The 72,089-nt window shown below is 41.1% G+C and overlaps 1 protein-coding gene across 1 annotated transcript; it reads right to left on the bottom strand.

Moving 5' to 3' along the window:
* Positions 1-19,065: 19,065 nt before the first annotated feature.
* On the bottom strand, positions 19,066-64,578 carry LOC109109635 (carcinoembryonic antigen-related cell adhesion molecule 20-like). Its single transcript, XM_042755554.1, has 8 exons — positions 64,554-64,578; positions 63,875-64,150; positions 63,513-63,767; positions 63,099-63,231; positions 62,722-62,762; positions 62,501-62,523; positions 19,456-19,599; positions 19,066-19,289 (listed from the first exon to the last, which is right to left on the bottom strand). The coding sequence occupies exons 1-8, from the start codon at positions 64,576-64,578 to the stop codon at positions 19,260-19,262; spliced, it is 927 nt and encodes a 308-aa protein (XP_042611488.1). The 3' UTR covers positions 19,066-19,259.
* Positions 64,579-72,089: the final 7,511 nt, after the last annotated feature.

Raw genomic sequence — 72,089 nt, 5'->3', positions numbered from 1 at the left:
AACTTCAAAAACAATAAATCACCGAGGAGTGATGGGTTGACTTCAGAACTATATCAAACTTTTCGTGACCATTTATCTCAATTTTTCCTCGCAGTTTATGAAGAATCATTTGTCAATGTATGCTTTCCACCATCAACGAGAGAGGGTGTTATTACTTTAGTACCAAAATCTCATAAAGATACTCTTTTGATCGATAATTGGCGCCCAATTACATTAATAAATAATGAATATAAAATTTTGGCATTCTACAGTATTTTGGCAAAACGTCTTAAATATGGCCTGGATGACTTAATTGATGAGTGCCAGTCTGGGTTTATAAAGGGCCACCACATATCAAATAATAAAAGGTTAGTTCTTGATTTGATTGATTATCGTGTTTTAGTTTTAGATGCTCTAATTATGTTTTTAGACTTCCAAAAAGCCTTTGATTCTGTTAGCCACAACTTCATTCTTCTTAGTGTATTATATTACTTTGATTTTAATAATTATTTTATCAATGCAGTAAAAACTTTGTATGTAAGAGGAAATAGCTGTGTTAAACTTATATCTGGAACAATGCCTAAATTTTCGATCTACAGAGAAATAAGTCAGGGGTGCCCCGTCTATCCCTTTCTCTTTCTGTTAGTTACTCAAATTTTACATTTAATGGTAAACCAAAACAATGTGTTTAAAGGTATTAGAATCCATGATAAAGAAATAAAAATCTCCCAATACGCAGACGATACCACGCTTTTCTTAAAAGTGTCTGGCCTATCTCTTAATATTTCAAAATGTGAGATATTGTCATTAAAAAATATAGATAAAACAGCAATTTGTGGAATTCAGCTTAAAGACCTAATTAATTATTTGGGTGTAAAAATATCTTTAAATTCAAACATGGTTCTTTCAGAACTTAATCTCAATCCTATTAAAGACATGATTAGAAAGAAGTTTAATTCTTGGCTAGCAAGAGATTTGCCTCTCACTGGCCGAGTCTTATTGTCAAAGGCGGAGGGTCTATCAAGAGTCTCTTATCTCTTCTCTGTAATGGATTATAAAGATACTCTTTTACATATTTAGTAGTAGTTTATCAGTGATGACTGTCAGTTTATGTGCATACGGCAGCCGTGTCAGCAGCGGCAATCCACCTGTCACTCAAGTGGCCATGCCCTTAATTATGCAGAACTTTAAGGCTTAATATAATTTAAACGGATGAGTTATAAAAAAATTAATCCCCCTCACAGTTGTCATGAAGGGCAAAATTAGCTATATAGACCAAAATCATTTTTTGAACCAGGCTGTAAACATATTTTTTCTGCTGTAAAGTTGGGCATTTTAACATGGGGAGTCTATGGGACTGACTCCCTTTTGCAGCCAGCCTCTAGCGGCCAGTCGATGAATTGCAGTTTTAGTCACTTCCGTGTTGGCTTCAGTTCAGTTCGGTTCACAATTTGCAACAAATGATTCATTCACAAATTATAATGATCCGATTGCAAGCTGCTTTCGAGTCGACAACTCAAATTCAAATGAACCGTTTAGTGCGAATCTCCAGTGAACTGAATTCACAAATGGGAGATCTTGTGAGCACGCTCATGACTGCTGCTAAAAGTTGCTAATGTTGAATTTTGTGCTAATGTTGTATGCACGTTCAATTTCCCCGCTGCCGTAATGTTAATATATGTGACGTCTGTTTTTATATTGTTTATCAACAGTATAATTTTTTTATATTGTTTGGATTAACTAGCCAAGTAGATGGATATGAATGTTTCTTCATAACCATACTGAAAATAAGTAAATATTGTTAGCTGATGCTAACTGTCTAGCTAACAAGCTTGCTGGTGCTAAATTGAGGTAATTTTTTGATATAAAGTCCAAATATTTTTATTCAATCAACTAGATAGATTACATCTGAGGGAAAAAGAAAGGATGTGATGTTCAGAACATGGTTAATTATCAAAGTGGGAAGTGATGTCCTCTAGGGGCATTTGGCCAGGGGTGTTTTTACACCACAGACAAGTTTTGAGAAGAAAAAATCATTATGAAAATATAATTAGATTTTCCTTAAAATGTTCTTCCTAACTTCAGGCTTTATTCTCATGTCATATATAACTGTAATCTTCTGCAAAACAACAAACTTTAAAACACTTTTTTTCTTACTGGTGAAGATCAGATGGTCAAATTTGTTTTCTCTCAGGTACATCGCAGTGTAAGCTTCACAGTGAACATTACTACATCACTCTCATCAACGTACTCCATCAACCTATCAACAACACAAATATATCTTGACTCCATATAGTGGTTATTTTGGAAAATCCCAGGTATTTTGAGCAGTAGGATTATAAAAAATATGTGCTAATATAAAATTAAATTAAGTAGCCTATATAAAATTGCAAAATAAATCTATCTATCAGTACTTTTTTACTTAAGTACAAACAAAATCAAGTACTTTTGTACTTTCACTCGAGTAAAATTGAAAAATGAGTAATTTTAATTTTACTGGAGTAATATTTGATTATACGTATCTGTAGGTTTACTCAAGTACTTCGTCCACCCCTGATGCTCACTCATAAACAATGCATCCATAGGGTTGATCACATAAGACCAAAATAAATGTCCTTTAATGTCTGTTTATCAGCACCCCAATCTTGTCCTGCTACTGCTCTCATTAAATTTAAAATTTTTCCACATTTCTTTAATATAAAATCTATATGGCCCTTCCATGATAATTTGTCATCAAACCATAATCCTACTTACATTTTAACACTTTCTCTAAAGAAGACCCATATAATTTATTCTCTTTATAATTTCTTCCTTGTAAATATCTGGTAACATGTTTTAGATATTGAGAATTTAAATCGCCATTCTAACGACCATTTTTCAACTACTTCTATAGGTTATTGAATTTTATTCATATTAAAAGATAAATCCCTATCTCTTTTCCACATTATACCATTGTCTGCATATAATCCAGTGCTGATTCCCGGAGCCACTTTTCCAAATATATCATTAATCATTATATTAAATAATATAGGACTAATCACATTCCCTGAGGCATTCCGTTTTCCACACTTATAGTTTGAGATAATTCGCCACCCACTTTAACTTGAATTGTTCTGTCAAATAAAGGCAAGGCAAGGCATGGCAAGTTTATTTATATACTGTAGCACATTTCATACACAATGGTAATTCAAAGTGCTTTACATAAAGAAAGTAAAATAATCAAGAAGAAAAATAATTAAAAAACAAAAAAACTATTTTAAAACTTTGAAAATTATTTAACAATTGACATTTATAAAATAAAAATGCACTTAATTTTGATTTTATTAAATGTTATATTATTATTCTTGGTACAAATAATCTTAGAATCCTTACATGAAAAGAGAGAGAGAGATCATTTAACCATTATCATTTAATATTTATTTTGTTTACCATGGGGCACATCATTTTTATTAGTATGCTGTCATGCACAAGCATTAAATAAAATGATCATGAAAGTATTTTATTTTTATTTAAATCCTCTGTATCCTTGTGATGCTTGGTGTGAGGAACAGATCCAAATTCAAACCATTCATCGGTGATATGTATCTCCTTCTTCTGTAGCTATAGTAACAATTTAAAATGTAGTTGTTAAGAAGTTTTACAAGTTTTACGGCAGCGACATGAAATGCTCATTGTCTCTCGCCATTTTCATCATAGATTGCGACATGCCGTGTTTCCGATGATGCGTGTTTTGAATAAGAAACGTGCGCTTTGACGGAGTGGATCAGCATAGTATTTTCAGCGTTTAACAACTTAAATTATGCCCTGCTCCTCACACTACTATTATATTCTGCCAGAGAGGACTGCAACTGCAATGCATCGTCATTTGGATTACTGTGGTACTGCTCTTTGACAAATCTGCAATAAATTATTATGATTAAGTTACATCTGTCTATCTGTTACATTTTTCTTATAGACAGTATACTTTACACACTCACTCTTTATTGGTTGATTTGTTTTTTATATATATTTTTTTTTAAAATCAATGCAATACATTTTTTTATTGCTCAATTCAGTGTCTATTTGTACACATTCAGTGTCTATTTATATTGTCATAGATTGTAATGTGTAATTTACATTTTTAATGGATTGCATATCTGATAGAAGACTGATAATCTGGGTCTGAGACAAGAGTAAACAAAAATCTATTGTCTAAAAGTTATTTCAAAATAAATGATAAAGCTTCAACTTTTTGTAACGACGAGGCTGAGGCAGAATAAGAATCCATTTGCAGGAGTTTATTAAGGGAAGATCTTACAATCAGAGTCGTGAAACCAAGCAAAGTGTCAGTACCGTAATGGCAGTCCGATCTTTCAACATGCACAGGGGTAATCCAATAGGCAGAGACGAGTAGGCAGGCAAACAGGTCAAACACAAACATCAGTCCAATCATGCAGTAAACCCAATGGGGCAATCCAAGAGACGTGAACGAGGAAACGGGCAGAATCGTAAACAAACAGGCAGTCAGAATAATCACAAGGAAAACACTCTGTAAGGCAGGTAAACTGGCAATACTTCGCAGTGAAGTAACATGCTGACTCATGTTAAATAGTCCCAAACAGGAAATGACTGTAGAAGCAGAGGCAGCGGTAAACAGTCAATATTCAGGTGAGAGCTCCCTCTGCTGGCGTGGTGTTACAGAATCCCCCTCCCTATGAGTGCCTCCTGGCACTCGGCGTGGACATCCCCATGGTCATGGCGCTGGTCGATCGGGTCTGGCTCGATGGAAGTCCTCCATGAGAGACGGATCCAGAATGTCGCTGGCGGCTACCCATGACCTCTCCTCAGGTCCATAGCCCTCCCAGTCCACCAAATATTGGAGCTGACCCCCTCTCCTTCTAGAGTCCAGTAAATCCTTGACCTTGTAGGCCGGCGCTCCATCAATGTCCAGTGGCGGTGGTGGCTCTTGAGCCTCATGATTGGGGTCAGCATCCGCGTGGACCGGTTTAAGCAGCGACACATGGAAGGAGGGAGAGATACGGTAGTTAGCAGGAAGCTCTAATTGGTAAGTGAACTCATTTATTCTTCGTAGAATTTTGAATGGACCAACATACCTTGGGCTGAGCTTCCTGCTTGGTAGCCACAACTTGAGGTCCCGTGTAGAGAGCCAGACCCGTTGTCCTGGTTGGTAGGGAGGGTGTGGCTGACGTCGCTTGTTAGCCTGGAGTTCCTGTACTCTTACAGCTTGTTGAAGGCGGACATGAGCACTGTCCCACACCCTTTCACTACAACGAATCCAGTCATCCACAGTGGGGACTGATGATGGTTCGCCAGAACTAGGGAACATAGGGGGTTGGTATCCGAGGACGCACTGGAAAGGGGTCAGACCTGTTGACGAATGAGTCAGTGAGTTCTGTGCATACTCTGCCCATGGGAGGAATTCTGACCATCGATGCTGCTCTCCTGCTGCAATAGGACCGTAAGTATCTGCCTAGTTCCTTATTTAATCTTTCCACCTGACCATTGGCTTGTGGATGATAACCAGAGGTGAGACTGACGTTGATATCCAGCTGTTTGCAGAATGCTCTCCATACTTGGGATGTGAACTGGGAGCCTCTGTCACTGACAATATCCTCCGGGATTCCATAGTTCCTGAACACGTGGTGGAACATAGCCTGTGCAGTCTCCATGGCTGTGGGGAGTCCTTTCAAGGGGACCAACCGGCAGGACTTGGAGAACCGGTCTATGATAACGAGGATTGTCGTGAAACCACGGGACAGCGGTAAGTCAGTAACAAAGTCTATTGAGAGGTGAGACCAGGGATGTTGTGGAATGGGCAAAGGTTACAGGAGTCCGGAGGGTAATTCCTTGGGGGTCTTGGATTGAGCACAAACCTGGCAGGCTTTGACGTAATTAGTGACGTCCTTGGACATTGAAGGCCACCAGAACGAGTTACGTAATAGGTGTAGAGTGCGGGAGATACCTGGGTGGCCAGAGCTGACTGAGGTGTGGACCCACTGAATGACCCTGGGACGCAGACCTTGTGGAACGTAATGGAGGTTGGGGGGGCAGTTGGTAGGAGCTGGTTCTTGGATCTGTTCCCGTTGGATCTCCTCCATGATATCCCAAGTAATTGGGGCAATGATTACAGATGAAGGAAGAATGTATTCTGGGGTATTGTTGTCCATGGGAAGATCATACTGCCTGGACAGAGCATCTGCCTTACTGTTCTTACTTCCTGTGCGATAAGTCACTGTGAATTGGAAGCGTGTGAAGAAGAGGGACCATTGAGCTTGGCGTGGGTTGAGTCGTTTTGCACTTTTAATGTACTCCAGGTTTTTGTGATCGGTAATCACCTGGAACAGGTGGACTGCTCCCTCGAGCCAGTGCCTCCATTGCTCTATTGCAGCTTTCATTGACAGGAGTTCCTTATTCCCCACATCAAAGTTTTGGTCAGCTGCTGTTAACTTCCTGGAAAAGAATGCACAAGGGTACAGTTTACCCGGTTGACCATGGCGCTGGGAGAGCACGGCTCCAATTCCTGAGTCCGAGGCATCTACTTCCACGATTAAGGGTAAGTTGGGGTCAGGGTGCTTGCGGATAGGAGCCGTGGTAAACTTAACCTTTAAGGTGTTGAATGCTTGAGTGGCCTCCTCACTCCACCTGAGTTTGGAAGGTTTTCCCTTGAGGAGTGATGTCAGCGTTGATGCAACCATGCTGTAGTTTCTAATGAACCTTCTGTAAAAGTTAGTAAATCCCAGGAATCTCTGAAGTTCCTTGACGATGGAAGGTTGGGGCCATTCCGTTACTGCCTTGACCTTGGCTTCGTCCATCTTGTCACCCTGATGACTAATGTGATAACCCAGGAACGATGTCTGCTTGACGTGAAATTCACATTTATCTGCCTTGACGTACAGGTGATTCTTCAGGAGCCGAGTGAGTACGGTCTTGACATGGTTTATGTGTTCTGCTTCAGACCTGGAGTAGATGAGAATGTCATCAATGTAGGCAATCACATACTGATTCAGTAAGTCACGGAAGATCTCATTTATGAAGGACTGGAAAACTGCTGGTGCATTGGCAAGTCCATATGGCATGACCTGATACTCGTAGTGCCCCCTAGTGGTGAGGAAGGCAGTCTTCCATTTGTCGCCCTCCTTGATCCGAATCAAATTGTATGCACTTCGTAGATCGAGTTTGGTGTATATCCTTGCTTCACGGAGCTGTTCCAGAGCTGAAGGAACCAATGGCAGGGGGTAGCGGAATTTTACCGTGACATTGTTTAATCCTCTATAATCAATACAGGGCCTGAGTCCTCCGTCCTTTTTCTCCACAAAGAAGAATCCTGCTGCCGCTGGAGAAGTAGAAGGTCGGATGAATCCTGAACTCAGAGCTTCTTCAATGTAATCCTCCGTGGGTTGGGATTCAGTTCGAGACACCGGGTAAACTCGACTCTTGGGTGGCATGGCATTGGGGAGTAAATCAATACTACAGTCCCAGGGATGGTGAGGGGTAGTTGTGTGGCCTTAGGTTAACTAAAGACCTCTGCTAGGTCATCATAACAGGGGGGAATAGTGACAGCCTTGGCACTGATGGGACTTTCCACACTGGTAGTATAGCATGGTTGGGGAACTGATGAGAAACAGTGACTTTTACAAAAGGCAGACCACTTGGTCAACTCACCCTGATGCCAAGATATGACTGGGTCATGAACGGACAGCCATGGAAATCCTAGGATGACTTCATGCTTAGGTGAGTTAACGACAGAGGGATATGGACTCTTGGTGAAATAATCCCACTTGCATTGTAAGTGTCTTGGTTTGATGAGTTATTCCAGTTCCGATTGCAGTGTCATTGATGGCCTTAATAAAAACTTCTTGAATACATCTTCATAAATGTAAGTTGTACTTCCTGATGATATTCCAATGATTGAGATTTAATGCTGCTCCAGAGTCGATCATTGCCGATAACGATATGGACAGTTCTTCAGTTTTCAAGAGGAAGTTTGAACGCTTGATTACTAGGCAATGACAAGTTTTCCATATTTACCATAATGGGATTCTGGGCTTTGTGTGGGCATCTCTGGCAGCGATGGCCTGGTTCACCGCAGTAGAGACAGAGATGGAGTTGGAGTCGCCTTGTTCATTCGATCTCGGAGAGCTTGGTAAGGTTTACTTCCATGGGTTCTCCAAGGAACTTGACGGTATTGGTAGGTATGGCTTGAGTCATCATTGGGGTAACAGGCGGTATCTCACTCACATTCCTTCCTCGAGGAGTTTGTCTCATTAAATTATCCATCTTGATTGCAAGCGTGACAAAGTCGGTAAACGATACATTTTCTCCCTTACAAACCAATTCTGCCTGAAGGTCAGTATTGAGGCTCCTCTGGAACAGAGCTTTCAGAGAAACATCATTCCAACCACTCTGGGCCACGAGGGTGCGAAACAAGATGGCGTACTCTGCAGCTGTTCTATTTCCTTGCGACATTTGCAGAAGTTGAGTTGATATATCCTTGCCCCCTGCGGGATATTCAAACACTTCTTGAAGTTGTTGCAGGAAATAGTCAAAGGATCCTCTGAATCGCATGTCAGTATCCCAAACAGCTGCAGCCCAGTCAATCGCCTTTCCAGACAACAAGGACATCATGACGGCACATTTCTTTTCGTCAGAGTTAAACTTGTCTTCCTGGTTGTCAAAATAAATCTTCACTTGTCGAACAAAGCCCCTACATCGATCAGCAGAACCATCAAATTTATCAGGTAGTGCAAAACTCACCGATCTAGGCATGGTTGATGGAAGTGACTGGATGTAGCTCGTTGACTGCTTGAAGTTTACCCAACTGAACTTGGTACCCCTTTAATACTTCACTTTGATAAGCGAACGCCACTTGTATGTTAGTAACTTCTGCTGGATTCAGTTGTGGCAAAGTATTCTGTAATGACGAGGCTGAGGCAGTATGAGAATCCATTTGCAGGAGTTTATTAAGGGAAGATCTTACAATCAGAGTCGTGAAAACCAGGCAAAGTGTCAGTACCGTAATGGCAGTCCGATCTTTCAACATGCACAGGGGTAATCCAATAGGCAGAGACGAGTAGGCAGGCAAACAGGTCAAACACAAACGTCAGTCCAATCATGCAGTAAATCCAATGGGGCAATCCAAGAGACGTGAATGAGGAAACAGGCAGAATCGTAAACAAACAGGCAGTCAGAATAATCACAAGGAAACCTCTCAGTAAGGCAGGTAAACTGGCAATACTTCGCAGTGAAGTAACATGCTGACTCATGTTAAATAGTCCCAAACAGGAAATGACTGTAGAAGCAGAGGGAGTGGTAAACAGTCAATACTCAGGTGAGAGCTCCCTCTGCTGGCATGGCGTTACACTTTTCAAGACAGTTTCAATGTGATTTCCATGTTATAACATTTTTTAAAATGTTTAAACATGAGAATGCCCTGAGTAACACTCATCTGTGCAAATCTGGTTCAGTAACAGTTAACCACAAAGCTCACTGCAAATAACAGCAGACTTGTGCATATCTAAAATATTATTATTATAATACTCTCATTAGTACTTCTGCTTGTCACATCTGTTTAATTTACAGTATATTAAATTGCTTCATGTGACTTTTCCCCCCTTCCACACATTAAATTCATTTCTTATAATCATATTTTAACCCTATATAGCCGATGCTTTGATATTAAATACTTAAGTTTAAGCAACACACTCACCGAACACTTGTAGTGTAGTTTCTCCTGTAAGTGTCTCTCCAGCACTAGTTACTACAGTTAGTCTGTATGTTCCAGAATCATCCAGTCTCAGGTTCCGGAGCTCCAGAGCGAGAGTGTTTATGTTAAAACTGATTCTGTCTCTGTATGCTAAGATTATTGTAGTTGAATCAGACAGTGCTGTCAATATTAGAGTTGTTCCAAAATGCCAGTGAACTGTATTAATTGATGTGGAGGGCGGGATATCAGGAGCAAACACCACACTTCTTCCTACTGCTCCATTAGCCGGACCAGAAAACTGGTCGTTACGTTTCTCTTATAGCCTGTATACTTTATACACTCACTCTTTACTGGTTGATTTGTTCTTTATGTATATATATATATTTATTTAATTTTTAATCAATGTAATATGTTTTTTTTATCGCACAGTTACATGATTTGTGGGTTTTAAGTCTGATTTTCTATTCAGTTCAATGTAGTTTATTGGCATAGTTTGTGTGTACATTACCAAAGCATGTCACAAAATGAATAATGGCGATTAAAGTAATTGTGGCGGGGTGAAGAAGGACACGACGAGTAGGTACAGGTGAGTTCCCAGAAGGGTGGATTTTATTAATGAATAAGGAGGTAGAAGGCGGTGAGAAGAGGTGGTCCGGTGCGGGGTGCTCAGCTTCCTCTGTGCTCTTGTGTGCTGTGGCAGTGTGGGTCCGTTGTGCTCTCCCGTGTGCGGTGGGGCTGGCGGTCACACACTGCTCTCTGTAAGCAAGACAGACAAGTAGGATTAGCTGGCTCTGCTGGAGACATCGCTCACCTCTGTGTTCGTTTGCTGTGCTTAAGTAGGCAGTTCTTGATGATCCGCAGGTGTGGCCGCTCAGCCCGTGACAAGCAGGAGCAGGTGTGACTGCTCGGTTTCCAGGGCGACGCTGATGAGAGCTCGGGACACGTGTCACATCCCCCCACTAAGCGTCGTCCTAGTCCTGTGGAGAAGCGGGGAGACTGGGGGAGGGCGGGGAGTGGACCCTGACAGACCTGCGAAAGCTGCCCAAACCCGAGAGAGTCCGTCGGCATTGGCGTTGGCCGTCCCCGCTCGATGTTGCACGGTGAAGTTGAAGTCCTGGAGCACCAGGAACCACCGCGTCACTCTCGCGTTCGTCTCTTTGGCTCGGGCCATCCACTGCAAGGGGGCGTGATCTGTAATGAGAGTGAAGGGGCGGCCGAGGAGGTAATACCTGAGCTCCAGGACTGCCCACTTGACGGCCAGCGCCTCCCTCTCCACCATAGCATACCGTCGTTCCGTGGGGGTCAGCTTTCGGCTTATGTAGATCACCGGGTGTTCCTCGCCGTCATGGACCTGGGAGAGGACGGCTCCCAACCCGGTGTCGGATGCGTCTGTCTGCACCAGGAAGGGACAGTTAAAGTCGGGCGCTCGGAGTAGTACCGGCTCCATCGTGAGGGCTGCCTTTATCCGGTTGAACGCCTCCTCCGTCTCGGGAGTCCACTGGACCTTCTCCGGTTGCCCCTTCCTGGTCAGATCTGTCAGGGGAGAGGCTAAGGAGGAGAAGTTAGGGATAAAGCAGCGATAATACCCTGCCAACCCCAGAAAGGCCCGCACCTGCGTCATGGAGGTGGGCCGTGGCGCGGAGAGGATCGCTGCCACCTTCTTCTCCTGCGGTCGGATCAGGCCACGACCCACCTGGTATCCCAGATACTTGGCTTCCGAGAGGGACAGGTGACATTTTCGGGGGTTGGCAGTCAGTCCAGCCCGACGTAGTTCCAATAGCACCCTCCGCAGCCGCTCTAGGTGGTCCTCCCAAGTCTCTGAGTGTATTACCACGTCATCGATGTATGCCGCCGCGTAGGCCTGATGCGGCCGGAGGATGACGTCCATCAGCCTCTGGAAGGTGGCCGGTGCTCCGTGGAGGCCGAAGGGAAGGACCCGGTATTGCCAGTGTCCATTTGGAGTCGAGAAGGCCGTCTTCGGCTTGGCCTGTTCCGAGAGGGGGACTTGCCAGTATCCCTTCGTGAGGTCGAGGGTTGATATAAACCGGGCCCTTCCCAGACGATCCAGCAGCTCATCGACGCGGGGGCATCGGGTAGCAGTCAAACTCGGAGACTTCGTTGAGGCGGCGGAAGTCATTACAGAAGCGGAGGGTGCCGTCGGGCTTAGGAACCATGACGATGGGGCTGGACCATGGGCTGTGAGATGGTTCAATTACCCCTAACCTCAACATCTCCTGTACTTCCTCTTCGGCTTTGGTAGTGGCCTTGCGGAGGGGAATGGCCTCAGGGTAGCGGGTGGCCTAATCCACGATGACCAGGATGTGTTCGTGCCCCCAGGCGGACTTCGGCAGCGGCCCCACTAAGTCCATCCCCGATCCGCTCGAAGGGGCACCTCAATGATGGGCAGCGGTATCAGCGGGCTGGGGGGAGGGGTCCGTGGTGAGGTCCGCTGGCAGGTTGGGCAGGCTTGGCAGAACCGCCGGACTTCGGCCTCCAGTCCCGGCCAGTGGAACCGGTCACGGAGGCGCTGGACGGTGTTCTGTACTCCTAGGTGTCCTGCCATGGGATGTGCGTGGGCTATCTCCATCACCGTTCCAGTCTTGCTGCGCGGGACAACCAGCAGCGTTTTTCCTCCCCCCTCCGCTGTGCGACACAGTACAGCAGGCCATTTTTCACTATAAAGTGAGGGGTGGGGTGAGGTGCCGGTTGGATTTCTTTTCCGTCTATCACCCTCACTTGACCCCAGCAGTGTTTTAACCGGTCGTCCGCGTGCTGCTCTTTGGAGAACCCTCCAGCCCCCGTCACCTGTCGGTACCGGTCATAATAGAGGTTAGTAGTTGGAGGGGGTGACTCACCATCTCTGGGGCTGTCCGAGGCCAGCAGCACAGGACGCCGTCGGTTCCTCTTGCTGGGCTTCCGGGACGGGCGGTTCCCGGCCGGGCCGGCAGGCTGAGTGATGGAGGCGAGCAACTGGTCGAACCCTGGCCAGTCTCGCCCGAGGAGGACCGGTACCGGCAGATCCTTGACCAGTCCGACATCTATGGGCCAGGCGCTGGGTGGCGCAGCGATGGTAACTCGTCGTGCCAGCATCCCGGGTGTCGCCGTGCACACAGGTGATGGAGAGCTTCGTTTTGGCTTCAGGCCGCGGGGGCAACACCGCCGTCTTCACGAGGCTGACCACGCTGCCGGAGTCTAGAAGAGCGAGGAAGGGGCGGCCGTTTAGGTGAACCTCCGCCCGCGGCGCGTTCTCCGTGTGCACGGCGCAGCCTGCCAGCCAAGGTCGTGGCGGTGAACGGGGTGCCTCGGTGGGCATGGGCTCATCTCGAGGGCCGGGAACCGCCGGCCTGCTCACCGGTCGCTGGGTGCCCTCCGGCGTGCGCCGCTCCTGGACCACCCTTCGGGGAAACGGCGGCGCTCTCCCCAACCTCCCGGTGTTAGGTGGCCTCCGCCAGATCAATGGCCCCCACCAGTTCGTCCACATTCGCTGGGTTCCGCATGCCGGCTGCCTGACGTAGCGGGCGAGGAAGGGCCCGCAGGAGACGATCCACGACGACACGCTCCGCTACCTGGTGTGCGTTGCGGAGCCCCGGCCAGTAACCAGTGCTGCGCGAGACGGGAGAGATTGGCCGCCTGAGCTCGGGCCGGCTGTCAGGGGTCGAAAACCCATTCAGTAAAGAGCTGAGCGGCGCTGATCGGTGAGAGTCCCATCCGGCCCAGGATTTCCTTTTTCAACTCCGCGTACGACTCGGTGAGCTCTGGGGGAAGCGTGAAATAAGCCCGCTGGGCTTCTCCCGTAAGCAGCGGGGCGATGATCCGGGCCCACTCCGCCGTGGGCCACGCCTCCCGAGTGGCCACGGTCTCAAACATCTGAAGGTACGTGGTAACGTCATCGTGGGATGTCATCCTCGGCAGCAGCTGGGTGGCCTGGACACGGGGGTCAGGCAGCGGAGTGCGTGCGCCGGCAGCCATGCGGAGCGCGGCGAGCTACCGTTCAGTTTCCCCTTGCCGAGAGGCCATATGCTCCATAATTTGTTGCTGGTGGATGCTCACCTCGGTGAGGTGCTTCAAGAGCTCTTCCATCGCCGGGGGAGGAGCGCCACCTGAGGAAACCAGAGAAGACACGTGAGCCAACAGGGCGTGTGGGGAAGGAAAAACCAAAAAAAAAAAAAAAACAATCAAACCAGTCCGGCTGGGGAAACACCGCGCGGGTAGGGGTCGTCGGTGTCTTCTTCACTGTCCTGCCCACATTCTCCACCAGTGTGGCGGGGTGAAGAAGGACACGACGAGTAGGTACAGGTGAGTTCCCCGAAGGGTGGATTTTATTAATGAATAAGGTGGTAGAAGGCGGTGAGAAGAGGTGGTCCAGTGCGGGGTGCTCAGCTTCCTCTGTGCTCTTGTGAACGGGGTGCCTCGGTGGGCATGGGCTCATCTCGAGGGCCGGGAACTGCCGGCCTGCTCACCGGTCGCTGGGTGCCCTCCGGCTCCCCGCTCTCTCCCCAACCCCCCAGGGGGAAACGGCGGCGCTCTCTCCCCAACCTCCCGGTGTTGGGTGGCCTCCGCCAGCTCGATGGCCTCTACCAGTTCGTCCACGTTCGCTGGGTTCCGCATGCCGGCTGCCTGACGTAGCGGGCGAGGAAGGGCCCGCAGGAGGCGATCCACGACGACACGCTCCGCTACCTGGTGTGCGTTGGGACCCCCGGCCAGTAACCAGTGCTGCGCAAAACGGGAGAGATTGGCCGCCTGAGCTCGGGCCGGCTGTCGTGGGTCGAAAACCCATTCATTAAAGAGCTGAGCGGCGCTGATCGGTGAGAGTCCCATCCTGCCCAGGATTTCCTTTTTCAACTCCGCGTACGACTCGTTGAGCTCTGGGGGAAGCGTGAAATAAGCCCGCTGGGCCTCTCCCGTCAGCAGCGGGGCGATGATCTGGGCCCACTCCGCCATGGGCCAAGCCTCCCGAGTGGCCACGGTCTCAAACATCTGAAGGTACGTGGCAACGTCATCGTGGGATGTCATCCTCGGCAGCAGCTGGGTGGCCTGGACACGGGGGTCAGGCAGCGGAGTGCGTACGCCGGCAGCCATGCGGAGCGCGGCGAGCTCCCGTTCAGTTTCCCCTTGCCGAGAGGCCATATGCTCCATAATTTGTTGCTGGTGGATGCTCACCTCGGTGAGGTGCTTCAAGAGCTCTTCCATCGCCGGGGGAGGAGCGCCACCTGAGGAAACCAGAGAAGACACGTGAGCCAACAGGGCGTGTGGGGAAGAAAAAAACAAAAAAAAAACAATCAAACCAGTCCGGCCGGGGAAACACCGCGTGGGTAGGGGTCGTCGGTGTCTTCTTCACTGTCCTGCCCGCATTCTCCACCAGTGTGGCGGGGTGAAGAAGGACACGACGAGTAGGTACAGGTGAGTTCCCCGAAGGGTGGATTTTATTAATAAATAAGGTGGTAGAAGGCGGTGAGATGAGGCGGTCCGGTGCGGGGTGCTCAACTTCCTCTGTGCTCTTGTGTGCGGTGGCAGTGTGGGTCCGTTGTGCTCTCCCGTGTGCGGTGGGGCTGGCGGTCACACACTGCTCTCTGTAAGCAAGACAGACAAGTAGGATTAGCTGGCTCTGCTGGAGACATCGCTCCCCTCTGTGTTCGTTTGATGTGCTTAAGTATGCAGTTCTTGATAATCCGCAGGTGTGGCTGCTCAGCCCGTGACGAGCAGGAGCAGGTGTGACTGCTCGGTTTCCAGGGCGACGCTGATGAGAGCTCGGGACACGTGTCACATAATACACAATGCAATAATATGAAATATTAAGATTCTGTATTGGGTCTGGCCTACAGTATATAAGGCTCAGGTGTGGCTCAGATTTGGGGATTCTAGTTTACTTAAAGAGCACCTATCATGGAATTTTGAAATTTACCTTTCATGTAGTGTGTAACATAGATCTAAGTGAACAAAAACATCCTGCAAAGTTTGAAATATGACAGTGAACCGTATATAAAGTTATTGTCTTTCAAAAGTAAGAGTCGACTCTGAGTCATTTTTATGAATCGTTAGAAGACCGAAGCTTTTTCTCTGACTAGATGACGTCAACTTGTCAAGTTATTTGAATACGATACGCCCACTTATTGCGCTCCAAGACACCAGTGAAAACTAGAAAAACATCATGGCGACGAGACGCTGTGTTCTGAAGTGCGACTCAAAAGCAAACTTTTTTCATCTGCCCAAGGATGAGCATTTGAAGACTAAGTGGCTACAATTCATATATACAACTGTACCACAAAAGTATAGTCCGAGCCTTGTGCTTTGTTCACGCCATTTTGAAGACGATTGCTTTACCAACTTAAATGCAATCAAACTTGGATTCGCGAGCCGGCTGATATTGAAGGAAGGTTCAGTTCCAAGTGTATTTGCATCAGCTTCCTCCTCCATATCACAACCTGTAAGTGTTATTAATAATTGTTGCTTTTACGTTTTATGTAGCATGCTTAATAATTGTTTGGTTTGTTGTGTAAGCACCGTTTAGCTTCTAGGTCTTCAATGACAATTGTATTGAGATATGTGAATTGTTTGTCGTTGTGTTGTCTGATCAGTATTTTAAAGTTGCAAATTGTTTCTGTGTAGTTGTAGCCCCAGTTAAATAATTATTACTATGTTAATTTTTTATATATGCTTTCTATCTTTTCAAAGTACATATAATGTGTTTCCAGGTAAAGCACAATATTACTGTCTTACTGAAGTAGTTCTAAAAATTCGCAGTGAACCTAAGAATATGTCGATTATTGTAGACTGACGTTGTTCTAATTACTTTGTTTAATAATAAAGAATGTAGTGTAGCACACAGACTTTATAACAATTGTGAAACTGCTGTTTATTGTGCTGCACTGGCAGTTACAGGGTTAATGCGGGAGAGATGAGTGATTTCGGCTGGTGCTCCTGTGATACAACTGTTCTGCGTTCTGATTAAAAGTTAAGACCAAGCGTCTTTTGTCTGTCGTTCTTCAAACATTACAGTAGACATATTTTGGTTTACAAACTGTATTGTTTAATCAGTTAGTCACGTTAGCACTCGGCTAACGTATCCACCTAGTGTTCACAGTTTAGCAGCTAAACTTTAGCTGTGGGCACGATTCGCTTGCATAAGTGTTTTTGTATTTTATGTCATTATAAGAACGGATTGACTATATTATTGTTTTATGTAAAGGTGCTTTGTCAATGGTAGCGCTGCCTAACTGGCTCAAGGAATCATCTCTGTGCCAATCACAACAGGTTTGGCCAGCTGACCAATCAGAGCAGAGTAGGCTTGAGGAAGGGAGGGGCTTGATCCGAACTTGCTTGAAACGAATCATTTCCTAATCTTGGCAAATGACTCTAATATTAAATGTATATTCTGAGAAAATTACAATGTTTTCTGACCTTAGATGCATTTAAACCCGATGTAGGGGACTCCAATACAATATTGGGACACTTTAAAATACCATCTGACCTGCTCTTTAAGGCTGAGAATTGGTACCAATAACAAAACTTGTTTTGGCCCAGTTCAGGGCCAGCTAAGGGTGATTAACTGGCTGAGATTGGGGCCGGTTATGGCCCATGTGTGGCCCTTGTCTTCAAACCAGTTCTGGGCCACTTCAGGGCTGTCATTCTTTGCGGCACTGGGCCGAGGGAAAAGTGATTACGTGGCTCGGATCTGGGCAAGAAAACATTTGCTATGTGCTACATTTGCTATGTATTCATTGCAGTCTTACAACATTCCGTTAATCAGTGAAGCTGTCTGCACTGCACAATCAATCACAATCACTGCATCAATCTCTTATATACATGTTGTTACAATGAGAGGATTCACAAGCTTGTAGAACTCAGCACTTGAAAAAAACTCTGCATTTTGAGTAGTGAGTGAAAATTTGACGCTCTCCAGAACACAAATACACACTGTATCATGGTTCAGCTACTGTGAAGGAGCGAGGATTGAGGGAATTACAACAATAATACTTTAATCCTCCAAATAACTGGGAACACAGAACAGGCAGGAACACACATAGCACATGGGGTAGATATTCAAAAACAGATGCTGTACACAGGGCTTAAGTAACAAGGAACTAATAAGTTGATTAATGAACACAGGAGGAAACTAATTAACCTTAATGGGAACAGGAAAACCAAATATGGGCATAATCAGACATGGGAGAAACTAGGTAATGGGGAGAACATGGGGAGAAAAACAAAAGATACAGGAACACAAGACTGGAGCTGGAGCGTTTGCCAAATATGTTTCTCTCTAACCATTAGGCCACGACTTCCCCCATATGTATCGCCAATATCAGATGGGGCCTCCTGATTCCCCAGGGCCCAAAGCTTACCTCGCTTATTGGTTAAGTCTACCCCTGTATATTATTGCACTGATTTGGCTATTTACTGTGAGCAGAGTGTCAATCAATGCATTGGAGAATACTGCGAAACAAAAATACAAAGAACTTTGCAACTGATTATCATAAAGGACATAATTATTATCTACTGTAATGTAACATTAATAAATTTAGCACACAGATATTCACATGAATTTATAGTTATGGTAGGGAGGGCGCTAGAGCAGACAGCAACACAAAAATATGAATAATAGCCTAATAATTTAATAGTGTCTTCAGTATTAGGATTTTACAATAAAGATATTGCACTAATTTTGACATTTAGGCACTTTAGTGTTTTATTATATTTGTATGAAATATAGGTTTGTTAAATCTTGGGTAATTAAATCATTTTAGATTGTTTTCCAGTCCGACACTGAGGACTAGAATAAAATGTCACTTCCACATGTCTTTTGCCTGAGTGATGATGTGTTCAGGTCTAAAGGTGAATTTAGTCAAGAATGTGGCCTTTGTTTTTCATTATCCATTCATTATCAGTTTTATCTTCTTTTATTGCCCAAGTGCAGGTAAAAAAGAATGAGGATGTGTCTGATGATTTCTGAGAAGTTGTTTCATGCATGTGGTCAATAGTATAACTAAGCCTAAGTAGCTTATGCATTATGAATAAATATAAATATAATTCATATTTAAATTTAAAAACACTTGCCAAAATATTGAATAAATGACAGACAGGATGTCAAATGTCTAGGATTTAAAGAACTGGTGTTCAATCTGCTTTCTATTGAATTCTGTGTGTGCAGATTCCATGTTAGCCTGCAACTGATCATTACAATACCAGATCTGCAGATATGATTCTATGTTATTAGTACTTGTCCTATTTTAGTATTTCATGTTTTCACATCATTAACAGACATTTATCTTTTATAACTCAGTGTATACGGTAATGGCTTTGACCCTAATCTTTTACTGTTACAGAAATATACTTCTGTATTTGTGACTTTGTAAGGAACTATGTAAGGAAAAAATACCTTTGTCCATAGTGAGGAACAAGTTTATAATTAAACCGCATGAGTGGAGCACATAGAACAAACAGTTGTTGCAACAGTTTATAATATTTCAGTAATATGCCATATACATTTTTTATCTTAAAACTGTAAAAAAAAAAAAAACAAATTGATACAGCCTGATAGATCATCTTGCAGTAGATGTGTTTCAGTGTCTTCACTTCCTCACCTGCGCACAGGAGGAGGGTTTGATACCTGAACAGAGATGTGACACAAGCATGTAATAAAATAAACCAATCAAATGACTTTCTTATTGTTTTACTGCAAAGCCACAGAAAGAATATAGAGCACTTATTTTGTGATGCAGCCGAAACACACACATGATGCTTTAGAATGGGATGAACTGGACTGGACTGCTCACCTGAGGAGGAGTAGGAGCCCTTGGCCTTCTTGAATTTTCAGGTTTTACATTTTCATACATATTCTCATGCTCATTTTCATGTTTGTCATTCTCATATATATGTTCACTCATCTTCCCTAGAATCGTTCCATCTCCTCTAGCCTTCTGCAAATCAATAATTTTTTTATAGTTTGTGTCCAACATTTTTTTTCTCTTAAATTATAATCAAAACATCAGACAGAATGATGTTGTCACTTGAGGTTAAATTAAATGTAAAATATGTTGCTGATAAATAAATGAAACAGAAAGCCCACTATAAACAGTGCTAATGTCCATCATGACTGAATATTTGTCAGTATCCATAGTTTAAGTATAGTTTAAGTGTGATCATCAGCATGTCTTTGTGCAGTAACATGTGAAAGATTAAAGTCCATTTGAGCTTACTGTAAAAATAAACTCATCTATCAATAAACTCTTTAATTACAGATAATTAAATTTTTTTTAAAGTTTATTGATGGATGAGTTGTTGTTTTTTTTGTTGTTGTTGTTGTTTTTTTTACTTTCAGAAGAGACTGAAGAGGTTACTCACTGTCTCCTGTCTGCTTTGTGCTGCTGTTTAAGGAAAGAAGACTTGATGAATTTGACACTGAAATAAATATATACTGAATCATCTGTTATCTTTCATCCACTGCACAGAGAGGATGCTGCCAGTTCCCTCAGAGATGATGTTAACAGATGATTCTCCCTCTATTAATGATTCTTCTGGACCAATAAGTCTGACATTAGTTATATTTTCTGTATGAGTGAGAAAGAACAAACAGATATAGATTTAAAATGAGTCTTTCACACAGTTAGTGTGGTCAAGGGTGGTACAGAAGGCCAATCAACAATGAAAGGAATGTTTATGTTCAGTGTCTATTTATATCGTCATAGTTTGTAACGTGTAATTTACATTTTTAATGGATTTCATAGCTGATAGAAGACTGAAAATCTGGGTCTCAGACAAGATTAAAACAATAAAAATCTATTGTCTTAAAGTTATTTTAAAATAAATGATAAAGCTTCAAATTTTCAAGACAGTTTCAACATGATTTCCATTTAATAACATTTTTAAAAGTTTAAACATGAGAGTGCCCTAAGTAACACTCATCTGTGCAAATCTGTTTCAGTAACAATAAACCACAAAGCTCACTGCAAATAACAGCAGACTTGTGCATATCTAAAATATTATTATTATACTCTCATTAGTACTTCTGCTTGTCACATCTGTTTAATTTACAGTATATTAAATTGCTTTATGTCACTTTTCCCCCTTCCACACATTAAATTCATTTCTTATAATCATATTTTAACCCTATATAGCCGATGCTTTGATATTAAATACTTAAGTGTAAGCAACACACTCACCGAACACTTGTAGTGAAACTTCTCCTGTAATTTGGTCTCCAGCACTAGGTGCTACAGTTAGTTTGTATGTTCCAGAATCATCCAGTCTCAGGTTCCGGAGCTCCAGAGCGAGAGTGTTTATGTCAAAACTGACTCTGTCTCTGTATGCTGAGGTTACTGAAGTTGAACCAGACACTGCTGTCAATATAGGAGTTGATCCAAAATGCCACTGAACTGAATCAGTTGATGTGGAGGGTGGGATATCAGGAGCAAACACCACACTTCCTCCTACTGCTCCATTAGCCGGACCAGAAAACTGCAGATCTTCTCCTAAATACTGCAACAACTCAAAGAAAGAAAGAAAGACATTGAGTTATTGACTTATTGCGCTAGACGGCATACTTTTTATCTGCTACAACTACTGTAGATAAATATTTAACGTTAGCTGGATCCACAAGTTCACAACAACAAAAAACAATGATTAACTGCAAAGGCGGACATATATTTTTCTGTAATTACTAATTAAAATAGTTCCAACTACACTGTAAAAAAAAATCTGTGACATTTGCGGTAAAATACCGGCAGCTGTGGTTGCCAGAACTTCACCATTAAAAATATGGTAGCAACATTTTAGGTTTTACAGACTTAACTTAAATTCACAATAAAATACCGTATTTCATTAAATGATCTAATGTTCATAAACCAACATATTAAAGTACTAATATCTGTTTTGAACCATTCTAATGCACTAATAACCACCAAAAACTGGTGGTGATGAGAAAGTAACATGATGAATCAAAGCTCATCACTAACTTCCACAAGCTGAGAACGGATATATATATATAAGGTGCACAGTGTCATTCACACAAACACTAAACACCATCATGGTAACACACATGATACTGAAATAATGCAATAAACATTAATTTAACAACTTTAGATGAAAGATAAAACCCTAATGTACACAACTGATAAGAAAAAAACTAAGAAGAAACAGTTATTTCAATGAAAAAACATAAAATATGAAGTGTCATGCAGGGAATTCTGGGAGTGTCAATTTACAGTTTTCACTGTAAATTCAACAATGACTTTTTTTTAAGATCACAATCATTTTTTACAGTGTAAGTAACTTAGTTATTATACACAGCAATTCAACATATATTTTTGAATTACAAAAAAATCCTCACCAAAAAGCGATAACATCCACAGCGTACAGAACAAACTATCAGAAACCATCATGATCGAGCTCTCAGCTGTCTGGAGCTGCTGCTTAAATCATCTGAACTATTTCCATCAGTTTTCAGTCAATAATAAACAGCAGTTCTAGACAGAAGAGCTCACTGCGCCACCTAGCGCTGGATATTAACACGAGTCTTACCTTTGATCATTCAGGAAAGATGGCAACATATTCAGTTCCCAGTCACGTGACTGGCTCGAAGAGGGCAAAACACCCATAAAACTGCAGCACAAGCCTGTCACTGTTCCTTCTGTTTCAAAGCCACAAAGTTAAATAAAAACAAATATAAGAAAAGGATTTTTATGGATTTCCTTTTGCAGGTAGCCACCGCAATATTTCAATCACTAAAACTGCATGAAATTCTAAAATGTAGGCTACACAAAGTATGCATCATCATAAGGTTTATACTGAATTTGGCCTTTTAACCAAGACCATATAGAGAAATAATTTATTGCTATTTTCTATCTTCTTAGGACACAAATAATACAATCTCATGATTTTTTTTTTTTTTTTGTGTTCCCTGATTGTTTGATAAGAATTGTTTCATTTAATATAATAATTGATACTTTTGACTCATACCTATTCTTAAAAATTGTTTAAATGCTGAAATGTAAAGTTTATCATTTTTTAAACTTTTGTTTTTGTGGAAATCATGGTTTTTAATCATTTTTATATTTAAGGTTTAATATGTTGTGAGTGAGTGAGTGAGTGAGTGAGAAGACTTTATTAATCCCGAAAGGGAAACTGGTTTGCCACCAACTTAAAACATACAGCCAACAAGCACACCACACAGCTAACACACATTAATAAATAATTCAACATTTAAAAACTATGAAAAAACATGATTAAGAGACCAATAAGACATGATTATAACAAGATACAGTTACACAATTCAGAAATGCAAGGCAAAGAACAGACAGTTCAACAGTTTGACAATCAACAGTGTTCATTAAAATATCTAACCGCTGCAGGAACAAAAATCCTTCTCAATCGCTCACTGGAGCACAGAGGCATAATGAAACGCTCGCTGAAAGAGCTTCTGAGTCCATTAAAAACACTGTGTAGTGGATGGCCTTCAAAAAACATAACAGTTTTTAATTTCAACCTCATCCTCTTCTCCACAATGACCTCAAGTGATCCAAAAATAAGACCAATAACTGAACCAGCTCTCTTGATCAGCTTATTTATCCTATTTTTATCATCAACAGATAAGCTGCCCCCCCCACCCAGCAAAGAACAGCATAAAAAAGAACACTAGCCAAGATCCCCTGATAGAAAACATCTAAAAGCTTTGTACTAATGTTAAAACATCTTAGTCTTTTATTAAAACATTAGTGTTCTCTTTCCAATTAAATTTTTCATCCAAATGAACACCTAAAAATTAATATGACTGAACCTTTTCGATCGACTGGCCATTAATTATGACTGGGAGGACCTTCTCTTTTTTCTTTCTAAAATCAATCACAAGTTCTTTAGTCTTCCCTATATTTAGTTTTAGAAAGTTTGACTAACACCAGCTAGAAAAAAACTGAACCTCCCTTCTATAAGCAAGGTCATCACCCTGATTAAGTAGACCTACTAAGGCGGTATCGTCAGAGAATTTTTGTAAAAGACAGGATGACTGACTATGCCTATAGTCAGCAGTGTAAAGTGTAAATAAAAAGGGAGATAGAACTGTGCCCTGAGGTGCTCCAGTATTAGTTAAAATAATTTCAGACTGTTTGTTACCAAACCTTACAAACTGTGGTCGTAATAGCAGATAATCTAAAATCCAGGCAATAGTTGTATGCAGTTTAAAATTAATTAATTTGTTAGCTAAAATATGTGGCTGTATAGTATTACAAAGCACTCGAAAAAATCAAAAAACATGATTCTAACAGAACTAGCAGTAGTTTCGAGATGAATATAAATATTATGTAACATAAATAATAGTGCATCATCTACCCCCACATCCTTCCTATATGCAAATTGCAAGGGATCCTGAAAAACAGACACCTGCCTAGTCAGATGATCAAGTACAGCCCTCTCAAAACATTTCATAATGTGTGATGTCAGAGCTATAGGCCTCAGATTAGCAAGACTATTTGTCACCTTGGCTTTTTTAGGAATAGGAATAACGCAAGATGTTTTCCACATAACCGGTATTTTAGCAGAGGACAGAGACAAAGAAAACAGTGAATGAAGGACAGAGCATAGCTGGTCAGCACACACTTTTAGGGTACGTGGATGTACACCATCAGGGCCTTCTGCCTTATTTGGTTTAATACGCCTTAACTGCTTACGAACCTCTTCAATACTAAGATTAATAGCTGAACTACAGTCCTCAGAACTGCTCTGCCTAAGATTAGAGAGGAGCATTCTCATGTACAGAAGAGAAATCGCATTCATCAAACCTGGCAAAAAAAGTATTGGCATCATTAGCCTGTATACCCAATTTACATAAACTGGGATTACTAGTCCCATATCCAGTAATACATTTCATACCATTCCATAGACCTCGTGTATTGCTAATGGTCATTTTACCTTCAACACTTTCCTTATATTTTTGTTTGCCCTGTCTGATAATGACTTTCAACTCTCTTTGGGCATCTTTAATCCTTTCTTTATCACAACTATAAAAGGCTGCTTTCTTCTTATTATTAGCAGCTTTAACTTCTCTGGTGACCCATGGTTTATTATTGGGAAAGATTTTGATTTGTTTACACGGAATTACAGCCTCGACACAATAATTAATATAACAAGTCACTTTGTCAGAGATACTGTCCAAATCACTGTCTCCATCAAAAAACACAGACCAGTTGGTGCATTCAAAGCACCCCTTTAGTGTTTCACAAGCATCATCTGACCAGACGCACACAGTCTTTAACGTAATCGGCTGTTTACGTATCACCGTTGAATATTTGGAAGTCAAGTTTATCAGGTTATGGTCTGATTTACCCAGCGGAGGAAGCAATTTAGCAACATAGCCTTCCTTAACATTTGTAAAAAACAAGTCAATAACATTGTCGCCCCTCGTAGGACACGTCACCATTTGTTTAAAAGATGGTAAGGTGGTGGAGAGAGTGCAGTGATTAAAGTCCATGTTCAAAATAACCAGCGCATCTGGAGAGGAGCGCTGTAAGTCATGCGTGATTCTCGAAATTGTCTCAATGGCACACTTCCCATTTCCCGATGGTGGGATATACACCACCATGACAATAACATGGGAGAACTCCCTGGGTAGGTAGTAAGGTCTACAACTCACTGCAATGAGCTCGATATTCGGGTCACAAACTCTTTCTTTTACCGTAACATGTTGAGTATGACACCAGCGGTTGTTCACATACAGACAAACACAAAAACCCTATGTTAACATAGACATTGCACTACCCGCTCATACTGTATTAAATTTATTTATGCAGGTCTTAAAAAGGCCTTTAAAAAGTCTTAAAATTTGATCTTAAAAATCCTGCAGATACCCTGATCAATCACCCCGTCTACCCCCTCCGCTCAGATCTCCTGGATTTTGGTACCCAGAATAACACATATACTCCCCCCCCCCCCATAATGGTAAACATACAAGAAAACAAAAACACAATATTATTTATAAAAAAGAGAGAAAAAAAACCCACAACATTTCTAAAACAAAATAAGAGCAGAAGCTACAACAGATGTGTGTAGATTAGAATAGTAGGGAAAAATAAATTAGTAAAATTAGTTTATTGTATATTTTTGAAAATAGAGTCGTAAACATAAGTCAAAGTTTGTTTATCAAAACTTAGCTAATTTCAGGTTAGTTTTAACCACAGTAAGCATGTTTTTGTGAGGTGCTTCTCTTTGTAACATTATTCCAAGCTGTGCAGATGTAATCTCCACTGTGTGAAGTCAGTCTCGTTTATGGTGAATGTGTCTGTGGTCACATTGGTGTCTGTTTCATTAAACTTCCAGCTGAATGAGGCAGCAGGTTCAGAATTTGCAGAACAAGAGAGCAACACACAAACCCCTAAATCCACCTCATCCTGACCCTTAACAGAAACATCTTCTGGTCCATCTAGAACACAAACAAAAGACTCACTGACAAACTGAGCACTGAAAGATGTCTGTATTTCATCAGGTTTAAGCTCAAATCATCTTGATGTTTGAATGTTTAACACTCACAGTTGATGATCAGGTTGAGTTTTGCCGTCTCAGAGCTGACAGGGTTTCTATATGTACATTGATATTCTCCACTGTCTGATCTCTGCACTGGACTGATGGACACTGATCTGTTATCAGATGAGAAGATGATGCTGTTGCTAGGAGACAGAGGACCGTTATCTTTCATCTAGTGCTGGGCGATGTGGGCAAAAAAATTATCACGCTAAAATTTTTCATATCAGTCGATATCGATAATTATCACAATAAATTTCAAATCTTTATTTCTTTCAAATTTAAAGGCATATTTTGCTCCTACTAAAAGTTGTAGAAACCAGACTGTTAATTGTGGTTTTAAACTACTCTTTATTGTCAGAACATGACAGACACTTCACGTTTTTGAATTCTTTACACTTTTACAGTCATTTTCCTTAATAAAATAAATATCTTGATAGAAAAATGTCTTGGTTTCTTGTACTAACGTCTGATATTGCTTCAAATATATTTAACAGGTTTGTGTTGCTTGACTTTGATGGCTCAAATTTTTGGCACAGTTTGAAGTGGAGGCTGCAATATTAATAATATGACAGTTGACAGTAGTAGGCTATAGCTTGAGTAAGAATGCAGATGTAAATTTATGTTAATTAACAAAAATAGTAATGTAAAAATTGTAACAACCTCTTTTCTATGGTAAAATGTAAATATTCTGACCGTTTGAGTTATATTACAATTAACCATTGGTATTTAGTAGCATACATTTAGATCATGATAACCACAGTTAACATTTACTATACATACAGTAGCAGACACACACACAACACTGACTACAACATTTTTGTAGTAAAACCTTGATCTTGTGAAAATCTAACAAGTGACCATCAACATCAAAATTAACAACTTAAAACGTCAAACCAATTGTCGTGGCAATTTTTAAGGTGTGAGATACAATCTTTTGAATATTTATTTTCCTGGAGGAAAAGGTCTACATTCATACAGTCATTCAGGGTTGGGTGTAGATTGTAACAAAGAGGAAACACCCAAACTCAACATTTATACCTTCATCAAATGCGGATGCTTTGATCTCATCCAATCATAATGCATATTGAACATATATGCCCAGGTGCCTAACAATGTCCTTCAGATGCATTTCTAATAATTTAATGCAAATCATTTTCTAAGTAGCCAGGATGACTAAGAAAATAAAATAACATCTCTGTCTCACACTTGTCTCACACACACACACACACACACACACACACACACACACACACACACACACTTCTTCTTCTTGTTCGTCCATCACAGTTGATGATGACCATGGCACGTTTTGTCATTTTATTGGGTTTTGATGAGTGCGCAGATGGCTGAAGAGGCCAATCCGAGCCCGGAATTCCCTGTGGCACACTGGACAGGTCAGGGAAGATGTAGAGCTCTGAGGTACAGCCACATGTCCTTCCTTAGTAGATTTGCGCTGCTGCTTCTTCAAGATAGCACAGGAGCTTCTCCTGCTCTCACAGAGGACTGCACCATCCTGGACTTTTCTTCTCCAGGCAGGTCGGTCCTGTGCTAGGGATTCCCAGCTTTTCAGATCGAGTCCAAAGCTCTTCAAGGAAGCTTTAAGGGTATCCTTGTAGCGCTTTTTGGGGCCACCTTGTGCTCACTTGCCATTTTTCAACTCGCCAAAAAAGACTTGTTTTGGAAGTCTCACGTAGGGCATTCTGGTCACGTGGCCAGTCCATCTAAGCTGTTCCTTCGCAAGCATGGTGTAGATGCTAGGGATATTTGCCTTGCTGAGGACTTCCGTGTCAGGGATTTTGTCTTGCCACTTGATCCTCAGCAGTTTCCTCAGACAGCTCAGGTGGATATGATTCAATTTTTTGGCATGGCGCTGGTAGACTGTCCAGGCTTCGCACCCATACAGAAAAGTTGGTAAGACAACGGCCCGGTAGACCTTCAGTTTTGTCTCCTGCTTGATGCCAGTCCTTTCCCATACCGAGTCACGTAGTTGTCCAAAGGCTGCGCTGGCCTTGACAATCCTGATGTTAACTTCATCATCTATGTGCACAGCACGAGACAGTGTACTACCAAGGTAAGTAAACTTGTCAACGGCTGAAAGCTTTTGCCCATTCACAAAGATGGTTGGCTCAGTGTAGCGTTTCCCAGGAGCAGGTTGGTATAGGACTTCAGTCTTCTTTGTGCTGATTGTTAAGCCGAAGTTATTGCAAGCTGAGGAGAGGTGGTCCATACTGTCCTGTAGATCTTTATTTGAGCCAGCAACCAGAGCACAGTCATCAGCAAACAAAAGTTCTCGAACAGTGACTTCCTCCACTCTAGTTTTGGCTTGCATCCTGCACAGATTGAATAGCCCACCGTCAAAACGATAGATGAAGCTAATCCCAGTGTTGTAATTCTGGAATGAGTCTTGCAGCATGGCAGAGAAAACCATGCTGAAGAGCGTTGGCGCTAAAACGCAGCCTTGCTTCACCCCGTTTTGTGATTGGGAACGGATCAGAGAGTTCTTGCTGATCTCTGACGCTGGCCGTCATGCCATCATGGAGATTGCGCACAATACCAATGAACTTGTCTGGACACCCATACTTAGTATGGAGATGCCTCTATGGTTGTCGCAGTCCTGCCGTTTGCCTTTCCTTTTATATAGATTGATTATAATAGTATCCTTAAACTCATTGGGAATGGCTTCTAATTTCCACATAGCCTGGAAGAGGGCAGTCACTTTCTCGACTAAGCGAGGCCCTCCAGCCTTGTAAATTTCTGCTGGAATGGCATCGGACCCTGGAGCTTTGCCTGATGATAAAATTGAGCCAATCTCGCAATTGCCCTCCTCATTTATGCATGATGGCCGATTGACAGTTTTATTTAAACTTTAGTCAATCTCGCAATTGCCTCCTCATTTATGCATGATGGCCGATTGAGGACCGCGCTGTAGTGTTTGACCCACCTTTCAAGTATTTTGTCCTTCTCCGTAAGGAGTGTTGTTCCATCTAAGTTCAGAAGAGCTGAAGTTCCTGAGTGTTGCGGACCATAGCCCTGCTTGAGTGCATTATAGAGGCACTTGGTGTTGTTACTGTCAGCGTAGGATTGAATCTCCACAGCTTTTGCGCACAGCCAGGCATCTTGCATGACTCTGAGTCTCTGCTGAACAATCCTGCGAATGTTGAGAAAGGCAACTTTCTTTAAACTTGAGCTGCTGTCATTCAGATATGCTTTATGCAGGCGATGTTTTTTCGTCAAGGAGTACTCGGATTTCTGCATCGTTCTCATCAAACCCAATCTTGATGTGTACGTAATGGAACACCAAGTGATTCAAGGGCTGTAGAATGCAGCACGGTCTTGAGAGCAGTCCAGTCTGCCTCAACGTCTGTATGCTCGAAGCTTAGAGACTCCAGGTGATGGTCTAAAGCCTCAACAAATGCCAGCCTGGTGTGTTCCTGTTGTAGGCGAGTGATGTTAAGACGCTTGACACATCTTTGTCCTTGTGGGCGTCTGCTAGGCTTAATCCAAATGTTAAGTTTGGAAATAATGAGACGATGGTCAGTCCAACATTCAGCACCACACATAGGCCTTAGTCACCCTGACATCGTGCCGGTCACTCCTCCTCACGATGACGTAGTCAATCAAGTGCCAGTGGTGTGAACGAGGATGCATCCATGAAGTCTTCTTACGCTTTGGTAGTTGGAATATCGTGTTGGTGATGAGTAGGTCAAATTCAGAGCATGTTTGCAGCAGTAGAAGACCGTTGCTGTTACATTTTCCAATACCATGTGCACCTATGACTCCATTCCATGATTGATGGTCACTACCAACTCTGGCGTTGAAATCACCCAGTATCAGAAGTTTATCCGAGCTGGCTGTAGCAGCAATAATGACTTCCAAGTCATTATAAAACTTGATTTTGATCTCGTCAGAGTTGGTCATGGTAGGGGGCATAGGCACTGATGATGGTGGCCGCCTTTTTACCCAAATAGGTGGAGCTGTAAGGTCATTAAACGGTCGTTTAAAACGGTTTATCCCCCTGGGTTGGCTTGCCAGTTGGTTGACCAGGTGATTTTTTTACTGCAAAACCAACACCAGCATCGCGTCTCTCCTCCTGGCCTCGTCCGCTCCAGAAGAATGTGTAAACTGCACCCACTTCAGTCACTTGTCCAATATCGCCCAGTCGGGTCTCACTAAGGGCAGCAATATCCACATTATATCTGGCTAGCTCTCTGCCCACGAGGGCGGTGCGTCTCTCAGGTCTTTTTGATCCAGATGTGTCCATCAAGGTGCGCACATTCCAGGCGCCAACAGTGAGTGGTATCACTTTGGTCTTTTTCATTTTGTTTTGTTTTTCTTTCTGTTTTTTCGACCGCAAGTACGGGATCCCGCCAGCTGCGGTAGGCTGGCCAGGATGTTTTTGAAGCAGACAATGTTTAGGGTACCTTTTCTAACCCTTTCCTCACTACGGAGGTGAGCAGTGTGATCCTAAATAGGGCTGCTCAGTCACTCAGGGTGCTGCCGGACTTCACTGCTGCTTTGGTCCAGTGAGGGAACGACCAATATCCTGAGCCGCCTGCGTGCAGGTTTGCGGCTACAGCTTCCAGCATATCCGTGCCTGCTGCTTCGTCGCTCACCCATCGCCACAGGACTTGGATAATGACGATGGTAAGAAAAAGTGCCATGACTTGCGCAGAGAACTTGGATTTAAGTGAGGGTGATTTGCGCAGCATTCACCCTCACTCTCTCGACCAGCACATCTGTACCCAGTGGCAAGACATAGTCAAGACGACTGGAGATGGTCCTGGTTGCAGTAGAAGGTCCAAAGACCCATTTAGGTGGAATTTCCTCCACCAAGGGCTCCACGCGCCCAAGCTCAGACAAGCTGAGTTTTCCGGGTTAGTTAACCGCCGCCCCGGGGTTCGGCGTTAGCAGCTGCTGACTGTACCGACTCACCAGGGATGTTGAGCCTGGTGTGCGCCTACGGTAGCAGCTAGAGGGCAGGGCCAGATGTAACAAGCCTGAAGCACAACTAGCTGGTCAGACAGAAACCACACACACACACACACACACACATACACATCAAATAGATTTGCTGTTATCTCTCAGCTCACTGAAAACTCAAGCATACTGAAACACTCAGAGACAGTCTAAAGAACACTCTTTAGTACAGTGAAGCAAATAATACAGAAAATACAATTTCCTCCACACTCCCCACTTTTTACAAAAAAAAAATTTATCATTCAAAAATGTATCATCTCTGAAAATTTTCTTTCTTTCCATGTTTTCCACCAGAGGTCTTAAATCAGACTTAGGCTATTTTAATGAGAGATAGATATCTCAGTATCTCTTAATCATATAGCAAACTGCGTATCACTTCTATTTATACACTTCTTCACTCAGTCTCATATCATGGACAACAAGACCTGCTAGAACCCTCGATCTTATTTCTTCATGCATAAAACCTCCTCCTCTGATGAGGAGTATATCGTTTCTAGACAAACTCTTATACATTTTAAGAAATATAATGAGCATCCCATTAATGCTGTAATGTGTAAGTTAGCTATCTAATAACCAAATTAAATGTTGATAAACTGCACTTTAATTCTACTTGATACCTGATATTCATTCCATCAGCATCCTAAGATAGAATGAAAATTATGTACTAATTTTCCCAATTTTCCCACATACATGTACTGTATCTTATTTTCAAGCAATGGAAAATTAGATACAGAGTACTCTATAGTAAACTGCTGTAACTGATCTTTTACGGAGTCAATTCTCAACAAGCTGATATGACAAATGCTGCAAAGGAAGCTGTTAATTTGTATATAGAGTATCAAATCTATCTCTCAGACTTGCTCTGAATTCCTACATATTCATGTACCAACAACAAATAGCATGAAATTATTTCCTCCACACCAATCAATTAAACTTTCTAATGTAACGATAAAAATTCTTTGGATGTAATGCTATTTCTGATATGTTAAAACACAAAAATAAAATATTTTTTGTGGAATCAATGAATTGTAATATTTTTTTCTTTATTAAATGTAATTTTTAAGTCAAAACCAGAAATGTATCAAATGTACCATTGTATAAATGCACCACCATGTATAAATACAGCTTCTATGAAATATATCTGCTCTCAGCATTTCTGCTTTTTTCTGCTTCTGTTTTAAAAACAACTTCATCTACAAGTTGCCAGGGCTGTATGCAGCTGTTTTAACTTCCCTTTATGTGCCTGAACTTTGAACAGTTTTTTATTAGATGAACTGGTGTTACTGATGTGCCATTGCTCTGTTGAAATGAAAACTGATGATGGACTTACAAAATGTGATAATTCCTCTACTGTTGTCTTGCACCACTGTGTTTACAGGTTAGTGTCATATGCTGCAGTTTTTCTCCTAAATATTCAATAGAGAAATGATGCAGTAGTTTTCCTTTATGAAATGATTAAAGTGCTAAATCTAGTTCACCAAAACAAAGCTGTCGCACAATTTTTATATAATCTCTTGCAACATTTACAGATGATCTTTACAAAGTTTTCTGTCTGGGATTTGATTTCAATCATTTTTCTTTTCCTGTATTATTTCCTCTGAATATCTCTCTTACCATTGAGCTGAACTGATTTACTAAATATATTCAAGAATCCATTAAAATGGATTAAAATTGATTTTTTTTTTTTTACATTTGCCAAGAACTCGCTAAGAATGTTGGATAAACATAAAATTATATATATATTTTTTTTGATTACATTAGACATTTTGTATATAAGGAAATATGTATATTAGAAAGGAAAGCTGAATCTGCTAAACTCTTTCTGTCCCACACTGTTTTCTCTTCTGAAGAATGTCCAGTCATGCTGTCTTGAGAAATGTCCTGTGCAGACAGACTAAACTAATAAATCAAGCATGTTTGAAATAAGCAAACAAATATCATAATTAGATCCTTTTACAATCTTGGAATATTTATATGATTACAAACACTTGTAAGCTATAAAATGCTTCTTCTAAGATATACAGTGGTGTGATAAAGTGTTGGCCCCCATAATCATTACATAATGTATAATCAAAATGTATAATCATTTTGCATGTTTGTCACACTTTAATGTTTCAGATCATCAAACAAATTTAAATATTGGTAAAAGATAACACAAGGGAACACAACATGCAGTTTTTATTATTAAGGGAAAACAAAATCCAAAACTACATGGCCCTGTGTGAAAGTGTTTGCCCCCTAAACCTAATAACTGGTTGGGCCACTCTTAGCAGCAATAACTGCAATCAAGCATTTGCGATAACTTGCAATGAGTCTGTTACAGCGCCGTGGAGGAGTTTTGGTCCACTCATCTATGCAGAATTGTTGTAATTCAGCCACATTGGAGGGTTTTCGAGCATGAACCGCCTTTTTAAGGTCATGCCACAGCATCTCAATAGGATTCAGCTCAGGACTTTGACTAAGTCTTCATTTTGTTTTTCTTCAGCCATTCAGAGGTGGACTGGTGTGTTTTGGATCCTTGTCCTGCTGCAGAACCCAAGTTCGCTTCAGCTTGAGGTCACAGATGGCTGGACATTCTCCTTCAGGATTTTTTGATAGAGTGCAGAAATCATGGTTCCATCAACTATGGCAAGTTGTCCAGGTCCTGAAGCAGCAAAACAGCCCCAGACCATCACACTGCCACCACCATATTTTACTGTTGGTATGATGTTCTTTTTCTGAAATGCGGTGTTACTTTTATGCCAGACGTAATGGGACACTGTAAGACTCCTCCTGTAATGACTAGGTAGCCACTAGGTAGCGCTGTCTGCTACTACCTGCAATTACTCTCCCAACCATTGGTGGGCACCTCCTGCACCTTAATGAGAGAACTCTCCAGGCCACTAGGTGGCACTAACGGCCATGAACTCTTTAATTAAGACTGCTCATTAAGTTAATGTGTTCCACCTGTACTTTGCCCTATTTAAGTTTGGGCAGTTTCATTGTGCTGTGTTCAGTCTTGAGCCTACCCAGTACGTATTACCTGTGTTGTAGACCTGTTAAGTTTCATTTTCCAGTTGCCTATTGGACTACCTTCTGTTTTGTGCTGTAAAGCTGTAATGGATATTTTGTTTATATTTACTACTGAGACCAAGTAAAGACTGCCTGCCTTTGAGTTACCTGAGCCTCTGAGTTTGCCCTTCCTTCTGCACATGGGTCTTCTAAGAACCTGTCTTTCCCAGTGGACCAGAGGTAGAGAACTAGCTTTCCCTTACTGGGAGACCCGGGTTTGAGACCCACCTCAGACACCTCATGCCAGTCCATCGTGACAGCAAGACTGAACCATGGAAGTAGACCCAGCAGAAGAACAGACTCCTCCCTCCAATGTGGAACGGATACTATCTGAGCTCTCTAGCCAAGCTGCGGCCATTCATAAGCATGAACAAATCCTGACTGAGATTCTGCAAGCGTCTGAGACTTCAATCTATATCTCAAGCCTCTACAGACCCACAAACCCAGTCCATACCTCAAATTGCTCCAGTTCTGCCAGCCCAGTCCCAAGGTACTGCTCCACCACCTGGTCCCCTGCTCGAGCCTAGACTTTCCAGCCCCTGAGAGGTATGATGGGAACCCAGAGAGGTGTCGAGGATTCATTACCAAGTGTACACTTGCTTTCCAACTGCAGCCTAACAGTTTTCCCTACAGAGAGCAGCAGAGTGGCTTATATGACAACCCTTCTTGTGGGAAAGGCACTGGATTGGGCTACAGCTCTCTGGGAGAGGAGGTCTCCTCTCACATCCAACAGTGATCTCTTCATAGCTGAAACGAGGAAGGTCTTCCACCACCCTGTTAGTGGAGCAGAGGTTGACCATCGACTTCTTCAACTTGCACAAGGAACCCGCAGTGTTGCAGAGTTTGCTATCGAGTTCCGCACCCTGGCTGCAGAAAGTGAGTGGGATCAGCGAGCCCTGAAAGCTGCATTCCATCGTGCTCTATCACGTGAGTTAAAGGATGAGCTGGCCTACAGAGACCCAGCCCCTTATTTGGAATCTCTAATTGATGTTGCCATCAGACTGGACAACCGCATTCAAGATCGTCAAAGTGAACGTTGTCATGAGACTCGACTACCCGTGATCCACACCCCCACTGGTTTTGTGGAACCTTCCTCACTGATTGGCTGTCCTGAGGAGCCAATGCAGCTGGGAAGAACCCGGTTATCACAGGCTGAGAGGGAGAGACGAATGAGAGATAAGTGTTGCCTGTACTGCGGCGAGTCCGGTCACTTCCGGGCCAATTGTCCTGAACTGGCGGGAAAAGGCAGCTCTCGCCCAAGAGGAGGGGGCCTGGGACGAGAGTAATTACTTGCCCCCGACCAGCAGCTTCGGGCCTTTTGATTGATGTCTCAATTTCCTTGGGCAATGAACGTCACAAGCTCATGGCTTTCATAGACTCTGGTGCTGCAGGAAATTTCATGGATTCCGCATTGGCAACACAGTTAAAGATTCAGCCCATCACTCTCCATGATCCTTTAACTGTTACTGCATTGGATGGAAGGCCCCTAGGTTCTGGCCAGGTAAGCCAGTGCACCACATTCCTCCATTTTCAATTAGGTTCTCATAGAGAAGAGATACAGTTTTTTTTAATTAATTCTCCCGAGTTCCCTTTGATCCTTGGCTATCCCTGGCTAGCTCTGCATAATCCAAGAATTGACTGGTCTTCCAACCAGATAAGTGAGTGGGGGCCTAACTGCTGTGTGCCTGGCTTGTCTCTCTGCCATTCTCTTGAGCCACAGGCAACCTTCCCATCCAAAGAGAGCCTAACTATATCTGGACTGAGACAAGTGGCTTCCACAGATCTCTCTACCTCTCTCCCGAGTTATCCCGTCTCCCCAAGAGTATGCAGACCTCTGTGAAGTATTCAGCAAGGAACGTGCTGCCTCTCTCTCCTCCCCATAGACCTTATGATTGTGCCATTGAACTGCATCCTGGCACTTGTCCACCTCGAGGGAGGCTATTCTCCCTGTCTGCCCCAGAAAGAGCCGCTATGGAGGAATATATCAACAAGGCTGTTGAAAGTGGATTCATCCGCCCTTCAACCTCACCGGCAGGTGCTGGGTTTTTCTTTGTGGGAAAGAAGGATGGCAGTCTCCGTCCATGTATTGACTACTGGGGTTTAAATCGTATCACTGTAAAGAACCGTTACCCACTGCCATTGATGACCTCCGCCTTTGAACTTCTACAAGGTGCCACAATATTCACCAAACTGGATCTTAGGAATGCGTACCACCTGGTCAGGATCCGTGCCGGGGATGAGTGGAAGACGGCGTTCAACACCCCAACTGGCCATTATGAGTATCAGGTAATGCCCTTTGGTCTAGTCAATGCCCCAGCCGTCTTCCAGGCATTCATTAATGATGTTCTACGAGAGATGCTAAACAAATTTGTATTCGTTTATCTGGATGACATCTTAATCTTCTCCCGTTGTTACCAAGATCATGTCCAGCATGTCCGGCAGGTTCTGTCTCAACTGTTAAGAAACAAGCTCTTTGTGAAGATTGAGAAAAGTGAGTTCCATGTTTCAACTGTCTCCTTCCTTGGGTTCATTGTCTCCAATGGCAGCATTCAGATGGATCCTAGCAAGACCCAAGCAGTTCTGAACTGGCCTCAGCCTTGCTCTGTCAAACAGGTACAGCGCTTTCTTGGTTTTGCAAATTTTTACAGGAGATTTATAAGAAATTTCAGCTCTCTTGCAGAACCCTTTACAGCCCTTACCAAGAAGACCTCAAAGCCATTTCAATGGACTGAAGGGGCTAATCAGGCATTTGAGCTGCTCAAGCACCGCTTCACCTCTGCACCCATCCTGACTCTCCCTGATCCAGATTTGCCTTTTGTAGTAGAAGTGGATGCATCAGATGTCGGAGTGGGAGCTGTTCTGTCTCAAAAGGCCAAGAGGGACAATAAGCTTCATCCTTGTGCCTTTTTTTCACGTCGACTCACCCAAGCAGAAAAGAACTATGATATAGGTAACCGAGAGTTGCTGGCGGTGAAGCTGGCACTGCAGGAATGGAGACACTGGCTAGAGGGGGCCAAACACCCATTTGTCATTTGGACAGATCACCGGAACCTCACATACATCCGGGAGGCTAAGAGGCTGAATCCACGCCAGGCGTCTCTTTTTTTAACCGCTTTGATTTCATTCTCTCTTATCGACCTGGCTCAAAGCACTCAAAGCCTGATGCCCTTTCGAGACAGTTTGACATGCCAGATGTGGAGGACAGACCTGAGCCCATCATTCCCAGCTCCAAGGTGGTGGCAGGGGTTCACTGGGGAATAGAAGTGGCAGTAAGGAAGGCTCAACGACAACAGCCTGACCCAGGTAATGGCCCCCCAGGTCGCCTTTTTGTTCCTAATGTTGTATGCTCTGATGTGTTGCAGTGGGGACATGCATCTCTTCTTTCGGGTCACCCTGGAGTTGCAAGAACTTTGAAGCGCATCCAGACACGGTTTTGGTGGCCCAGTATGCAGGTGGATGTCCGAAAGTTTGTGTCTGGCTGTTCTGTATGCACCCAGAATAAAGAACCTAAAGCCCACCCTCAAGGTCTACTCCATCCTTTACCCATCACAAGACGTCCATGGTCCCATATCTCCTTGGACTTTGTTACTGGACTTCCTAAATCTTCTTATGGTGGAGTCATGAACACTGACCTTAACTGAGACAAGTGAGGCCTGCAGTTCTTTGGATGTTGTTGTGGGGTCTTTTCTGACCTCTTGGATGAGTCGTTGCTGTGCTCTTGGCGTAATTTTTGTCGGCTGGCCACTCCTGGGAAGGTTCTCCACTGTTCCATGTTTTTGCCATTTGTGAATAATGGCTCTCACTGTGGTTCGCTGGAGTCCCAAAGCTTTAGAAATGCCTTTATAACCTTTTCCAGACTGATAGATCTCAATAGATAGACTTTTTCATTTGTTTCTGAGTTTCTTTGGATCTCAGCATGATGTCTAGCTTTTGAGGATCTTTTGGTCTACTTAAATTTAAATTTATGCATTTAGCAGACGCTTTTATCCAAAGCGACTTACAGTGCATTCAGGCTATCACACTGTAAAAAAAAGTCTGTAGTTTTTACAAAATAATTTTGGCAGCTGTGGTTGCCAGAATACTTTTGTAAAAAATACACTGTAAAAAAAAGTCTGTAGTTTTTACAAAATAATTTTGGCAGCTGTGGTTGCCAGAATACTTTTGTAAAAAATACAGAAAAAACTGTAAACACAATTACGGCCAAAAACTGTAAATTTTTACAGTATAAAACTGTTATTTACAAACAAGAAAATTTGAATGTAAACCAGTAAATTCAACAACGCACACTGCTATTAAAATCTGTTTTGTACCTTTAACATACTGACAACCACCATAATAATGCAGGTGGTAAAAGAGAAAGCCACATGAAGAATCGAAGTTCATCACAAGTAGCTTCGCCACAAGCAGAAGTTTATATTAATATATAGAAGGTGCACAAAGTCATTCATGCAAACACAAAACACCATCATGGTGACACACGATACTTAAACAATTCAATAAACTTTCATTAAACAGCAGAAGATGTAACATAAAGCCCAAATGTACAACTGATAACAAAAAACTATTAAAAAACATGATTATTTAAACAAAATACTTTCAAATGTGGAGCGTCACACAGGGAATTCTGGGAATACCAGTTTACAGTTTTTGACTGTAAATTATACATTGATTTGTTCTTTTTTTATTTCTAAAAACTGTAAAATTAACAGCATTTTACTGTAAAATTACATGAAATGTCTGGTTAGATCTTTTACAGTTTTTCCCTGTATATAGTACAGGAACTTACTGTTAACCTATTAACACTTTTTTTTGTAGCGTTTTTACAAAATTGTACAGTTAAAATGACACTTATTTTTTACAGTGCAGTTTTTACCGATCATGTGTTCCCGGGGCCCAAACCCCCAACCTTGCACTTGCTAACGCAATGCTCTATCACTTGAGCTACAGGAACAGAATTTTTGGTCTACTTCACTTTGTCAGGCAGGTCTTATTTAAGAGATTTCTTGATTGAGAACAGGTGTGGCAGTAATCAGATCTGGGTGTGGCTAGAGAAATTGAACTCAGGTGTGATAAACCAGTTTTAACAAGGGGCAAACACTTCTTTTTTCCAGTACTGCATGGACAGAAAGTTGTCACTGATCTTAAGGTTACTGGGTACCAGGGTCATGATGTCACAATGTTGTGCCAATATATCAATGGAAACACAGAAGACAAAATACTACAAATGCAGTGGACGTGGCAGAATGAGTCCAGTAAATATGAAATCATGGACTTTAGCATGGACCATGGCCTTTCTCTGCATGACACATTCCTGAAAGACAGAGTCCACTTCAGAAAGAGCTCACTGCCGATCTATGAGGCCTCCATCATCATCAAAGATGTGAAGATGAGTGATCAGGGAGTTTACAGCTGTGCCTACACAACCTTCCCTAGCGGCAGTCATACAGGACAAACCTCTTTTACAGTGTTAGAAGGTACATAAGTAAATGCCGCTCATTTAAACTGAACAAGGCATCTAAAGAAACTGTTGCTGTTATTGTAAGTAGAAGGCCTAGTAGTAGTACATTAGCCTGATTGTAAGCATTATAAGTAGGCTACTGTCATTTTTATACTTTTTCCTTTTTATTTTCTCACCCACCTCTACCCCTAAACTCAACCATTCTGGGGACTAAGAGGAGCAATAATCTGTCAGGGGTCCGATTTTGGCACCAACCTGGTCCTTGAATTTGATTGGCACATATGATCCAATAGTGCAGCGACTTTTCCCTGAATGTATCACTCCGTTTGTCTGCATTTGAGTATTCTAGACAAAGTTTGTGTGTAAGTGGTGGGGTATTGACTCTTTTTTCGCTTTACATAGTTAACTCTCTTCATTGAATCATTGACTGATTTGTTCAACACAATTCATTCAGGAGTGCCACCAGTGGACATGACCTTTCGTCATTTTTGTTGGTGGAGCAAAAATAGACAAAGTACCTAGCAATATATATATATATATATATATTTAAATGATTATGTTAACTTCTTGTTTTATGAATTGTTGTTATGCTGATGGTCTGACTAGAAGCAAAGGTGCATCCACGCCATGCCTTACTGTAATTAGGAGATTCCAATGTGTCCTTGTAGAACTCGTAATTACAACCTGTACACTGACCACCACAGATTCACCAGAACAAACCCCTGAGTTAGGATAGGAATAAAAGTGGAAAGTTTGGTGTATGTAAGTGCTACTAAATTGGAGATTTCTGCCTTTTTTTAATTTTTTATTAATAAAATAATCTTTACATATATATATATATATATATATATATATATATATATATATATATATATATATATATACACTGTAACAGAAATCTACAGATACAAACAGATAGTAAAGTGCAATAAAATAAAAACCTGAATGTGTATCCTTGTTTCCTTTCCACTACTCTGAAACAACACATCACAGAAACATTTAGTCATTTAGCAGACACTTTTATCCAAAGCGACTTACAAATGAGGACAATGGAAGCAATCAAAAATAAAACGGTAACACTTTACAATAAGGTTGTATTAGTTAACATTAGTTAATGCATTAGTTAACATGAACTAACAATGAACAACGCATCTGTTTAACATTAATTAATCTTTGTTCATGTTAACTTATTCATAAACATGAAGTAACAATGAACAACTCCACTCTTCAGGATAACTTAATGTTTTTTTATGTTAACTTACACATTTACTAATGCATCTCTTCACATTTACAGATTAACTAGTTAATGATGTGGTAATGCATTAGTTAAAATGAACTAAAAATGAACAACGCATCTGTTCAGCATTACTTAATCTTTGCTCAAGTTTAATTATTCGTATACTAATGCATTAGTTCATGTATTAGTTAACATGAACTAACAATGAACTAGCTTGTCGATAGCTTAATTAATAAGCTTTATTTAATTATAATACAGTATGTACACATGCATTTATTTAGCAGCTAACACAATGGATAAACAATACTAACTCCCCATTTGGACACTGATTTGGGCTATTGGTAAACTTGAAAACCATCTAAACATCAACTGATAATGCTTCTCATGTTTGTAGACTGTTTATTAACATGACTTACTAACAAAGGGTTATTTAAGGGAATTCATTTGTGAAACTTATTGTAAAGTTTAATTTGTAGACTGAAAAAAGATTAAGGCATACCACTAACAAAAAAAAAAAAAAAATAGATTCAACAGTTTTGTTCCTATATTGTGTATTTTATTTTTTACAGTCTATGGTGACAGACAGCACACCACATACTTAACAGGATTCCATTCACATCAAAATCACAAATCACGACTGTAAATGCGGGAAATTTTGCACGGACAAATGTGACTTTAGAGTAAAGAAATGGCGATTATAATATTTGCATATCTTTTTACCCAAAGTTCGCGGGAGAAAAAAAGGTCTCGATGAAGTCGTGGAGACGGTGTGAACATGAACTTTATACAGTATATTACAGCGCAAGCTGGAGGAGAGTAATGCGTCCGTTTTCTGGTGGAAATCGCTTCGTTCCACGTGACGATCTACTGAGCGCGCGCACATTTGTTCTCTTCTCGGGGTTCGGCGGTTACATCGCCCGCGGGAACAGGACGGACTGGACCTACAAAAACATCGTCTGATGGAGTGGAAAAACTGACTTGGAAAGCGGGATAGAAATGCTCTTGGAAGACTTTTCAGTGACATTCATCATAAATAGCAGCTTTAAAACGCAAAGGTGATTACCAGCTATTTGTCCATCATCCTGACCATAGTTGCTCACTTCCAGTTAACGTTAGGAAAAACACCTTCTTCTTCTCTAAGTTTGTTTCTTTATTTATTTAATGCATTGATTATATAATATAAATGTATATAATGTATACCATTGTTATGTAATAATATAATGTGTAATAAAGTTTCTGAAAATGTAAGAGATGCATGAATGGCTTTCACTCATTTAAGGTCCAGTAAAATCAATAATGACTGCTTTGTTAATTAATAGTTAGTTAATGGTAATGGTAATGTTAAGTCATGTTAACAAACAGTCTACAAATGTTAGTTAAACATTAGTTAATGTTTGACTAGTGCACACTTTACAATAAGGTTCACAAATCTCCTTAGTAAATGCTTTATTAATGGTAATTCATGTTAATAAACAGTCTACACGTTAGTTAACATTAGTTAATGTTTGACTAGTGCACACTTTACAATAAGGTTCACAAATCTCCTTAGTAAATGCTTAGTTAATGGTAAGTCATGTTAATAAACAGTCTACAAACATGAGAAGCATTATCAGTTGATGTTTAGATAGTTTCCAAGTTTACCAATAGCCCAAATCAATTCCCAAATGGGGAGTTAGTATTGTTTATCCATTGTGTGTGTTAGCTGCTAAATAAACTTGTGTTTACTGTATGTAGTATAATTAAATAAAGCTTATTAAATAAAGCTGTCTACAGGTATAGTTCATTGTTAGTTCATGGTTACTAATGCATTAACCAGCGTTAACTAATTAAGTTGTTAATGTGAAGAGAAGCATATTAATAAGTTAACATGAGCAAAGATAAAATAATGCTGAGCGTGTGTTGTTAATTTTTAGTTCATTTTAACTAATGCATTAGCCACATCATTAACTAGTTAATCTGAGATGCATTAGTAAATGTGTAAGTTAACATTAACAAAACATATAAGTAATCCTGAAGAGTGGAGTTGTTCATTGTTAGTTCATGTTAACTAATGTATTAACTTCATATACATTAGTATATGAATAAGTTAACTTGAACAAAGATTTATTAATGCTGAACAGAAGTTCATTGTTAGTTAATGTTAAGATGGTGGGTAAGATGGTGAGTTAGAAATATTTACCCTTAGTGTGTCAACTGCTACGTAAACTAATGTAAATATGTACAGTACATTAACCTTAACACATTAAGGCTATTTACAGGCATTAGTTTATGTTAACTAATGCATCAACTAATGTTAACTAATTGCGCTGTTAACGTGAATAGATGCATTAATATATGTGTGAGTTAACGCTAACAAAGATTAACTAATGCTGAACATAGGTGTAGTTCATGGTTAGTTCATGTTAACTAATGCATTAACTAATGCTAACTAATTGCATTGTTAACGTCAATAGGTGCATTAATATATGTTAACGTTAACAAAGATTAACTAATGCTGAACAGAGGTGTTGTTCATGGTTAGTTCATGTTAACTAATGCATTAACTAATGTTAACTAATTGCGTTGCTAACGTCAATAGATGCATTAATATTAGTGGTGGGCATAGATTATTTTTTTTAATCTAGATTAATCTCACTGTAATCTTGGAATTAATCTAGATTAATCCAGATTAAAATGGCTCATTTGAATTCTGCCGAAGGCATTCAGAATGTGTGTGCTACCCAAATATTGACTAAAAGTAAGCCAATTTCTTAAGCCAGGTGGCGCATTAGACCAGGGGCTCATCTCCTGTTTCCAAAATGCATCACAAACTCCTTGAGAAAGCTGTTCTACTATGATAATTGATGATGAAAATAAATTATGTTCAATAAGATGTACTTGTTAGTACTGATAGAGCTGTGCTGACGGGCTTGCCTCGGTTGCACTCACCCCCAATTTCCACGCATGTGTCAGCGGCGTGTTACGGCTCCGATGAGGTTTTGTTGCATCCTCCACGCGAGAGGCGGATCAGAAGCGCAGCGGTAGGATTCGCGAGACCACGTGATTTGCCTGTCCAACACTACAGTCTATGGTCCAACATTGTTTTTCTTGATTTTTGTGTGTTCTAATATGGTTTGGCTGAATATTAATGTTTTTTCCTGTTTAATTCTGTTTATTCCACTCCTACAACTCCTGCAATTAAACTCCACAACACCTTTTGTAAAAAGGATCTTTGGTGTCATATAATATTGTGGGGTTTTTCAACTATGAGGATGCACCTCTCGTCATCTATTTCTGGCCTCCTAGCAAGAATATAGTAATGTGAAATACGATTGGGAGTCTGCACAGGGTGTTTATTTTGAAATGTACATGATTTGTTGACTTCAATTTTGTATTTGCTATGCGGTTTGGACGCTGGATGCGTCAAAAATAGACTAGGCGCCTATCTTTAAGAAGCGGGGTGGAAAGCAGCTTCTGGGACGCTTTTGAAAAGTGCCACGGCGCATCTGGTGTAAACACAAGCTTTGACTAGAGTGGCCGCGATCAGCTCCGGTAGCCGCGTCGGAGCCGTAACGCGCCGCAGACATGTGCAGTGGAAATCAGGGGTCGAGGCTTCCATTGGGAAGCTTCTTTAAAAAAAATCCCTGAAACCCGGCGGCTTCATGGCTGCATCCATGTTAGCACGTCACGTTTGACGTTGTAATTTCACAGTAGGCATACACACAGGTTCGAAGACTCGTTCTCGCCCCCTACAGTGCAATTCGGCTAGGTATATATAATATTGAAATATCAAGGTGAAAGTCATCATAGCTTGCGTAGTATAGACCCAGCTCCCAACCCAACTTTGAGAATAGATTAACGGCAATATTTTTTTTATCGCCCGATAAGAGTCTCACGTTAACGCAGCACGTTAATGCTGATAACGGCCCACCACTAATTAATATATGTGTGAATTAACGCTAACAAAGATTAACTAATGCTGAACATAGGTGCTGTTCATGGTTAGTTTATGCTAACTAATGCATTAACTAATGTTAACTAATTGCGTTGCTAACGTGAATAGATGCATTAATATATGTGTGAGTTAACGCTAACAAAGATTAACTAATGCTGAACATAGGTGTCGTTCATGGTTAGTTCATGTTAACTAATGCATTAACTAATGTTAACTAATTGCGTTGTTAACGTGAATAGATGCATTAATATATGTGTGAGTTAACGTTAACAAAGATTATCTAATGCTGAACAGATGTGTTGTTAATGGTTAGTTCATGTTAACTAATGCATTAACTAATGTTAACTAATACAACCTTATTGTAAAGTGTTACCAATAAGACAATCCTCAGTTATCTTAAAATTCTTAAAATGAAATGAGGCAGGGTTAGGAAAGGGGTTGAAATAAAGGTAATCATAAACAATTAAATGTGAGTAGCAAATCAAATTAATTTCACAGACAACACTTCAAAACAGGGTCAATAAAATTATTTTACTTAAGCACCAGACCTTAACTTATTTAAAAATAAAAATATGTTAGATCGGGTCTCCACATCAGATAATATTTAGGATCCAGCCCCGGACGCCAGATCCCATCAGAAAATATCAGTTTGTCCAGTAACAGAATAACTAGTCAGCAGCACTGTTAATACCCAAACCCTGTCAGCAGCAAGTCTTAAAAATACCCAAAACGAGTGTTTAACAGTCTTCTGTCAGTCAAGAAGTTGACCGAGGAAAGCCAGAGAAGAGCAGAAGCAGGAGATGAAGTGATGATGGTAAAAAGTAACAGAGTTTATTGAACAATCTTTTTCTTGCACGTCTCAATGTTCAAACTTCGCCTGACCAGCACAAGTTCAACTACTGTTATACACAACAACATCCCATAAACCTTGGGTTTCCATAAACATTCCCTCTTATCTATTGTAGCGTATGAGCAGTTCATTCATTTATTGGTTCTGAATTAATGAATCATGGCTCGTTGAATCTAAAACAATGCACATCCCTTGGCTAAAACCCAAAGCTTTTAGCCCCTGAACTCATGCAGGTAAATCAAACTCTCTGCAAGCTGAATGACCAGCCTGGTGCCAGCATGGCTGGGGTTTAAATTCCTGACCAGGTCATAAAACTTTATGACCCAACTGGGAGAAACAGAAAAGGCCCAGCTCGCTAGGAATTTTTGTAAGGAAAAAGGAAAGTAAATGTATTCTAAATGTATTGACTGTATTTCCTTTTTGGGCTTAGATGTCTTCCATATCAAATTGGAGTATCTGCAATTTTATCATGTGTTAATCAAACTTTAAATGTGTGTAATTCTGCATATGAATGTAACTTTATGATTCTCCTACCTTTACCTGTCATTCTTGGTATCTGTTTAACCGTCTTGCTTTGACCGAACCACTCATACATAGGAAATTACAGTAAAATATATTATTCTGAAATTACCATCTTGCTGGAATATAACTGCTGAATTCTGACAACACCATAACTCACTCGAGTGAGTGTCTCCCCAGAGACAAAGGAACTTTTTCCCTCTTCAGATCGGGAACGTTCATTGGTTGTTTGCGCGAACAGAGGCATGAACCCAGTCGCTCCATAAGAGACTGACACAGAGAGCACGTCGTCGGCACTTCGTCGGAGAGAACGTCTGGTTTCGATGGCTCCTTAGGGAGCTTTCATCTCCGTTTTTCTTTTCTTTTCTTTACTAAGGTTTTATTCTCATATTCGCCTCTCCCTACACCGAGGGAGATGAACTCTGAATCATTTCTTTGGTAACTTCACATTCGTTGAACCTTTGAAACTTTGCGTGAGTCTGCTCGCCCCGGAAGACACGAGAGAACACGCCCAGCTCCAAAAGAACGACACACGCACGCTCATCTTTAGCAGGCACAAAGATACCCACATGCAAGTATTATTTTCTATAGAGATTTAAACGCTGCTTAAGGTTGTCTAATCCCTTTTCAAGGTGATCTGATTCCTTGTTGTCTTTCAAAAGGTTACTGTATGTGATTTTGCCATACTGGGCGATCATTTTGTGATCTCGCCTATTTCTCTCTCACCTTCTCTCGCTCACCCTTTCACTCTCTCTCTCTCTCTCTCTCATCTGTTATCCGTTTTTTTTTGTCTTGTATGTGTTTTTACTGTTTGTATTGTTATACGCATATTTACTCTGTGTGAATCGTAGTTTGATGTATTATTAGTTCAATTATTAAAAGCCAATATTTTTTCATGATTGCTTCTGTCTAAAATGCTCACATCACAAAGTCAATGAAATGTTTGATCTTAGCTACAAAGCTTATTTGTTACTTTTCAGTAACCAAAATTTTATAAGGACGGGAGAATGGTTTCATGGCCAGAAACTATTTTTCCTGGAATTATAAGAAGTGATAACTTTATTGAAAGTTGATAAATTAATCTTACGGCCGTTTGCTGGACAAACCACTGTTTGATTTGCATTAACTCCCAGTAAAAGATATCACGTTAATTGATATGAAGAATGGAATATTGACATATTAATGAGTAAATTACAGTGCCTTGTAATGAGTTATTGATATTAACAATAGACCTATTTTTCATCTTCAATAATTTTAATGTAACTGTCACACTAAATAAATATACAAATACCAAACATATACCATATTATCTAACAAAAATCCACAAACAACATCTGATACACAACATTAATGTACTACCCAGTGCGGTTACAGTGTTTTGGTGGAGGAACTCGGGCATTTCAAACTTCGTTTTATGAGCAATTCAGTTTCAATCTGTTTATATGGTTATTAATAATTTCTGCACGCGCGCTATGAAATTATGAGATTGTGAGATAAGTCGCAAGACGCGAACTCACTCCTAACTGACTGAGGCAATAAGCTGATCAGTCAGCACATTAACAGTTTCTAGAAGTACCTAACAGTATAGTCACTGTTATTTTGCTGAAAGTACACTTCAGTATAATGTTAAATGTCCTGTTAAGAGAAGACCAAGATCTCTCTGCAGTGAGAACATTTTAATATTAGTAAACCGCCTATTAAAGACGAAGAAATCTCTTTTTTAGGATGAGACGTAAATCTGATCAGAGCGATGTTCCTCTGATTCAGTAGTAAAAAGGCCTTGTAATTACATATCGTTATTGAATTCGTGGTTAACCACAATGATATTCAAAAATAAACGATAAAACTCCTGGTGGAAAAATTGGCTTAGCTACCCAATTTTAAACCTAAAACATTTAAATCATAAGTGCTATTTTGATAAATGTGTATGGGAGTGCAACAGACGGACAATTCCTGTTGTTTACATTTGCGTGTTTTTGCAGCGAAGAAATCCTGCCTCACGCTTTTGTGCAGTATAGCACCTTAAAGGTCCTACAAACCTTTGTCTGTTGGAGAATCAGCGCTGACAAACGCTCAGATTCTAAATCACATTGAAGTCGGCTGTAATTCCGCTGACTAAACACCAGAGGGCGTCCTTTAAGTGTTTAGAAGTCTCAAATTACGCCTCGCCTTCTGACTTCAGCCTGCATGAGTGCAATTACGCCATCTCGTGCCCGTTTCAAATAATGCTCTCTTACTGCTAATTTCTATCTCCCTGTGGTTGTTGAATTAGCCGGTCTAAATTCTCAATAATTATTTGCATTTACAGCTTTGCTCGTGCGAATATTATTTTATGTTAGACAAATTTTCCTGCCTTTGACTGTTCACACTTACTTTGAGTTTGGTTCAAATATGATTTGAATTAAAATTTAATTGTTTAATAGTGTAAATTAAGTGTCTCAGGTTAACCACTGATTGACCCACTTAGAAGGAGGTGAGCCATCTAGTGGCCGTCTCCTGTTAAGTCGGTTCATAGCTTTCAGCTCTCTTCTAGCTTATTTTAAATTTCAATTTAAACCAGTTTTGAATTTTTAATTTGAATTAAGTTTTCTGTTCACCAGGTGAAGCACAGAACTACTGGGGCCTGCTTCTTCTCCCATGTTTCATCCTGTCTCTTTCTATTTTGATTTTTATTCTTTTTCTTCTCTCTTTTGAGTTAGGTTATTTTGATAATTACCATCACTATCATAATTCCCTTTTTGTTTTCTCATTATTAGGTAAAGCTGTTACCTCTCATTTCTACATATATATATTTACTCAAAGGATTCCAAACAAACAATACCTAAACCACCTTAAGTTTCCCTTTGTTCATCCTTTGTGTATTTGATTGTAGAACTCCCTTGGTGATTGGACAGTCATCTCAGGTTTCCAGTGAGCAAGGTTGCCCGACCAGCGTTACTGACACTGGCTGTGTGAATCTCGGTTTCTTTTATCTCTGTCCATCGTTGCGGCGCACAGTGGAGACATCAGCAATTTGGCACTCCAAAGGTAGTCAATCAGTCCAGCTGACACAAACAAGGCAATTTCTGGGACCAGTACCTAAACCGGGGCCTAAAAAGGGGCTACTCTTTCGAGAGGGTTCTAGGGAACAGCCCAATTTCGCAGTGCGGTCTGGCGGTTGACATCTTGGCGTTGCCAGGTTGTGTTAAAAGTCACAAGCTGTTTGAGAGGGCACAACGCAATACAGAGTAACGGAGGGCCGATGTTAGAAAAAGTACACTCCTTTCCAGATGTTTTCTATTATGTGAGTGATCTCATCTGCTGCCTTGCTCCTACCCTCCCTTTCTTTCCCCTTGGTTTTTTCCCTCCTCCCATCTGTGTGCTCTCTCTCTCTTTTCTATTCCTAAATCTCTTTACCTCAATGTATACACGCATGCACAGTTGATGCATAGAGTTCAATCGGTAAAGAATGGTGGGGGACCTCTGTGGGCCCAGGTTACTGGGTTTAGGTTGTCCTTTACTGAAAGTTGAAGAGTCCCACTGCCAGTATTATTCCTTATATGTCCAGTAGTTCCTGAACATATGTATGACTTATATAACTTGTTGTTTTGGCTCATACTCAACACATATGTATTCTATATCCTATTGGCTGAAAGGGCTGTACCACCCTTATTTTATCCTTATATATACCCAGTGTAAGACAATAAAGATTTGAAGTGAAGGTATACTCAGATTTTGTGTCTGTTGTTCCTTTTCTTCCCACGGCCGTGAACACTTCTGGAGGACTGAGAAAACTTCGGTGGCAACGAGATAGGATGGGATCAGTTTATTTGTTTATTAATTAACAGCCGAGGACACTGCGGTTGAGTGTTTGGGAGCACCAGGGAGGCTGACCGCGCCGCTGGTTTCCACCTGAGCGACATCAATTCACCTAGGTGAACCAAATGTGATAAAAACCCATCCACTTATTATAAGCCACAGAATATTAGATAATTCCCCCGTATATATTTTAAGTGTTTGGCCCATCTCTTCTCCAAGCCACACCATCTTCCTAGGTTTCCTACCCCGATAGCCCCACTCACCTGTTGGCCCCATCTTAAAACCTAGCAGTAGGCTTAGGCCTCCTTATTCTCTCTAACACATATCGTGTTACTATTGTTTTATCTCATTTCAAGTGTTTTGTTTCACTTTGATCTTTTCTGTCCTTTGTTCTGATGTGATTTGTTTCTTTCATTTCACATAGAGACAGTAACCTATGAGAGCCACCAAGGAAGCTAAATAGTAGAGTGACAACCAGCAGCCGGTGTCATCACGTGACCCGCTAGGCTACTGCCTGTCAAATCTCCTTTTCAGGTCCTTCGTTGACCCAAGTTAATTGGCTACATGAACTGTCTGACTGTTTGCATCAGTCAGCCCCAAAATTCTCATAAACGGCATAGCCCGTATGAGTATAGCTCGTTAACCGTAGAACGAACTTGCATTGGTCTCTTTGTGTGTATGCTGTGTTTCTCTCACCTACAGTGAGCCAGGATGTTCCGTTCATCCAGTCCAGCAGTCCACGGGGGCAACCTCTGGACATGGTTGAAAGCAATGACGACCCCCTTCCTGCCCAAGGACGCCAGTAACCTGCAGCACCTAAACCAAGAGCAACTCGACACCGAGCTAGACGAACTGATGGCACATGATCCAACCCAAAGCTACAACTACAAAGAACTCGCCAGGATCCTCGGAAGCCTAGTTCACATTCTCATCACCCAGGTACGGCTCAGTGAATGGAGCAACATCGACCTGGAACAGCAAGCAGCAACAAGCTTCAAGCGGAGGAGGCCTGGAAGGACCAGGCCCGAACCCAGAGTCGCCTTGATCAGCTCCTCCTTGAGACCCAGAACCAGCGTGAGAAAGAGGACGCCACAGATCCAGAGCTACAGAAAGAAGCAGAAAGACTTCAAAATGCCCTTCAAGATCTTCACCTCGACACAGACCAAAGAGAACAGTTGGAGAGAGAAGCCCGAAAGGAACTCAACGAAAAACTCCAGCAATGTGACGCTTTCCTAGAGAGAGCAAAGACTGAACTGAAAGAAAGAGACGCTAAAGCCAGGGCCTGCGAAAAACACTTGCAAGCGGCCTGAGCTAAAATCGACGAGCTTACTCTGCAGAGAGATGAGCTCCAAGATGAACTTGACACTGTTCACGCAGAACTGAAACATTCTTACAGATTACAGAGTGGCTGGAACGGAGAAACACACACCATAGAGTTTCTCCCGCCCCGCCACTCCAACCCTTTCAGCCAAGAACCCAGAGCTGAAAAGGGGTGGCGTAAGCCCACGGCTCAAGACATCACCAGCCAGCTTCCAAGAACACCTGTCAGCAACGGAGGGGGAAGAGCCCTTCCAGAGAACGCATGCCACTAAACTCTGCACGGCTCCCCGAGAACTTGACAAGCTAGCCAAAAACATCCCTACGTTCAATCCAGATCCTGCAGGAGGTCATGACGTTCACACTTATTTACAAGACATTGACTTTCACTTACAAACTGTCGCCAACGTGACAGCTTTGGAAAAAGTGTACCTGTTAAGAATCATGTCCAGCCGTGATGTGCATAGGATTCTGGATCGTCAACCAGAGACTGTCAAAGCGGACTATTCTTTGATAAAGACTATAGCTTTGATTCTTGAATTCTCTGATCCAGACTCAGACCATGGGCTCCTTAATGCTATGGACCTCAAACAGGGCCGACTTGAAAACCCACAGACTTTCTACAGTCAACTACGGAAAGCCTACTTCGGAGCATGCAACGAACCAGGTATGGAACAGGATGTCAAATTTAAAACTCTGTTCCTCCGAAACCTAAATGGCAGTTGGAGTTTTCAGTTCAGAGTCTCAGCGTGTCCGCGTAGCATGTCTACACAAGAGTTACGGGACTTAGCCCACAAAGCTTACACCAAGCAAAAGACTATTTCTGAAAAGACTGTGAAAAACCCCACAATCTACTCTGTCTCTGAGCACTGCTCGGAGTTGACCTTAGAAGGTGCCCCCCAACACCACCGTTCCAAGCCAGCAGAGGGCCACACAATCGTGGTGGTCCTCGTCCAAAGCACCAGAGCAGGCGCTATGAAAGATTCTGGGACCAGCGACCCAAAAAGAGCCGATCCCCACCGTCCAGGACACAAAGCCCCAACAGCCAGCAGTGGAACCACTCTCGACACGACATTGGTAAGCTCAATCCTGAGCCCACATCAGAAAAACACAGGGCAGCCACGTCTGAGACAGCAGAGATCCTGAGGGTGCTGAAAGAGCTTCTTTACATGAAAACTCGCAAGGAAGACAAGAAAGACAAACCAGACATCTTATGTCTAAGCATAAGAACGGAAACCAACACCCTGTCTAACTGCCATCTGACTGAGCCAAGCACCCCGAACACTGCTTGTCATCCACAGACCACCAGAGCTAACTGTCACATCACAAGGTGACAGCATCACCCAAGCTCCACAGCTGACAGCTGCACACCCTGAACGAGACAGCACAGTTCCTCACACCAGGTACCACAATCCCAAGGTACCAGAAAGATGCTGTTTTGGCTACCTACCTCCGCAGCGAGCTACACGAGACCGGTCCTAACCACCCATCGATCGTCACACCTGCCCCGATGCCAACATTCCTGGGCAAACTCGTCGAAAAAGGGGTGGGCCGAAAACTCCACCTGAACATCACGTTAGGAAAAGGAGTGAGTGTGGAAGCCCTGATTGACACAGGATCAGACCTTACGGTGATCTCATCTCAACTTTTCAAAAAAATTCCAATTTGAAGCTAAGAGACAAGATCGAACTCTTACACCTCAAACTTGTGAACTGAATGTACAGTCATACAGCCAGAATGACATCCGGTTTGACCAGGTAGCTTCCATTCACCTGACGATTGGTCCTATGAGTATAGTCCACCCCGTGTACATTTCACCAATGGACACTAACCCACTCCTCATCGGCAAAGACCTGCTAGATCGCTTTGAACCTTTACTGGACTTCAAACAGCTAAAAGTCTGGGCTCAAGTGCGAGAAACTCTTCCCCTCCAGCCACACAGGTCGCCGGTGACAGACTGCCAGGTCACAGAGGTCACGGGAACTCCCACAGAGCCAGACTGCCAGGTCACAGAGCTCAGCAGCCAGCCATGGGTACACAACCTCAACAACAAACCAGGGCTCAAGTTCGCTCCTCTGCACCTTAGTCAACGAACAGGGTATGGTGATACCAACTTACACCAAAGGGGTCGCTGTTCGGCTCAACATGCGATGTGGTCGAACCTTTAACCACACGCTGGGTTTCTTCCAACCCTCACCTGAATGTGTGGAACTCGGACTCACACTTAAAGCCTTAATTTTCGTGTAGTTTACATCCTGTTCAACAACTGCATGGCAACTGACATCAACATTCCCAAGGCCTACCGGCTGGGATGGCTAGTGAGCCATGACTTTCATGACTTTGAACTTGTACTACCTGTCATTGGGCCCATTCCACCTGCACTGATACCCGAAGGGAGTACAGACAACACATTGTTCACTGCACCCTTCAAATTCATCGCCATCACATCTGTCATGTCAGTGACCAAAGACCAGGTGTGCAGAACGGAGCTGACCGAGGACCAACACCTCGCAGTATACACAGTCTCCCACCAGAGCGTCAGTGAGACTGATGAACCTGCTACACCTCTCAATACCAAACCGACTGATGACACACCAACGAAGGAGCCTTACCCAGGTTTTGAATCTCAAGTGCAGCAAATTCTACAAGACGCTAATGCACTTCAGAGCGATACAGTTCATCAAGGACTCAGACAAGTTCTTTATAAATTCAAAGAATCCTGTGCCAAAGACTCTTTAGACTGTGGTCTTACCAACCTCCACATGGTGCGCATCCCTACGCACCCTGATGCTCCTCGCACTTTTGTCAAATAGTACAAGATTCCCATCGCCTCACACGAACCAGTGCAGGAGATCATCGAATCTATGCTTGAGAAAGGTGTCATCCGTCCATGCAACAGCACCTACTCAGCTCCCATCTGGCCCGTCCTCAAACCTAACGGCGAATGGCGACCCACCATTAACTACAGGAAACTGAATCAACAGGTTCCACTGTCACAATGGCCCATGACCCAGCTAGAACAAGAAATACCCCGAATCAGAGAAGCCACAATCTTCTCTACACTTGATGTGGCCTCTGGATTCTGGACCATTCCGGTGCACCCGGAAAACCAACACAAGCTGGCATTCACATTTGGCAACCGACAGTTCACCTTCAACAGGTGCCCGTTTGGCTACGCCAACTCACCAACTGAATGCAACATCTTTCTGAACAAAACCTGTACAGACTCTAACTATGCCAGACTCAGTTTCGTGTGCCATCTTCCGAGCTGGAAACAGAATGGTTTCAAAACTGCAAACAACAAGCCAGTCAAACACCAACACCTGTTCCAGGAATGTGATAACATCACAAAAACACACAATATGACTGTGTACTGGAAGAAGGTAAAAGGACACTCGAAGCTACCAGGTCTAGACAAGGATTTAAATGATCAAACTGACACCCTTGCCAAAACTGGCGCACTAAACAACAGGCTGTGGTCACTCCCAACCCACCCACCCACTTTCAAGGTTAAAGTGATTACACACAGCATAAGAACTTTACAAACTAGACTGCCTACCTCAGAGCCGCTTACGCTGGCTCTGCTGTTTACAAATACCAACATAGCAGACAAGCGGGTTTCTGACACCTCCATAAAGACTTTGCTTAACCACCTCTCAAACCCCTCCATCCACCCTTGCACGCTGTCTACACTCACTGACAACCAGTGCCTCAGACCACTGCATGATACAAAGCACATGCTGCCTGCACAGAACAACACTGTGGGTTGTGCACCGTCTGACATCACAATGCCAAGGCTTGTAATGCCACGGCGCAAAAGGGATTTCCATGACGCATCATGTGCTGCACAACGCAGCACCAGAGCCACTGACGAGACACTGAAGCAAGCGTCATGCTAGCAGCAAGATGTGGCAAAACATGGGCCAAGGCGAGCTAAACCCAGTCGCCACCCACGAAGTAAAGAGACTGCCCTATCCAACCAAAGACAACCCTCGCTTGTTTCTTCCTCCCCTTTCTCTCTCTCTCTCCCTGTTGTCTGTACCAGGATGCTGCTGTGGTTCGCCATGCTGTGCTGTCAGCCGACCAGAGGACAGCTGCCACCGAGAGAACAACTGAGACTCCTGATCACCGACTACAGAGCATACTACCCCAGCACCGTAGCCCAATACAGCTGGGCAGGTGCCCGATGGACAGAGAACTCCCTCACTCATGCTGAAGCCGATGTCAAACACATGTTCAGCCAACGTGAGAAAGTGACCGTTACACAAGCGGAGTTAGGTGGACACAACCACCGCTCCAAACGGTTCCTGGGAGCTTTGCTCGGAGCTGCCGCTGCCACCAGAACTCTGTTTAACATTGGTATGTCCAATGTCAATGCAGCGAACCAGGCCGTGAACTCCATGAAACCACTGTTTACTGTCTTCCAGAATGACTTTGCCCAGACTCAGCTGGTTACAGCGCTAATGACAGACATGCTGTGGGAGGTTAGCTCCTCCAGTGACAGCCTAACCACGGGTAGAATCCCAACGTACATGATACCCTTAAGCCTTGTGCTAACTGTGCTGGCTTCCGCCATCACCACGCCAGCTGACCCGCTACAAATACACCTGGCCTACTCTCTGGGTAGCGCCATCCTACTGCACGTCAATCCCGAGCAGAGGGAAGTGGATGTGCTCCTGAACCAACCCATCAGTGAGTCAAGCCAAGTCTACAGACTTAAAGACATTGTCAATGTCAGGTTTTGGAAAAGCAACACTCACACCAAGACACACATTCCAGATGTGGTGGCCTACCACGACAGCGACACACAGCTGTACCTGGCCCCAAACCTGCACATGTGTACTTTTGACCAAAGACATTCATTATCTCTGCCTTAGCAAACCCTTCCTCAGAAACAACGCTGAAGGAATCTGCAGGTTGCAACCCCTGGTCAGCGACACACACTGCCCTGCCAAAGCCAAGCCTCGTACACAAGTCACAGAGACGCAAGCAGAGATTGTAGGTGACAGATGGCTCGTCAACACTCCAGTGCGTATAGCTACTCTCATTTACGACCAGTATGACACAACCAGCCGTGTCAATGTGCCCAACCCGAATAGGGGGATTCAAGTACCGAAAGGTGCCACCCTCCACCTTGACGACCTGGCCTTATACCATCTTCCGAATGAAGAGTACCAGACAGCACTGGACCTCCCATCCTTCAAGAATTACAACTTCACCTTAGATCCAGAACTGGAACTCTGGATTGAGGAAAGGGGCTCCCGACACATTGACATTGCTCCCGTCAACACAGCCCTCCAAGCACTGTCTTGACGGCCCGTTATGAACCCGTCATCTGCGGTCCGAGCCTGGACTGCTGCCGACAATACAACACCAAACCCCACAGGTCTCCGATGGAATCCCCGGAAAGGGGGTGCCAAGTCATAGACAACACCAAACCTCCTCAAGCTGAATCCTCAGCTCCAGGAACCACCTGCCATTATGATCCACCTGCTACACGACCATCATGATTCACCTGTCAGCTGCCCATCGTGATGATTGCCGTCCGATGATGTCCACACAGGGACTTCATCCGACGGAAAGGGGGACTGTAGCGTATGAGCAGTTCATTCATTTATTGGTTCTGAATTAATGAATCATTGATTGTTGAATCTAAAACAATGCACATCCCTTGGCTAAAACCCAAAGCTTTTAGCCCCTGAACTGATGCAGGTAAATCAAACTCTCTGCAAGCTGAATGACCAGCCTGGTGCCAGCATGGCTGGGTTTAAATTCCTGACCAGGTCATAAAACTTTATGACCCAACTGGGAGAAACAGAAAAAAAGCCCAGCTCGCTAGGAATTCTTGTAAGGAAAAAGGAAAGTAAATGTATTCTAAATGTATTGACTGTATTTCCTTTTTGTGCTTAGATGTCTTCCATATCAAATTAGAGTATCTGCAATTTTATTGTGTGTTAATCAAACTTTAAATGTGTGTAATTCTGCATATGAATGTAACTTTATGATTCTCCTACCTTTACCTGTCATTCTTGGTATCTGTTTAACCGTCTTGCTTTGACTGAACCACTCATACATAGGAAATTACAGTAAAATGTATTATTCTGGAATTACCATCTTGTTGGAATATAACTGCTGAATTCTGACAACACCATAACTCACTCGAGTGGGTGTCTCCCCAGAGACAAAGGAACTTTTTCCCGCTTCAGATTGTGGACGTTCATTGGTTGTTTGTGGCGAACAGAGGCGTGAACCCAGTCGCTCCATAAGAGACTGACACAGAGAGCACGTCGTCGGCACTTCGTCGGAGAGAACGTCTGTTTCCTTAGGGAGCTTTCATCTCCGTTTTTCTTTTCTTTACTAAGTTTTATTCTCATATTTGCCTCTCCCTACACGAGGGAGACAAACTCTGAATCATTTCTTTGGTAACTCCACGTTCGTTGAACCTTCGCGCGAGTCTGCTCGCCCCGGAAGACACGAGAGAACACGCCCAGCTCCAAAAGATGACACACACACGCTCGTCTTTAGCAGGCACAAAGATACCCACATGAAAGTATTATTTTCTGTAGAGATTTGGTTGAAGGTTGTCTATTCCCTTTTCAAGGTGATCTGATTCCTTGTTGTCTTTCAAAAGGTTACTGTATGTGATTTTGTCATACTGGGCGATCATTTTGTGATCTCGCCTATTTCTCCCTCACCTTCTCTCGCTCACCCTTTCACTCTCTCTCTCTCTCTCTCATCTGTTACCCATTTTTTTTGTCTTGTATGTGTTTTTACTCTTTGTATTGTTATACGCATATTTACTCTGTGTGAATCGTAGTTTGATGTATCATTAGTTCAATTATTAAAAGCCAATATATATTCATGATTGCTTCTGTCTAAAATGCTCACATCACGAAGTCAATGAAATGTTTGATCTTAGCTACAAAGCTTATTTGCTACTTTTCAGTAACCTAAATTTTATAAGGACGGGAGAATGGTTTCATGGCCAGAAACTATTTTTCCTGGAATTATAAGAAGTGATAACTTTATTGAAAGTTGATAAGTTAATCTTACGGCCGTTTGCTGGACAAACCACTGTTTGATTTGCATTAATTCCCAGTAAAAGATATAACATTAATTGATATGAAGAATGGAATATTGACATATTAATGAGTAAATTACAGTGCCTTGTAATGAGTTATTGATATATACAATTGACCTATTTTTCATCTTCAATAATTTTAATGTAACTGTCACATGAGATATATTCATGATTAATTATTAATTATTAATATTAATTATATCATTTCAGCTAACGTTAATGTACTACCCAGTGCGGTTACACTATCTCTTATCATACACACAAAACAGTTCATTAAACCCCACAAGCATGAGATTGAACAACAATGGAAATACAAAGGAAGGAAAAATTAACAAGAAATATAATAAACAGAAATGTAATAAATAAACAATAAAAATACTTAATATAATGATAAATGATAAAAAATAATAACTCTATGAATTAGTGAACTATGAATGACTAATGATTATATTAATAAATTATTATAAATTAATTAAAAAACATGAAAACAAAAACACAACACACAATTTGCACGTTAGGATCTAAGGATCCTTCAAATATAACAGACTTGATAGATTTTATATTGAGAACCTCAGCTGATTACAGCAATGTTTGTGATGTTAAAGTTTAACTCAGTACATTTGTTTTGAAAATAATTTTTTCATTTGTGTGTTATGACACCATTTTTAACTTTAACCGTTTTAACTTTTACATATAAAAGAAATGGCATGCATATATTATAAATAAGAGAACAGTAGTTATATCACCTTTTTGGGAAAGATCATGAACGATATAATTAGACAATCAGATCGTCACAACAACATGGACTTTGTTTGTGTTTTCACCGTTCCCGCCTTTTTTAGTGGTAGTCATGGTTATTTATTTGACTATGTTATTATGTTCAGGTGTGCCTTGATATTATCCTCATTAGATCTGTGTTTTTAAGTTCCTGTCTGTTCAGTTTGAGGTTGTCGGGTCTCGTCAATGTTATGTGTATCGCCAGATTTACCTATCTGTGGATTTATTAAAGACTGCTTGTCTTCATCTCGTCTTCATGTTTATCGACACAGTTCCATGACACAGATAATATAACTTCTATATAAATAATGGACACAAAAAAAAAATTGATTAATAAAACTCATTATTTACAAACAGAAGAAAAAAATGCCATTTATTTAATTTCCATTAGTAACACTGAGCTCAGATCTAAAGGTGAATTTAGTCATGAACGTAACCTGTGTTTCATAAACCACTATCACTTATTTTATTTGTCCAGTACAAGGAAGAAAGAATGAGGATGTGTCTTCTAATGTTTGTAAATGTAAAACATCATTTGACATAAAGACATTTGCAGAAGAGATCAAAATGAAATTTGAAACTGAAATACTGTAAACTTGTATTTTCTGTACTTGTGTTAGGAGAAAATCCATAGAATTAATTTAATCATGCTCAAGTATGTTCAGCAGACAAGACCGAACTATACTCTTATTCATAACAAAGCATAATCAAGCCAAAATACTGAATAAATTAACACAGATGGTGGGAATTCTATAAAGAACAGGTGTTAAATCTGCTTTCTACTGTGTGCACTACTTGACATCTTAACATACTTGACTTAAATGTGGCAGGTGCTTTTTATGGATTGCAAATGGCTTTTTTTTTTCTTTTCTTCTGAGAGGTGATCTAAAGACAAGAGATTTAAGGGGGAGCTGAAACAAATTTATAGCCTAATAAAATATGGATAGTATGAACCTTGGGACCCAGGGTCTGTCTAATCACAGTTATTAGCCAATCAGTGCAATAATATAAGCGCTATATCTGTAAGTATAAGTGACGCTGTAATCCAAGCGATAATAGTAGACTGGATGACCTTCTTTTTAAAGGTAAATGTTTAATTTTTAGGTGTTTGTGTGTATTAATTATCACAGGCTATAATAAAAACAAGTAGGGCTATACTCGTTGTCTGTGGTTTCAGAATTTGCTGTGTGTATAGGATGACCTAGATGAGTCTGAAATTGTGTCTCAGTCCGCCCCTGATGACCAGAATAAAATGTCCCTCCCTTATGTCTTTTGTCTGAGTGAAGTTGTGTTTAGGTCTAAAAGTGATTTTATTCATGAATGTGGCCTTTGTTTTTCATTACCCACTATCAGTTTTAGCTTCTTTTATTGGCCCAGTGCAGGTAAAAAAGAATGAGGAACTGTTTCATGCATGGGGTCAATAGTATAGCTAAGCCTGAGTAATTTACGCATTATAAATAAATATAAATATAATTCATATTTAAATGTAAAAAACACAAGACAAAAAATGAACTGGTGTTAAATCTGGTTTCTACTGAGTTCTGTGTGTGTAGATTCTACGTGAGCCTGCAAATAATCATTACAATATCAGATCTGCAGATATGATTCTGTGTTATTAGTACTATCTGCAAAATGTATATCTGGTATTGATATGTGAGTTTGGAATTAATCTTTGTTATTAGTTACTGGTCCCTATCTAAATATGATTCAATGTTTAACATTATTAAACTGGGGAAAAATGGGAAAATAACAAAGTAAATATTATAAAATGGGAATGTATTTAGTAATGATTGAGTGGAATCAGGGAAATTAACATGCATAGTTGATTTTTGTAGGGTACGTGAGCCTGCAAATAATCATTTACATATCAATATGTAATATGATTCTGTATTTTATTATTACCCTATTTTTATCTGTTTCCTCAGTGAAATTGTGTAGAAATATTAATCTTTTAGATGTGAATTGATAATTGTGTAAATTAAAATTTGACCCTAAATCTTTTACTTGTTACGCTGTTATGGAAATATACTTCTGTATTTGTGACAGTTTATATAATTTGAAAATTAAATATAGTTAGAACTAACGCCAAAAAATACACTTTGTCCAGTACATGAGGAATACAGTTTTTAAATTAAAAGGCATTAGTTGAGGCACATAGAACAAACAGTTAAAAAATTTGGCCCATTGAGGCAAAAAATGTAGAATGTTAACAGTTTATAATATATTCCTTGCAGTAATAGGTCATATACATTTTTTTATATTTTGCAATTCATATATTTGTGTAATTGTTGATGTGGTATGTATTTTGGGGTTGAATTGTAAAAAAAAAAAAAAAAAAAAAAAAAAAAAAAAAGTGATAAAAAAATTAAATCAAAAAAATGATGGTACTTTGCATTAGCCTGAATAGATCATCAAAGTTTGTAAAGAAAATTATATTATGTCAGATGATATATCAGTGCAGTAGTTTTTTCAGTGTCAATGTAATTTGTTTGCACTTCCTCACCTTTGCACAGGAGTGAGGATTTGATGCGCACAGGGATGTGTCTATCAAAAGTTAAATTAAATATTTTGAGTAAGGAGGAGGATTTGATAGAGATGTGACACAAGCATGTAATAAAAATAAAACCAACCACTGACTTTTGCTTATTGTTTTACTGCAACTGCTCACAGAAAGAATACCTGGGGGAACCAGTTTACATTTTGACACAAGCATTTAAGCACTTATTTTGTGATGCAGCTGAAACACCACCACATGATGCTCTAGAATGATTTTGTGAACTGGACTGGCTCTAGACTTGCTCACCTGAGGAGGAGTAGGAGCCCTTGGCCTTCTTGAATCTTCAAGTTTTAAATTTTCATACATATTCTCATACTCATTTTCATGTTTGTCATTCTCGTATATATGTTCACTCATCTTCCCTGGAATCGTTCCATCTCCTCTAGCCTTCTGCAAATCAATAATTTATTTATAGTTTGTGTCCAACAATTTTTTTTTTCTTAATCAAAACATCAGACAGAATGATGTTGTCACTTGAGGTTAAATTAAATGTAAAATATGTTGCTGATAAACAAATGATTAAACAGAAAGCCCACTATAAACAGTGCTAATGCCCATCATGACTGAATATTTGTCAGTATTCATAGTTTAAGTATAGTTTATGTGTGATCATCAGCATGTCTTTGTGCAGTGACACGTGAAAGATTAAAGTCCATTTGAGTTTACTGTAAAAAAAATAAACTGCAAGTAATTAAAGAGTTTATTAATGAATGAGTTTTTTTTTTACTTTCAGAAGAGACTGAAGGGGTTACTCACTGTCTCCTGTCTGCTTTGTGCTGCTGTTTAAGGAAAGAAAGACTCAATGAATTTGATACTGAAAGAAATGAATACTGAATCATCTGTAATATAAGTAGTTAATCTGAAATCTATTATTTAATGTAATTATCAAGGGCAATCTAGATATAATTGGTGATGTCAGTTGTGTTGTCCAATCAAATCATACTAATGCTGGCATTATGAATGAATAACAAACATACCTCCACTTGCTTGTCCTTTTCGTTGTTGGTTTAACTTTGGGCTGCAGCATAAACACAAAGACATTTTGTTACAATTAGTTGTCTTTACCACATTTTTGTCTCACAAAAAAATTAACTTTATAACAGTTACAGTGGTCCTTTTATCATGTATGAAATAACACTATTCAAATGTTAAGAAAATTCACTGAAATTCAGAAACACTGAGTTTGATAAAAAAAAATAGGAATAAAATCACATAAGAATGAGATCATAAAGTTCATACATGTATGTAGAACTGTTGGAAGGTGAAGATGTGATTTGTATACAAATGTATTGATGTATATAATATGTTAAATCAAAGGTGCACAAAATACACCATGATCTGCCAGATTACTCACATTTTATTAGTTTTTGTTAAATAGACAATCAGACCACAAATGCCTGCAACTGCCACTAAAACCCCAATAACAATCCCAGCTATCGCCCCTGATGACAGCCCTCCTCCTCCTCCTCCTCCTCCTCCTCCTCCTACTATGGAAAAGATACAAGAATCAAAAGACCAAGGCCATTTACTACACACAATACTAACAGTTATATACTTAAAATGTATTAAAACAAATAAAAAAATAAAATAAAATAATAATTTAAAACAACACAAGGCAATTACATAAAGCAGAGATGGACAAAACAGTAGATATTTTAATATTCCTTCTTAAAAACAAAAGTTCATTTGAACAAGTGCTAAATTAAGGTCAAAGTATTGATTATCAAAACTTGGGAACTCATTTCAGGTTAGTTTGAACTATTCTTACCTTTAACTAGTAAAGCATGTTTTTTTGAGGCGTTTCTCTTTGTGACATTATTCCAGGCTGTGCAGATGTAATCTCCACTGTGTGTGAAGTCAGTCTCGTTTATGGTGAATGTGTCTGTGGTCACATTGGTGTCTGCTCCATTAAACTTCCAGCTGAATGAGGCAGAAGGTTCAGAATTGGCAGAACAAGAGAGTGACACACGAACCCCTAAATCCACCACATCCTCACCCTTAACAGAAACCTCTTCTGGTCCATCTAGAGCATAAACAATAGACTCACTGACAAACTGAGCACTGAAGAATGTCTGTATTTCATCAGGTTTGAGCTCAAATCATCTTGATGTTTGAATGTTTAACACTCACAGTTGATGATCAGGTTGAGTTTTGCCGTCTCAGAGCTAACAGGGTTTCTATATGTACATTGATATTCTCCACTGTCTGATCTCTGCACTGGACTGATGGACACTGATCTGTTATCAGATGAGAAGATAATGCTGTTGCTAGTAGACAGAGGACTGTTATTTTTCATCCACTGCACAGAGAGGATACTGCCAGTTCCCTCAGAGCTGATGTTAGCAGATGATTCTCCCTCTATTAATGATTCTTCTGGACCAATAAGGCTGACATTAGTTATATTTTCTGTATGAGTGAGAAAGTACAAACACAACAGATTTAAAATTAGTCTTTCACATTTTCACAGTTAGTGTGGTCAAGGGTGGTACAGAAGGCCAATCAACAATGAAAGGAATGTTAATGTTCAGTGTCTATTTATATCGTCATAGTTTTTAACGTGTAATTTACATTTTTAAAGGATTTTCATAGCTGATAGAAGACTGAAATTCTGGGTCTCAAACAAGAGTAAAACAACAAAAATCTGTTGTCTTAAATTTATTTCAAAATAAATGATAAAGCTTCAAATTTTCAAGACAGTTTCAACATGATTTTCGTGTAATAACATTTTTAAAAGTTTAAACATGAGAGTGCCCTAAGTAACCCTCATCTGTGCAAATCTGGTTCAGTAACAATTAACCACAAAGCTCACTGCAAATAACAGCAGACTTGTGCATATCTAAAATATTATTATTATACTCTCATTAGTACTTCTGCTTGTCACATCTGTGTTTAATTTACAGTATATTAAATTGCTTCATGTCACTTTTTCCCCTTCCACGCATTAAATTCATTTCAAATAAAAGCCTATGTAGCAAATGCTTTGATATTAAATACTAAAGTTTAAGCAACACACTCACCGAACAGTAGTGAAGTTTCTCCTGTAAGTTGGTCTCCATCAATAGTTACTACAGTTAGTCTGTATGTTCCAGAATCCTCCAGTCTCAGGTTCCGGAGCTCAAGAGCGAAAGTGTTTATGTCAAAACTGACTCTGTCTCTGTATGCTGGGACTATTGAAGTTGAACCAGACAGTGCTGTCAATATTACAGTTGTTCCAAAATGCCACAGAACTGAATCAATTGATGTGGAGGGCGGGTTATCAGGAGCAAACACCACACTTCCTCCTACTGCTCCATTAGCCGGACCAGAAAACTGCAGATCTTCCCCTAAATACTACAAAGAAAGAACAAAGAAAGAAAGAAAGAAAGAAAGAAAGAAAGAAAGAAAGAAAGAAAGAAAGAAAGAGTTACTGATTAATTGCATTAGACGGCATACTTTTTATCTGCTACAACTACTGTAGTTAAATATTTAGTTGGATTCACAAGTTCACAACAACAAAAACAATGATTAACTGCAAAGACGGACATATATTTTTCTGCAATAACATAATTAAAACAGTTCCAACTAACTAGTTATCATAAACAACAATTAAAAACAATCATAAACAAACAAAAAAAGCCTCACCAAAAAACGATAACATCCACAGCGTACAGTACAAACTATCAGAAACCATCATGATCGAGCTCTCAGCTGTCAGGAGCTGCTGCTTAAATCATCTGAACTATTTACATCAGTTTTCGGTCAATGATAAACAGTTCAAGACAGCAGAGCTCACTTCGCCACCTAGCGCTGGATATTAACACGAGTCTTACCTTTGATCATTCAGTAAAGATGCCAATATATTCAGTTCCCTGCGGTGGCCGAGAGAGCTCAACGCGCTGCAACTTAAGAAAACACATGCAAATTGAAAAAACACCAGCAAATTAGGAAAACATCTTCATCAGTTTGACAACATAAGTGTTGCAAATCCTCACAACACATGCAGATTAAGAAACGTGCTGCAAATAGCACTGACCACAACGGAAATGTTTCAAGGGGACCCATAAAAGTGTCGGACCCGGCTGGGATTTGCTTGTTGTCAGTGGAGTTGTTGGTGAACTGAAAGATAAGTTTTTGTTCATTTTAACACCCTGATTGCATGATTCCTTTGTCTTTTAGATATTATTAGCCTAAATAAGCTGACGAATTACACGATTAACTTTGAAACGTTACTATATAAGATGGCTAACTTAATTTAATATCCTCAACTAAATATAATTTCAAGGTTAATGAAAATAAATGAGCAATTCTTAATTAATTGTTAAAACCAGGTCAAAATAAATTGTAGATTGACAGTAAGAATAATATTTAAAAATGTATTCAGGCCCTTTTAGTAGGCTATAATGAAAGAAAGGACAACGGAATACAAATACACTGTGCTAACTTCAGTCAGCTTGTTTTTTGTTTTTCAGATCAAAATGTATTGCCCTTTCTGTGGCTTCCAATGGCTGACTTTGCCAAGATTTTGCAGTTCATGTGGGCGAGATGTAAGCTTTGTCGTAGAGAATGCCCCTAGAACTGCGGGTGATGACCAGGTGTCATGTCAGACTCATACCAAAACTAACCCAGCAGGCACTGGACGTCAATATAACGTCATACTGACATTGGGATCCCAACGTTGGACAGACGTTGTAATTTGGTTGAAAATGAAAATCGGGTTGACGACAGAACCCAACGTCAGACTGACGTCAATCTCCGACGTTGGTAAGACGTTGCATTTTGGATGAAAATGAAAATCTGGTTGACGTCAGAACCCAACGTCAGACTGACGTCAATCTCCGACGTTGGTAAGACGTTGCATTTTGGATGAAAATGAAAATCGGGTTGACGTCAGAACCCAACGTCAGACTGACGTCAATCTCCGACGTTGGTAAGACGTTGCATTTTTTTGGATGAAAATGAAAATCTGGTTGACGTCAGAACCCAACGTCAGACTGACGTCAATCTCCGACGTTGGTAAGACGTTTCATTTTGGATGAAAATTAAAATCTGGTTGACGTCAGAACCCAACGTCAGACTGACGTCAATCTCCAACGTTGGTAAGACGTTGAATTTTGGATAAAAATGAAAATCTGGTTGACGTCAGAACCCAATGTCAGGCTGACGTCAATCTCCAACGTTGGTAAGAAGTTGCATTTTGGATGAAAATGAAAATCTGGTTGACGTCAGAACCCAACGTCAGACTGACGTCAATCTCCTACGTTGGTAAGACGTTGCATTTTGAATGAAAATGAAAATCTGGTTGACGTCAGAACCCAACGTCAGACTGACGTCAATCTCCGACGTTGGTAAGACGTTGCATTTTGGATGAAAATGAAAATCTGGTTGACGTCAGAACCCAACGTCAGACTGACGTCAATCTCCGACGTTGGTAAGACGTTGCATTTTGGATGAAAATGAAAATCTGGTTGACGTCAGAACCCAACGTCAGACTGACGTCAATCTCCGACGCTGGTAAGACGTTGCATTTTGGTTGAAAATGAAAATCTGGTTGACGTCAGAACCCAACGTCAGACTGACGTCAATCTCCGACGTTGGTAAGACGTTGCATTTTGGATGAAAATGAAAATCTGGTTGACGTCAGAACCCAACGTCAGACTGACGTCAATCTCCGACGTTGGTAAGACGTTGCATTTTGGATGAAAATGAAAATCTGGTTGACGTCAGAACCCAACGTCAGACTGACGTCAATCTCCAACGTTGGTCAGATGTGGTATTTTGGATGAAAATGAAAATCGGGTCGATGTTAGACCAAACGTCAGACTAACATCAATCTCCTTCATCTGACAGACATTGCATTTTGTTGGAAAATTAAATCAAAAATAGGTATCTGTCACAAACCAACAACTGTCAAAATTGTCAAACTGTCAAACTCAAACTTTAAAATAAGATATGGCTAGTATGGATTTTGTTGACATGACATCAAACCTTTAACAGAGACAGGAAATTTGTTGTAAAATAAAAATCAACATACAGAGAGAGAAAAGAAAAATAAAAACATACAGAGAAAGTGTAACATCAGATCAGATAGAGTTCAAGATTCAATGTGAGACAACACTAAATGATTAAATTTTAAAGGGTTAGTTCACCCAAAACTGAAAATTATGTCATTAATGACTCACCCTCATGTTGTTCCAAACCCGTAAGACCTTCATTCATCTTCGGAACACAGTTTAAGATATTTTAGATTTAGTCCGAGAGCTTTCTGTCCCTCCATTGAAAATGTATGTACGGTATACTGTCCATGTCCAGAAAGGTAATAAAAACATCATCAAAATAGTCCATGTGACATCAGAGGGTCAGGTAGAATTTGTTGAAGCATCGAAAATACATTTTGGTCCAAAAATAACAAAAATTACAACTTTATTCAGCATTGTCTTCTCTTCCGGGTCTGTTCTGAGCACGTTCACAACACTGCAGTGATGCTGCTGATGTGTTATTTGGGCGCACCAGAAAACACGTCCGCAGCATCATATGTCAGCAACTTTGATGATGTTTTTATTACCTTTCTAACCACGGACAGTATACCGTACATACACTTTCAATGGAGGAACAGAAAGCTCTCGGACTAAATCTAAAATATCTTAAACTGTGTTCCGAAGATGTACGGAGGTCTTACGGGTTTGGAACGACATGAGGGTGAGTCATTAATGACAATTTTCATTTTTGGGTGAACTAACCCTTTAAGACATTAGCAAAAAGAATAGTTTAACTTAATCTGAAAATGGAATCCACAAATGTTTTGTGGTTTTATCAGAAAAATGACTAAGAGATGAACTGGTTTATAACAAATATGATTTATTTATTCATTTGTTCTATCATTTACATTTAACATGGAACAGAACATTTTCAAAATAATTACATTTTAACATCAACCTTATTGGAACTGAATAGTTTTGAAAACATTAAGATACATTTTATTAACAGCTTTTTTTTCCTGCCACCTCCACCCACCCTGTCTGGTGCACAGTACTGTCGCAAGGGCTGTGCCAAGTGTGCAACTGCACAGGGCCTCGCACCTCTAGAGGGCCTCGCTCCTGGCCTGCATTTCATGTCGTTTATATCTAATTTTTATTACTGTTTTTCCACCCATCTTGTCCTTTGGAAGACTAAAATAGTCATAGCGGATAGACAGTATAAGACTCTGAGTATAAGAATGAGTAAAACTGTTTGTTGTTAGGACGACAAAAAGTTATAGAGTTTAACTTTTAGTCTGGTCTAGAGCCCTGCATTTCACCCTGAATTTTTTACACCTTGGGCCGGGCTTCGGGCCAATTTTCACATCATAGTTCAGATGCGGGCCGGCCTCAGGCCTGTTTAAGGCTTCTCCTTATTTTTATATTTTAGACATCCATCAATTAGTGATGAAAAAATTGCAGCACTGGGGGAAACAACACAAGACCGTGCTACCGTGACTGTCAATAGTGGGTCAACAGTGTTAAGTGTCCCGCAGCAGTGCAGTGTTCTGCTTTCAAATGCACGCAATAGGCTTAAGCTTGACACAAAGCATCGGCAAAAAATTATTACCATAAATGAGTCATGGGGGAAACAGGAATGAGATATTGAATTATTTACTAATAAATAGTGTTTTCTGAGTTGGTGTCGCAAGGATGATGTTGCCAATCCTGACTCGCCACCTCTTCATTTTACGCGCCTTTAGAAAAAAGTTCATCTTTATGGATTATGATTATAAAAATTTAGTTTTTGTTTCTGATTTGTTGTATTTCGTTAAGTAGTCATTTAAAGCTTCCTATAGATATATTTGTCACGTCTGTGAGCCATGTATTCACTGAGCTTTGGTTAATTTTTGTGAAGCGCTCCTGTTCAAGACGAGACGGTAGAAAGCGCATCATGACTAGAGTTTGTGGAAAAATGTAAGCAGTAGCCTACAGTATTACAGAACTGTTTTATGATAGAAATGTTCAGCGACCGACATTAATAGACTATCTAGTGATGCAAACTACTCAACCTTTTATGAAATTCCGCCCTTTTGAATTGAAAATATGCGATAGGTTAATGATTCATGTAAAACATAAATAAATGTGACAACAGACGTTTGCGTTTTCGACTATTAAACATACGAATAAGAGTGAGAGTGCACATGTTAAAATAAAATATTATTTTCAAATAGTGCAAATTGATTTTATATGAAAAGTTCAGCTGCAAAAACCTAGTGCCGTTTGAAATTTTCTTCTAAAAAATACAAATTTTATCAGGCTCCCATGTGTAGGTTCAGTAATTTCACTTTAATAGCAATGAACAGTTTCTTTTCTTTCCCATTAAAGTGAAATAACTGAACATAAACATAGGAGGATGAGAAAATAATTATTTTAGAAGAAAATGTTGGATCGCACTTAGAGGCTTTTCCATCTGAACGCTTCATATATAACTGTCTACAAGCCTAGAACTAATTTAAGCATTCTTATTAACTTATTATTATTATTATTATTATTATTATGATTGTAGATCCTTATGAGCTAGTGCGTGGCCGTGATTTGTGTGCAAGCATGTCAGTAAGCAAGGCATCACAATCGGACAGATGCATGTTAAAGTTGAGTTTGTTATGGTAACGGCTTCGCTACCGTTCGGACGTTCTAGCTTACTGTTCTCCGCTGTGCTTCTTATTTCTGTACTTTTCTCTGATTTTTCTAAGATTTTTTACTTCAGAAGATCAGCACAGTGCTCAAACAAAAGATTTTTGGCACAAACACTAAAACTAAAAACTTTGGGACTGGAATAATACTACAAATGAAGACTTTGCCTCCCACTGCCAGCAGCTTACATTCCGGAGATGGGATAACAACTGCCTACATTCAAAGAGAAGAGAGAGAAAATGCCTCCTGTTGGATCTACTTGTTGCATGAACTGCTGCAAACTTCTACAAAGGATTGTGATTCTTGAAACAAAGTTACTTGCCGGACTTCCAAAACAGACAGAACATTCAGCAGACCATCGTCATGGACCCTCTCAGCATACAGCCGGTGAGTCCCATGAATCTTCTGAATCTCAACAGTTTATACCAAATGTAGAGGAACAAGCCAAAACTGATCGGCACACTAATAGATGGCAGAAACAGGGAGCGAGACCCAAAGGAACACGAGACATCAGATTGTCACGAGTTTCTCGTATTGCTGCTGTAGCATCCTCTACCCCAGATTCGACTATGAAAAGGCTTGTGAATACCAGTATTCTACCACCCCCTATACATCTTGAGAACAGATTTGAAGCATTAATGAATGCGGGTGAGGAATCCCCAAATGTGATTAAACATCTATTGGATCAGCCAGCAGCTAACACCGCTACTAACAGGTGCTCAAGGTCGCGCAGACAACGACATTCAGCTCAGAGTGCAGTCGAGCCCAGGACTCTGATAGTGGGTGACTCTATTATCAGAAACATCAGTAGCAGGACTACAACAACATGCTGCCTTCCTCAAGCAACGGTTTCTGATGTGAACAAGGAACTTCAGAATATTCTGATGAAGCACAAGACTACAAATCCAATTATCATCCATGTGGGGAAGAATGATAGTCTGAAAGAGCAGTCAGAACTCCTTAAGAAGGACTTTAGTGAACCTTTTTCAAACACTTTGAAGACTCAAAGTTCATCAGTGGACCACTCCCAACTGATAACACCATGCAGCCACAATAAGCACTGCTGATGGACACCATCCTGGCCGAGCCCTGCCCTCAGAGCTCCTCACAGACAGACTGTAATGTATCAAAACAGCTACAAGACTCAGCACTCAAGGATGACTTTCTGGAAGACAGCCGGGGAAGCCAAGACAACATATCACGGTCACCGGAAACACCAGAGACACAGCCCATCTCACCAGACACATTATCCCTCTCTCCAGCATCTCCACTTCTGTGCTTTTCACAGAAAATGGTAGAATTGGTGTATGCTGGGACTAAACTCTCACACTCATTCGTTGCAAGCCCGCAGATATCAACAAGAAAACAGCGGGCCCCCCAAACACCAAAGCCTGTGGGCCCTGCTCCTGTGAGAGCTCTCCGACCGCTGCTACAACGTCAGGGCCCAAACCCTCCATCTGCTGTAGGTGAACCAAAAACAGCTGATAGCAGCTCTCAGTGATATGTGTCGGGTCCCCGCTATAATAGCAGCAACATTCACAAATGTTTAAAGAACAAGCGGGAACCCAGTGTGCCTGTAGCTTTCTCTATTTCAGTTTTATCATGTGACAGAAAGTTTAAGTCCATCTCAAGCCAAAGGGCAAACTCATCTAATCTGCAGCCTATTATGCATCAAACTAAAATTGATGTAATGACATAAAGCACTGCCATCAAGT

This window comes from Cyprinus carpio, unplaced genomic scaffold (genome assembly GCF_018340385.1).
Source record: "Cyprinus carpio isolate SPL01 unplaced genomic scaffold, ASM1834038v1 S000006723, whole genome shotgun sequence".
Taxonomy (NCBI): domain Eukaryota; kingdom Metazoa; phylum Chordata; class Actinopteri; order Cypriniformes; family Cyprinidae; genus Cyprinus; species Cyprinus carpio.
This window is presented reverse-complemented; position numbering and strand designations above follow the sequence as displayed.

Coding starts and splice junctions, on each gene's coding strand:
- LOC109109635 (XM_042755554.1), bottom strand. CDS start 64,578: ATGCACAAGTCTGCTGTTATTTGCA. Junction 63,232..63,512: donor ACATGCTTTACTAGTTAAAG/GTAAGAATAGTT, acceptor TCTTTTCCATAG/TAGGAGGAGGAGGAGGAGGA. Junction 19,600..62,500: donor CACAAAGCAGACAGGAGACA/GTGAGTAACCCC, acceptor ATTGATTTGCAG/AAGGCTAGAGGAGATGGAAC.